Source organism: Aulonocara sp. 'chitande type north' Nkhata Bay, linkage group LG4 (assembly GCF_057382095.1).
Source record: "Aulonocara sp. 'chitande type north' Nkhata Bay isolate Kocher_YH1m ecotype deep benthic linkage group LG4, A_spYH_male_GT1.1, whole genome shotgun sequence".
NCBI lineage: Eukaryota > Metazoa > Chordata > Actinopteri > Cichliformes > Cichlidae > Aulonocara > Aulonocara sp. 'chitande type north' Nkhata Bay.
In genome coordinates, this window is record NC_141347.1 from 38,173,476 (window position 1) to 38,245,210 (window position 71,735).

Sequence of the window (71,735 nt, forward strand, 5' to 3'; positions counted from 1 at the left end):
GCCCCCCGTGTGCGGCAGCCTGTTACAGCAGCTCTGCTCAATCTGAGTTTCTTTCTTTCTTATCTTTTCTTCTCGTAATTTTTTATAACTAACGTATCAGTAATTAGACTCTGCAACCATGTTCTACCGTTTTGTGCTAGTTCTGGTCGTTTTTCTTAGTTTATTTCTACTTTTTTCACGCGTGTCTGGGGACACAGAGCAGGGATCCTTTGTTTACAGTAAGGATCAGCTGTTAGCGCTGCGTCCCGCAGCGGTACTGCCGGCGGACAGACCCGACATTCCCAGCGAGCTGAGGAGGAAAAGACGGGGGTGTCGTGCTGGGAAGGAGCGCCGTCGCCCGAGAAGGAGACGTTATCGACCATCTCTTCCTTCTGTAATCATTGGAAACGTAAGATCTTTGCCCAATAAGATGGATGAGCTCACGTCGCTAACCTGGTCACAGAGGGAGTACCGGCAATGTAGCATCATGATGCTAACGGAGTCGTGGCTAACACCGCTAACTCCGGACACAAGCGTGACACTACCGGGATTTCAGATGCTGCGAGCGGACAGGACGAGAGACAGCGGTAAGAGGAAAGGAGGGGGACTGGCAGTTTTTGTGAACGACAGATGGTGTAACCCTGGGCACATCACTGTGAAAGAACAACTCTGCAGCAGAGACATTGAGCTGTTAGCCGTTAGCATGCGTCCGTACTATCTGCCCCGGGAATTCTCGCATGTTATCGCAATAACAGCGTATGTCCCCCCCTCGGCCAACGCGGATGCAGCCTGTGACACTCTCCACTCAGTGGTCAGCAGACTGCAAACACAATCTCCGAGAGCCCTTCTCATAATATCAGGGGACTTCAATCATGCCTCTTTGGACTCCACACTGCCCACCTTCACCCAGTATGTGACCTGCTCAACCAGAGACAATAAAACACTGGACTTACTGTATGCCAATGCTGAAGAGGCATACAGTTCATCACCTCTCCCTCCACTGGGCAAATCTGACCACAACCTGGTGCACCTTGTCCCTGTGTATGAGCCCTTAGTGCGCAGGGAGCCACCAGCCACCCGCACAGTGCAGAGATGGTCAGAGGAGAGCGAGGAGGCTCTTAAGGATTGTTTTGAGTCGACTGTGTGGGAGGTGATCTGTGACGACCATGGAGAGGACATCGACAGCCTTACTACATGCATTACTGACTATATTAATTTCTGTGTGGATAACACCGTACCTACCAGGACTGTACGGTGTTTCTCCAACAACAAACCTTGGATTACCCCAGAAATTAAAGCTGTCCTCAAGCAGAAGAGGAGGGCCTTCAAATCCAAAGACAAAGAGGAGTTGAAAAGGGTGCAGAGAGAGTTGAGGGGACTGATAAGGAATGGGAAGGACAGCTACAGGCAGAAGATGGAGAACCAGCTTCAGCAAAACAACGTTGGTGAAGTCTGGAGAGGCCTCAGAACCATCTCAGGCCACAAACAGCAGAACTCTCTGCCTGGGAGGGATGTGAGGTGGGCAAATGAACTGAATCATTTCTTCAACAGATTTGATTCAACCATGAGACAGTCTACAACATCGGCTGCAGACTCACCCACCCCCACTGCTGCTGTTCCACCTCTGACACCTCAGACACTTCACACCTCCTCTATTCACCCTGCTCACTCCTCCCCACCCCCAACAACAGCATCCAATACACACTCAACACAAGGCTCCAGCCTGTCTCTCTCAACCACCCAGGTTAGGAGGGAACTGAGGAGGATTAATGGCAAGAAGGCAGCGGGTCCAGATGGCATCAGCTCGAGGGTCGTCAGGTCCTGCGCGGACCAACTGTGTGGGGTGATGGAGCACCTCTTCAACCTGAGCCTGAGGTTGGGAAGAGTCCCACAGCTCTGGAAAACCTCCTGTGTTGTACCAGTGCCAAAGACTTCACGCCCCAAGGACCTCAACAGCTACAGGCTGGTGGCTCTGACATCCCACCTGATGAAGACCCTGGAGCGGTTGGTCCTGGCTCAGCTTCGGCGCCTAACAAGCTCATCACTGGACCCACTTCAGTTTGCCTACCAGCCTGGCATTGGAGCGGATGATGCCGTCATTCACCTCCTACATCGTTCCCTCGCTCACCTGGAGACCGCTGGAAGCACTGTGAGAATCATGTTCTTTGATTTCTCCAGTGCCTTCAACACTATTCTTCCCTCGGTTCTGAAGGACAAGCTGGAGAACTCTGGAGTGGACCATCACCTCACTACCTGGATTTTGGACTACCTCACCGACCGACCACAGTATGTGAGGACTCAGGGCTGTGTGTCGGACAGGGTCGTCTGCAGTACGGGGGCCCCACAGGGAACGGTTCTGGCTCCGTTCCTCTTCACCATCTACACTGCAGACTTCTCCCACAATTCCACCCAGTGCTTCCTGCAGAAGTTCTCTGATGACTCTGCAATAGTCGGCCTCATCACTGATGGGGACGACAAGGAGTACAGAGGTCTGACCCAAGACTTTGTGGACTGGTGCCAGCTGAACTACCTCCAGATCAACGCCAGTAAAACCAAGGAACTGGTGGTAGACTTCCGCAGGCACAAGCATTCTCCACTGCAACCTCTGAACATCCAGGGTATGGACATTGAGGCTGTGGACAGCTACAGGTACCTTGGTGTTCATCTGAACAACAGACTGGACTGGACTCATAACTCAGACGCCCTCTACAGGAAAGGGCAGAGCAGGTTGTACCTGCTGCGGAGACTCAGGTCGTTTGGGGTGGAGGGCCCACTCCTGAAGACCTTCTATGACTCTGTGGTGGCTTCTGCTATCTTTTATGGTGTGGTCTGCTGGGGCGGCAGCATCTCTGCTGGGGACAGGAAGAGACTGAACAGGGTGATCCGAAGGGCCAGCTCTGTTCTAGGATGCCCTCTGGACCCAGTGGAGGTGGTGAGTGACAGGAGAATGGCGGCTAAGCTGTCATCCCTGTTGGACAACATCTCCCACCCCATGCAGCAGACTGTGACAGCACTGAGCAGCTCCTTCAGTGGGAGACTGCGGCACCCACGGTGTGGGATGGAGAGATTTCGCAGGTCTTTCCTCCCCACTGCTGTCAGACTCCACAACAAAGACTTTAACTGAACAAACACACACATCCACACATGTGCAATAACACTAAGTGCAATAATCTTTTCTGGCATCGTTGTATTTTTACTCAGTTGTATATAGCATTCGTATTCTATTTTTATCTTATTGTATATTTTTATTCTATTTTATTCTACTGTATATAGTATATTATTTTATTCTATTCTGTACAGCTGTGTACTGTATTTATTCTTATTGTATTCTAATTTTTGCGTCATAACTTTTGCACTGTCCACTTCCTGCTGTGACAAAACAAATTTCCCACGTGTGGGACTAATAAAGGTTATCTTATCTTATCTTATCTTATCTTATCATTCCCCTCGTTACTTCCCAGTGTATTTAAACCCTGTGTTTCTCTGAGTCAGTGTCGCGTCGTCCCTCTTGCTGTGTGGATCTCCCTGTGTGTCTCTCTGTGAGTTTTCCAAGTTCCCAGTTTAGATTAGTTTGTATGTTTTTTCCCTGCCAGCAAATAAAGCTGAGTTTTGAGTTCACCTCCCTGAGTCTGTGAGTCCTGCACTTTGGGTCCAACTCCTGCCTGCCGCACAGCGATTCATGACAGCTGTACTGTTTTGTGTTGGGTAGGGATAAACCCCCTTCTTTTCTCGGTTGGTACAGTCAACCAGGATTGTTCTGCGGTCTACCACCATCCCAAAGAAAGGGTTTTATCATATTATTACATCTTACGAAAATTTGATTGATTGATTGATTGATTGATTGATATACCTTTATTAGTCCCACAAGGTGAAATTTCATAAGGCTGCCGACCAATTGCACGCAATTGCGGCGCCATCTTAACCTCCGACCATACATACATTACACAAAACATCACATGGGGAAGACAGGTCAGAGAGGTATAACAATGGAAAATGCACCACATGAGGAAAGATAAGGAGAAATTGAGGTGAAATACAAACTGGTATCATTCCAATGAAATAATTGATCAGAGGAGCTGCTGCCATCTTTAGCGTATTTACTTTGCCCCATAGTGTCAAGTGCAGCTTACCCCATTTCTCCAAATTAGTTTTAATCCTAGTAAGTAGTTTTCCTACATTATCATTCAGATTAAGTATTATTCCTAAGTATTTCATCCCTTTTTGTAACACATTGAAATTGAAAGCTGATAATGAATTAGCAATACATGTTTGATATATTGGCATTGCCTCCGACTTATGCCAGTTAATTTTGTAGCCTGATAACTTAGAGAATTCACCAATAACATTTAGCAATTTTGTTATAGAATTGGTAGGGTCCTGAAACACCACCAAACTATTGTCTGCATATAGAAATAATTTATGTTCTCTCCCCCCTCCATTCACACCCACAATACTTGAATCTTCCCTAATTTTAATAGCCAGGGGTTCCAAAAAGATAGTGAACAGGGCTAAGACTACAACCCTGACGGGTAGACCTGGAGATATTAAAAAATGGGGGAAATCAGCCCATTGGTGAGAACAGAGGCTTTCAGCCCTGTGTCTTAACTCATCTACAAAAATGATCACCAATTCCAAATCTTGACAATGCGGTGAATAAAAAACTCCATTCAACCCTGTCAAAAGGGTTTTTCTATTAAAAAAATAATGAATGAAAATGCAACCCCCGTTTTGACTTTAAGATTTTCAATATCTTTTTCAATATGTTTATTTTCAATAAACTGACATTTGTTCAGCTGCTGAAAAGAGTAAAACATCACAGAAACTAATAAATAGCTGACCTGAATATTTATGTTATTACATGTACTGAAAACAAGATGTAACCGAGTGAAAAACACGGTCAGATGTTTGTAAATGTATTCACAGTGGTCAGCAATCACACAGGAAACTGAATTTATTCAACACTGCATGAAAGTGAGAAATCATAGAGAGACTGGTCTGAGGCTGTGCAGGGACGTGTTTTCTCATTAATGACGTTTTTTTTAATCATCTTTTATTTAAAAAAACCCATAAAGTTTCAATAACGTTTCTTCAAAAAACACCAAACTCTTTGATGTAAGTCTCTGTCTGAAGAGGAAGAGTTCATCCGAAGAGTGGACAGCAGCTCAGATTAGAGCTAACAACAGCAAAACCAGCCGAACATCAGCTGCAGGAGGAGACCAAGGAGAAAGACTTGCGCCTCTGTCTTCGATCGCCTTTCCCGCTTGTCAAATGTGACAAAGGAAAGAGAAGTTTGGTGATCCCAATCTAGCTGCTTCTTACTGTGATGTTGACGTAGCTGCCAAATGTCTGAAAGATGGACTACAAACAGATTATCTTACATACTTTACCCAATCTGTTGTCTGCTAGATAAATAAAACCTGTCAGTTCATTAGATAATAACTGCAAATAAACGGGAGAAAACAGCTTGTAAAGGAAATCCTTTTCAAATGAGATTCTCTCCCTGTTGCAGAGATGATCCAGAGTAACTCCTCATTCATTTGGGATTTCTGTGACTGCCATCAGATTCATCCATGATCGTCCTAAAGGCTGAAACACACCTGACAAAGCTCCTGCAAACCGAGCTGAGAGCAACACTTTATTAAAACTCTTCCTTTTTATTTCTTTTACAGGCCCGTCTTCAGATTTCAGTCAGTAGTTTATTAATGAACATTAACACGACCCAAGTGGAATGGTGTTGGTTTATCGGGCTGGGACAGAAAGCTGTTCATGATTATTAACGATTTGTGTGTGTGTTATAAAACTGTCACTGTGTGACCTTCCTGCAGCTTCAATATTTAAACTGTCAGGAAATAAACTCATTCATCTTAATTAGCATCTTGTCTCCATGGAGATAGAGACGCAGTGAATATGTGAGTGGCCTTGAGCAGAGACCAGGTGTGCACTGGATTCATTCTGTAATCAGTCAGAAGATTATAAATAAATGATGGTAAATGGCCTGTATTTATATAGCGCTTTACTAGTCCCTAAGGACCCCAAAGCGCTTTACATATCCAGTCATCCACCCATTCACGCACACATTCACACATTATAATGTCACCCGATGCATTTTATTAACCACTGAACTGGTTGCTTGTGCCTCGTGCTTTTATTTAGAAGGGGCTATAGCATAGTAAGTCCAGCAGGGGGCGACAGAGTAGAAACTTATTCTGTCAACAGTTTACTGCTCACATGATTAAAATAGATTTGAAGTCATTATCGGTAAGTGCAAACAGACTAACCTTAAATTAGTTTAATTAACAGTAAGTTGAAGACCCCGCCCCCAGGCAATGCTTTAAAGGTTCAGACTGGGTTCAAGTTCAGGGTCAAGGTCCTGGGAAGTCCTCACAAACACCAGAACACGTGTGTGTGTGTGTGTGTGTGTGTGTGTGTGTGTGTGATCCTTGGTCAGCTGTTGCTCTTCTTGTCTTTCTCTTTGAACTTTGGCCATTTAGACTCGACAGCAGCTGTCGCCTCTGAGCCAGACAGGAAGAGAAATCTGAAGGTGTGAATACTTAGCGTCCAGGTGGAAGTGCAGTTGCGAATCGGAAAACTTTATTGATATGTACAGACATAAACGTCATGACAACACTTACAGAAGCTTTGTTTTACTGCAGGTCACAACTATCCTCCATCCAACTGACCACTCAGATGGCTGAGACTCATCCACCACATGAAGCAAAAGTTTCTTAACAACAAGAAGACAGTTTGACAAAGTTCACCTGCAAGTGAAGTCTGTAAAAAAACAACATAAATGTATTTTGAGAAGAGACAAAGGTTTTAGGATCACTGAAACTCAGCAGAGTCCATAAAAAGAGAAAAAAGAAATTACTTCTCTTCTTCTTCAGTGAATAAACACTGTTTACATCACAAAAACAGCCTGTTCCTATTGGCTGTCCATTTTCAGTGTAACAGTTTTATTTCTTTTCATTTCCAGGTACATGGACATGTTTTATTAAAAAGGTGTGCAGCAGTCTTTGAGGGGTGTTTGCTTTTATGTCATTAGTGTGTCAGAAATGTTCACCAATCAGGAACAGTGTCAGCATACAGCAAACAAGCTGCCTCAGCCAGTAAAACAACACTTCCCGTTTTATCAACTCTGCAGAAGCTTTGATTTTGCGTAAAGAAAGCACCTGCAGCTGCATTCAACAAACTGGAAGTATTAAGAACTGGGAATACAAACAACTTGTAGGTTGAGTCTTTTGTTGATGAAATGTTAATTAAATAGGTAAACATGTGGTTATATTTGAACTACTTTAACCAGAACTTCTTCACCTGCTAACATGCTGTACTCTCATTGACTGTCAGCTCTTAGGTTCAGGTTAGTAGCACATGCCTGTTATGAATTAATGAGTACTGTCTCAGGCAGTTTCAGATACAATATCAAACACATCCATCATAACATTTGAGTCGATCGAGGTGACTCAGAAACAATCAATAATCAGGGTCACCTGCAAAGTTTGACGTCACACAGGGCATTAACAAAGGTGTTAACCTCTGAACACACCGGAAAAACAGAGTCTCTGCTGAGTTTGTAGAAAGAACGCCAGCTGCAGCTTCCACAGGTGAGAGGAGAAACTGGAGGAACAGGTGTGCTGTCACACGACAGATTCCCTCAGGTTCTCATCTTGAACAAACTCATGAGTGCTGCACGGCGGGGCGGCGCGGAGAACAAACTCGCTCTGAAGCTCTACCCGGGTGGGATGCACCTGACCTGAAGCCGTCTGCTCGTGGCTGCCGCTGTACGGCTGACTCAGTCCTTTAGAAAGAGTTGCTTCTGTCTCTGGTGGCTTGTCCTGTCGTCCGTCCAGCTTCTCTCCGTATTTGTAGGATACCCGTTTGACCTTGCCCCGCTGAAGGAGGTGCTTCCTGTACGCTCTCTGGATCACTGTCGCTGCTACCTCTTCCTGTTTCCTCCGCAGAGTACTGCTGATTGGTTCATATGACTCCTGTATGTCATAATGATCACAGCATCAGAGACAAATAATATTTCTGACAAGCTGTCAAAAATGTTTTTGACAGCTTGTCAGAAACTGAATATGAACAGATAAAAATGCTGCTCTGTTACAAAAACACTGAGCTTGATCTGCTGCATGTTCACCGACACATGAAGAGCCCACGAATCGCCTTCTAAAAATGTCTCTTCATTTCCCATCAGGACAGAAATGTGTTGTGGCCATTTTTGTTGAATTCTTGTGAATCATAATTTTTATCCATTATAACATACTTAAGCTATTTCGCTATTAAAGTCTGTAATTAAAAGTTTAATTTTGGAAAAGTTGTTTGGACCCTCGCATTAACTCAGAGCATGCTTGGTGGAAATGTTTTCCTTGTTGTCAGCTGGTAAGACGGGAGCGTTTTTAAAATGATTTTTTGACCACTCTGTGAACTTGTGGAATTAGATTAACTTTTGTTTATAAGATAACCTTTATTAGTCCCACACTTGGGAAATTTGTTTTGTTTTATAAGTTGTAAGAAATGATTTGGTTCATAATTTTGCAAGAAATAAACAGCATATATTTTTCAAAGAGTCACGTTGGAAGTGCGTTCTGAAACAAACCACCTGCTGCCACCTCAGGCCTTTTCTTGGATTATTCTGTTTGGAAGCTTAAAGGCCGTGACACAGAGGTTAACCATCTTAACCTCATTAGACACCAATCCTAACTCTAACTCTGGTTGCCAGAACATGTAAGTTTTGATTTTATGAGATTGTTTATCTGGGTCTTTGGTCTGACCAAAGAACATACTCATTCTGACTGACACATCAAACATACTTACGTTTTTTGCATTTTTTTTCTTTTCTCCAAAGATTTCTCCACAGATTCATTTGTCACTTGTCATTTACATATATATGAGAGCTTTGTGTGACCGTTAGACATCTCAACATGAAATAAAAATTTAGACAAGCTAAGCATGAAGCTAAGCTATAAACAGGTCTCAGATGTAATAACAGCTTCTACACAAATTCAAAGCAGTACTGAAAGGAAACCAATTACTGGTACTTAAATATGCCCATGTGCAAACTCTCCCAAGAACTGTACATGACACTGGTAAAGACTTTATGATAGAATAAAATAGAACCTTGGATGGGTTGTTGGCTGTGAACTTGTCTTCCATGTTGCCTTTTAGAGCATCCATGGCCCCGGAATCACCTAAAACCTATAAATGTAATATAATATAGTATAATATAATAAAGATCCAATAGAATAAGCTGTAAATGTGAGCAGGTGAGGTTACCTGTGCAGTGAGAGCAAGCAGTATGTCCAGACAGTGCAGCTTTTCTCCGGGTACCAAAGGCAGGTCCATTTGGATCAGGGTGGCAGCGTTGGGTTTGGGAATCCTCAGAGGATCCTGCAGAGCATCGCAGAAGTCTGACAGCTCACTGAGGAACACATTAGAATCCACAGAACTTAACTCTTACAGGTCTTTAGAGAACACCACATCTCAGATTAGAGCCAGACTAAAACACAGGTGGACTCACCTGTAATGTATGAACTGTGAGGCATCGGGGTCAAACTTTTCCCAGGTTTCATAAAACATCTCAAAGTCATCTTCACACAGTGGGTCGCTGCTCTCCTCTGTAGCTACATTGAAGTTCTCCAGGATGATGGCAATGTACATGTTAACCACCACCAAAAAGGACATGATGATGTACGTGGTGAAGAAAACGATGCCTAATGCTGGGCTGCCGCAGTTCCCTCTGACAGTCGTTCCTGGGTTTTCAAAGTCTGGGTTGCAGTCTGGGGGCGTGTTCATGATGGGATTTAGCAGTCCATCCCATCCTGCTGATGTGGTGATCATGAAGAGGCAGATCATGCTGTTTCCAAAGTTCTCAAAGTTAAATATGTCGTCAATCATCGCTTCCTTCTTCACGTAGGCAAAGTTAGACATACCAAAGATGGAGAAAATAAACATGATGAGGAAGAGAAGGAGACCAATGTTGAAGAGAGCAGGAAGGGACATCATCAAGGCAAAGAGCAGCGTCCGGATCCCTTTGGCTCCACGAATAAGACGAAGGATTCGGCCAATACGAGCCAATCGGATCACACGAAAGAGCGTAGGTGATACAAAGTACTTTTCTATGATGTCAGCAAGGAGAAGGCCTAAAGGAAGGAAGGAAGGAAAAAAGAAAGAAGGTGGAAAGGGAAAAGAAAGTATGAGATTCTTCTATTAACGTGTGAATTAAAAAACAAAAATATTAAATATTGTCAGTTTCCTCAAACATGGATTCACCTGCAATGGAAAGTATAACCACCACAAAATCAAAGATATTCCAGCCGACGGCAAAGTAGTGCTGCCGCAGAGCGATGATCTTTAGACCGCACTCTGTGGAGAAGATGATGATGAAAACAAGGTTGACCCAGTAAAGGATGATTTCTTTGTCCTTGCTCTGCTCATCTGTTTCCACCATCATAGTCACCATGTTGAGACAGATCAACACCATGATGAGAACGTCAAAAAAACGTTGGGTCACCAAGTCAAAGACCAGACCCTGAAACTTATTCTGGACACAAAAAATAAAGGAACCATTTAAATCTTGCTCCATCCCAAATGTTTAAATCCTGTTTTCTGCTCACAGGGAGTAATCAAACGGACCTCAGGCCGTGGGATAGGTTTCTGAGGTGTCTTAGAGCCCAGTTTCTTCATGGCGTTGTAATACTTCTTCTGCTCCTCTGTCATGAAAATATCACCTCCTCCCATGTAAAGAAAAAACAACACACAGTCAGCTGGCAAATAGAAATCCAGTAATAAATGATTGATGTCAGTGAGTAAAAACCTATCTTAGCTTTCTGCTGGTTGAAGTTGTCTATAATGACTCCGATGAAAAGGTTGAGGGTGAAGAATGAGCCAAAGATGATAAAGCAGACGAAGTACAGGTACATGTACAGGTTGTCCTCATACATTGGCTGGGATTCCACCTACACTCCCAAGAATGTAACCATGGTAACCAAGATAAAGGTTAGGGTGAGAATGAAAACTGTTGAGTGATGTCATTCTCTGGGGACACTATTTCAGGGGTTAGGGTGTTGCCATCAGTGTTGGGAAGGTTACTTTTTAAATGTATTCCACTATAGAATACATGCCCCAAGATGTATTTTGTAACGTATTCTGCTACTTTACTCAATGAGAGTAACGTATTCTGAATACTTTGGATTACTTAATATATTATCATGCTTTTTACAACTACATGAATGTCCTATTGCTGTGTGATTTATTACTATTACTGAAGGTTACTCGTCACACCAACTAGATGTTTAAATCTTAATATAAATGAGTAACAGTAGGTGGACATTAGGTAAGGCTGCACTTTTTGCAGCGATCTCGTATAGAAAACTATTCCACGCGTATATAAAACAGGTCCGCGGCTCCGAACCGTAGTAAAGGGACCTCTGGCTAATACGTCGGGTTCGTGTCGGGCTCGTAGCTGAAAACTAGCTTTACTTTGTTGTCTAGGTCGACTTTGCTAGCGAGAGACAGAGAGAGGCGTTGAAAGGCTGCTCCAACAGAGCTTATTGTTTCAGAGGAAAACACGAACACGGTGTACAGTCGAGTCTTAATAGCTTACTTACAGCTGGGCTCGTCAGGCTCTCTGTTTGGCTGCAGTGGTTATTATTATATTTACATGCTTCCAGCTCCCGTTTCTGCTCGATGACAGCTCGTACCTTTCCTTTTTCTCCCTCCTCGCGCTCACAGACACATAACGGGTATGGCAGTCCATTCTCCCTGCAGCACAGACTACACTGCCCATCAAGCTACATTCTTTAGGGCTATGACTGTAACACTCTGCTATTGCATTCATATTAAATCATTTTTTGAATAAAACATTTTAAAATAATATTTCTTCACGTTATTATGCGGACCACAAGTAGAGGTGACATGGGCCGCGAGATAGAGACATAGACATTTGAGCCTCATAATGCGTGTTTTGTTTGGGTTTCCACCGGCGTGGAATTACCAAAAATAGAGAGAGCATAGCCAAACATATGAAACAGGAAAAGACCGCCATGTAATCCATTTATTTCAACAAAGTAACTGTATTCTGAATATCATCTTTTAAATGGTAACTGTAACAGAATACAGTTACTCATATTTTGTATTTTAAATACGTAACACCAGTACATGTAGTATTCCATTACTCCCCAACACTGGTTGCCATTAGATATCTGATTTCCTTTCCCGCCTAAAGGGCATTGTTTAGGAATCCAACAAAATGAAATAAGCTAAATTGTTGTGATGGCTTAAATGTTTTTCTTAGGTTTACCCGACTAACCACAATAACTCAGAAGCAACGAAACGTTCTGACATGAAAAATTCTCGTCCCTTTCCGTCAGACTTCATTTTTAAATACACAAATCTGCTCACAAGTAGGAGATCTGTGCATCGGTATCAGCACAGTCTCAGTAACCGTTTCAGTACAACTGACCTCTCTTGAGTCTACTGCTGCATACATGATATCCATCCAGCCTTTAAATGTGGCCTGAAAGACAAAAGTCCTGAACATCAGTTTCAGCTGTTCATCTACTGCAAGAATCAGCAGGTAAAGACCCACAAAACATCATGACAGCAATATCTGATCAGTGAGGTCAGTAGAATTATTCTGTATTGATCTATTGGGTTATTTCTCTGTGAAGTCACAGGTGTTCAGACTAACCACTTGCAGCAGAGACAGGTAGCCCATTCCAACATTGTCGTAGTTGATCTTCAGGTTCTTCCAGTGGACCTCAGTGAAGTTTTCCTGAATCAGAGCCAAACACTGGGTCTTGTTGTCAACCCTCTCAGGGAGAAACAACTCCTCCGATGTCTCATTGAAGCAGTAATAAAACTTTCCTGCAAACAGGTTCACGCCCATGATGCCGAAAATCAGCCAGAAGATCAGACACACAAGGAGGACGTTGAAGATTGATGGGACTGCTCCAACCAGAGCATTAACCACCACCTGCAGTGAGAAAGCAACCAGTCAAACACAAATTTACTAGCACCCTGAGACCCTCTTGACAGGGTTGTAGACATGTGCTAGCCCCACCTTCATCCCCTCAAAGCGGGAGAGGGCTCTCAGGGGCCTCAGAGCTCTTAGGGTCCGCAAGGACTTGATGGCTCCCAGCTCAGAGTATCCTAGGATATTTGCTGTTAGCGACACCAGAGACACCTGAAAGACAAATGACACTGGTGGTGAAGTCAGAGTACTAATGTCCTCCTAAAGTAGACTGTTACGCCACAGGGTGTGAGGACCCCAGAATAAACACTTTGTTCTGATTTAAAACAAGCTGTGCATGAACAGAAGTCTATATGAAATATTCAGATTTATTAGCAGTTTAGACATGAACCTGGAGGAATGGAAACCTGTCCTTATTACTGTGGTGGAGTCTCCCTAATGAAGCTTATGCACAAGTTCAATAAGGAATATCTGTAGTCACATATCTGTCTGTTTTCCCGGCATTGCGGCTAATCTAGGCTTTCATTTACTCTCCCACACTGTGCAGCTGATTTTGACATCACTGCTCTAGTCCAGTCATCTTTTGTCCAACCTTCTTCAGGCCAATCAGCCTTTGCTGTGGGTACTATAAATCTCACTGTGTACCCACTCCATTGCAGACCCCTTGGTACAACCCTCCTCCTCCCCATCGACACCTCTCATGACTCAGCCTCCATTCAAGTCTCCATCTTCATTTCCACCACCAGCGTCAAGATTCCTAGGGGTCCAGCCCTAATCCCTATCACCAGTGGGATTCCGTTCTGCTGTGATGGGCCATTGTAGTCGAACCACCAAATACCTCAAACTGAATTCTGAACATCAATAAATTATGTTCAAATCCTTCTAATGATCTCTCCTTATTAAACTATATGCAAGTGTCTGGGGAGACACCAGGGAGCCATGGACATCCATGTTTGTGTCTGTAGAAACCCTCGTTTTGTTTAAAATATGTGGAGGTAAGGCAGAGGTCTTTAGCTCCACTCCAGTGGAGGGGTGGTGCTGCGGGCTCAAGGGGCAGTGCCAGGAAAGTTCCAGGTGGCGGAAATGAGCTTGATGAACTCTTTTCCTTTTTTTAGAGACATCGGGGACTGGCAGACAAGTGTGAAGTACATGAAGCATTGTGTGTTTAACTTAAGCTGCAAAAACACTAGGAACAGTGACTGAATGCTGTGTGGGTCAAACAGGCAGACTGTTGTTGATTCAGTGAAATTGAAGTAGAATTTTTAACCTCCCGTGTTCACATTCCTGTTTATAGAAATCTGGGATGTTTCATAATGTCTGTCAGTTGTATCATAGAAAAACAAAAGATAAACATCAACAGCATCTTTGGTAATCATCCATTCTGTTCTTACATCTACAATGAGGAAGTCAAGCCAGCACCAGGCGTTGGTGAAGTAGGTCTTGAATCCATAGGCGACCCACTTGAGAACCATCTCCACCACGAACACGTAGGTGAACACCTGATCCGCATACTCCAGGATCGTCTTTATGACCCGACGCTGCTCCATGTAGATATCTTCAAAAGCCTGTTTTCAAATCAGCTTTAGTCACCACATGGAAAGGAGTTCACTGTGTAGTGCATCTGCTTGTAGAGTGATATTTATTAAAATAAACCAACACAGACATTTTCAACAAGATTAAAGTGCTTTCTACTAGAGATGGACCGATCCGATATTACGTATCGGTATCGGTCCGATACGGACCTAAATTACTGGATCGGATATCGGAGAAAAATAAAAAATGTAATCCGATCCATTAAATATCACGGAAGCACCTCACAAAACTTGCAACACGCCGTAACTCACCTCAGAAGGTTAGCACGTCGGAGCAGTATGCATCACGTGATAGAGCGGCTGTGGCATGCGGGACCTGTCGGTGGTCTGGATAGCATTTGGAGCTTCGCTAGCAACTCGGCATTTCATCTCCAACAAAGTTATCCCCGAGAGAAGTAAAGCAAGTGTGTAAGTCCATCTCTGAATGTTTGTAAAGCATTCCCACGTTAAGCTTAACAAGCGACTGCCTCTCGCTCTCCGGCTGCTACTTCAATCATGAAACTGCTTAATGATCAGCTGATCGGCTTTTCTGTCGCGAGTCCGTGTCTCTTGTTTGCTTTTGGCCCACTTTGCACCAGAAAGAGGAAACCAGCGGCTGAACAACAGCAGCACGTTTAAGCTTGATCAGCTGTTGTTAGAATTTATTTATTATTACTTTCTACACCAGGATCTTTTTCTACAGCTGACGGCTGTAACTGTGCAGGGGCGGATCTAGCAAAGTTTAGCCAGGGGGGCCGATAGGGCATGAACAGGGAAAAGGGGGCACAAAGACATACTTTTCTTTCTTATTCTCATTTAAAATGTCTAGCTTTTAATAAATAATTATCTGACACCCAAAGTTTTAATCTGATGTAAAATGTATAGAAGTCCATTATTGTATATAGTAACTATTAAGTCTAATATATATACCCTAGTAAGCTATAGTACTTTTTCCTTTGGGAAGGTACCATCTGTGCAGTCTGCAATTTTGTTGAAGAAAGATGTTGAATCTATTTAATATTTCTTGAAAAATAATTGATTTCTGTGCATTTTTTTTCACACTGCATCAAATTAAGGTTGATTACGTCGATTAAGCATCATGAGGTGGAGCGTGAGGGGTGGTTCCCTATTTTTTATTTATTTATTTTTGTTGTTGCTGGGAGTTGGAACCCTATTAGTTAGGTTGCTTAATATTTATGCTAAGTACTCTTTAAAATACCAGAATAGGGAGGATGGTGTAGGTTTAAGTTTATTAGATTGATCAGTATTGCTGAACTATGAAATTTTTTTTTTTGCATACAGGTATAACAGAATAGCTTTAGTGTAGTTGTTGTTTTAAACTTGAGTATGAACTTATACAAAATGCAGCAAGATATTTAAAAAACAGTTTTGTTGATTAAAAAACACTATATCGGATTCATATCGGTATCGGCAGATATCCAAATTTATGATATCGATATCGGTATCGGACATAAAAAAGTGGTATCGTGCCATCTCTACTTTCTACACTTGATAGACACAAACAGTTTTATACTGCTTTAGTTTATTCCTCTGATAATTTTACCAAACTCATTTGCTAAAATACAAAAAAATGGCTCAACAGTAAAGGACTTGGTTCTTTTTGTCTTAAACGGCGAGTTATTTTTAAAAAAAGGCCTCCATTCTGATCACACCAAAGAGCTCACAGGTCACTTTGGATTGTATCTTGCAGGTATTTTAAGGTAGTTCCAGGTATTCCAGGCAAAGGTATTTTCAAGATTAAGATGGTATTTCTCTTCAGTTTCAGACATCAGCAAACTGATGGTGATGGCACCATCAGAACACTTGTTACAAACACTAAGAGTTTATCATGTCACTCACTCAGGCATTCAAACCTGACCTCTCGGTTAACCTGTCATTTAAATTCTGAGTTTATTTAAAGCCTAATCATCTCAAATGAAAAGGAGAATGGAAGTGCAGAATAATCCGTTTCTGAACAAGAAGTTCCAGTTGCACATTTTACATAGTGAAAAAGTAAAGTTTGAACCTTACCCATTTTTGTACACTGCTCATAAAAGTTAGAGGACCACTGTGAAAACACATTAGTCCTCAGTTGGAAAAAAACCACACTGGATATCTGTACCGATAAGAGCTGGGTAATGTGTTAGAAGTGAAAGGATGCCACAATGTTTGATAGAAATTAAAATTATCAACCTACATCAAGCGTGTCGAACTCCAGGCCTCGAGGGCCGGTGTCCTGCAGGTTTTAGATCTCACCTTGGGTCAACACACCTGAATCACATGATTAGTTCATTACCAGGCCTCTGGAGAACTTCACGACATGCTGAGGAGGTCATTTAGCCATTTAAATCAGCAGTGTTCGATCAAGGACGCATCTACAACCTGCCATCCCAGACCTACCTACAGACAACATCCTGAAAATCTAACTAAAAAAAAGGATGCAGCAGGCTGGTCTATTTTGCTGAAATTTTATTGCAGCAACCAACAAATGGCACTCTGTAGTTTGTGTTGTATGCATGGGTGACAATGTCAGAGCCTCTTTCTGATAAGATGATGCTAATGGACAGTCTGAGGTGCCACCTGGTGGCGTTGGATGGATTGAAACATAACGTCCCGGTTGTGTTCTATCACATTTGGGTTAGGCAAGCGTGTGGGCCAGTCAATTGTTGATCCTCTAGTGTTCCAGGAACAGTAATTTCAATAATACGAAAGCAGCTTGAAACTGAGCTTCATAAAAGTTTAATTGACTTGATGCTGAATGCTGATTAAAAGGTGTTTCTTTGAGTTGCCGTGTGTTCATGTAGGGGTATTTGTTATATCTCACCTGTAAAACCTGAAGCAGACATATTAGTAGCCAACATGTGCTTGCCCACACTGTCTCCACAGGTTAGTAATCACTGTACAAATACGAACCAGTCATTTCTGACCTGCTCAGTCACATGATCAAAACAAACCAATCAGCACTGAGAAAACTGAGCAGCAATCAGAATTATGAGGATTAAAAAAACAAAAATATTACAAGCAGAACAAAACATAAAAAACTCAGAAGAAGAAATGAAGGTTTTACCAGAGCACCGCTGCTCAGCAGGATCATGAATATGATGAATGTCTCAAAGTAGTTGTTCTCTACAATAGTGAAACAAGTTCTCCTGAAATTAAACCAGACTTTCCCACGGCCCTGGGAAGTGTCTATGTCCAGGAGTGGACAGCCACTGTAAAACTCTGAAATATCAATTAACAAACAAATGCAGTGTTTGAATTGGCCAATGAAATCACAGCACACATTTAACTTTGCAGTCGGTCCACAAGGAACGCTTCACCTTATAATCACAAACGCTAATGTGTGTCTATGAACGCATGCATGTGCCTACTGTCGCTGCAGCAGTCCACAGGCGTGTTTGTTTCTTCATCTTCCTCCTTTGGGACTTCAGGACGAAAATCTGCAGTACTGCAGACTGATGACATATTGCCCTGAACAAAAAGAGAGCAGTTAAACTTTGATAAAGACAACACTAATACATAATTACTAAAACTAATCCAACACTAATGACATTAATACAGGAGCAGAGCCTAAATTACCTGTGTTTACCTATACTAGCTACTGCATCATGCTGCTGTGAAAAAAGGTCCATAGAATAGAAAGGAACAATAACAGGGATTACTTGTGAGTACTTCTCTTCTCCATCCAGGTCATCTTCCTCTTCCTCTTCATTTTCACGTATGTCAAAGTAGGACTCAGCCTCGGCTATTGGGACCCGCAGGGATGCAATGGTATGGTAGTTACTGGTCAGGATGCCATGGTTAAAGCTAGAGGCTTTGTCATGGGGCTCTGGTTCATCTGAGGTCACAAAGGTCAAAGGTAATACCTCCTTCATCATTGTGTCGTCTTCCTCACAACTGACTGCTAAAGTAAATGGACATTAAATCCAATTTAAAGCTTTTTTTCTTTACACATAACACTAATAAACAATAAACATCTGAAACATGGCTTGTACCACTGGACTGGTCTTGGTTGACTTGTTTCTTATTTCTCACTAAAGCCCAGATGTGTTCCAGGATCCAGAACTTGGTCCAGGCCACAGCCTGGTTAATCCGGTTTATGGCGATTTGTAAATTGTTTTCTCCTTCATCTTCTGGAGCTGCTAGATTATCACCACTGAAAGAACTCAGCAACAAGGCCAGGAACAGATTCAGGACCTGCAACAAAAGGGAAAAGCTTTAGAAACAGATTCATGGCCTAAAATAAGAAGAAACTAATTTAGGAACACATTCAGAATGAAAAAATAACAGTTTTATCAGTGAATGCAAGACAGGCACTGCTTGCTCAGTAAAACCTATAAATCAATATCAATTAAACCAAAACATGAAAGCTGTCTCTCGCCTCACATCTCAGTGTTCTGTCACAAAGCTTCTCTCATTGCCTGTTTACGTCATCCTTTGATTTACTGGCATCTTGTGGGTGCATTTAGCTATCATCTCTGGAAGCAGATTTAAATCTACTTGGCCTGGGCTTGGCAAGCCTGTGGAGCTCCAAAGTCAGCTCAAATGAAGTTGGACTCTGGCAGTGTCTGATGCAAAAAACTTGAGTGTGGTGAGAGCATGGAACAGCACTTTTGGACAGCCTCAAAGCAATTGTGGCAAGCTAATGTACAACTCATAATTCCTATTTATGTGTTTTTGTGGATTTGGAGAAGGCATTTGACCACATCCCTTGAGTATCCTGTGATGGTGACCAGGAGAAAAATGGCATTGTTCCTCCTGAACCCAAAATTCAACAAATGAACAGACTCACTCTCCAGTATCCCGACATAGATACTGGAGAGTGAGTCCCAGGGGGTTGAGGAGTGTGATCCCCCTGTAGTTGGAGCACACCCTCTTTTTCCCCCTTTTCACAAAGGGAAATGAGAGGCACTGTCCCAGGACTCTACTCAACATTGCAAAGGCGTGTCAACCAAGAGAGCCTCACAACATCCAGAGTCTTAAGGAACTTAGGGCAAATCTTGTCCACCCCAGGGGCATAGCCACGGACCAGTTGTGTGAGTCATCAGACGGTTTATCAGAGTCGCCATGAGGCCGTCAAAAAGTGCTGTTCCATGGTCTCACCAAACTCGTCCCACGCCCAAGTTTTTGCATCAGCCACTGTCAGAGCCCAATTCGTTTAGCCTGCCAGCACTTGTCAGCTGCCTCTGGAGTCCCACAGGCTAACCAAGCCCAATAAGACACCTCCTTTAGCCTGACAGCTCCCTTGATCTTCCGTGTTTCCCTTGCAGCCGTAGCCCCTTGCAGTAACCACAGCAATGGTGTGGAGGTGTGGAACATGATCTAATGGAACTCAATGTCACCAACCTCCATTAGAATGCCTTAAAAACTCCGCCAGAGGTGGGAGTTGAAGAGCTTTTGGATTTGGGCCTCTGTCAGACGTTCCTAGTGCACCCTCATGTTTGGGTACACCAGGTTTGTTTAGCATCTCACCACCAGTGCACCAATGTGCACCAATGTGCATGACAAATTTCCTTGGGCAAGATACTAACCTCAGGTTAATTTCTGATGCATCAATGCATGTGAATGTTAGATAGAAAGAGCATGGAAAAAAAATCTGCTGTGAATGGTTGATGAGGCTTGTGTTAAAACAAAAACGCTGGGTTTATCGTCTTTGCTTGCCTTTCTGTAAATGTCACCATATACCTTTGACTTTCAAAACCTGAAACAATAAGAAACTGATTTGGGAAAAAGCACTTTCTAGTCAGATACTCACCACCAGGTTTCCAATAACCAGGACCATCATGAAGACAATCAGACACATGGTCTGATCCGACACCTCCATACAGTCCCACATGGTCTCGATCCACTCACCGCACAGCACCCTGAAGATGATGAGGAAGGAGTGGAAGAAGTCATGCATATGCCAGCGAGGAAGCTCACAGTCCTCTGCAATGCGACAGACGCAGTCTTTATAGTTCTTCCCAAACAGCTGCATGCCGACGACAGCAAAGATGAAGACAATGATGGCAAGAACCAGAGTCAGGTTCCCAAGAGCCCCCACCGAGTTCCCGATGATCTTTATCAGCATGTTCAGGGTTGGCCAGGACTTGGCCAGCTTAAATACTCGCATCTGTAAAGGTGAAGAGGCATGTGAGATAAGGGTGAGAAGACTAGCACTAATATCTGGTCCATTAGTGCTCCGGTCCATTCGCACCAGAACCTCTCGCCATAAGAACAGTTTCTTCCCCTCTGCTGTTGGACACATGAACAATAACCATATGACTGTTCCCACCACTAACACATGACCCTACGCTGTGTTCACTGCATCATTCCATGTTTGGCACTGATCACCACCTGCACTCATGTATATATCTTTCAACGTAGCACTCTTAATTCTTATTCTCATGTATATATCTCATGCACATATCTTTCCACGTAGCACTTTTAATTCTTATCCCTACTTTTATTTTTTTCCATGTCTATTTAAGTGCTATTTATGACACTATGTTTGCACTGAAGCACCGCAGCAATTTCCTAATGTTGTAAACCTGCTCAACATTTGGCAATAAACCCCATTCTGATTCTGATTCTGATTCTGATTCTAATATCATTTTTCATTCACTTTCTGAGTAAGTGATGATGGTAATGACAATGATGATGATGCACTGACCAGTCGGAATGAGCGTAACACTGATAGGCCCTGAACGTTAGCTAATCCCAGTTCAACCAGACTCATGGTGACAATGATGCTGTCAAAGATGTTCCAGCCCACCTACAGCCATGACAAAAAGTACAAAAATGTTACTATAGGAACAGTTGTGAATCATCAGTAAACAAACGCAAAGTCTGACCTGGAAGTAGTAATACGGGTCCATGGCCAGAAGCTTAAGGACCATTTCAGCTGTAAAGATACCTGTGAAGACCTGGGGGTTTAGAGGTGAGGGGTCAGACATCCAAATATGTTAAGATCTTTACTGTGTTTAACAGAGTGTAACATTCATGTGAGCTGAATGCATCTAATCAGGATCACATTGTATGACTCTATCACTGACCAGATTCCCAACACTCAGCAGCTCCTCAAACTCCTCTGTCATTGGATAATGCTCCATAGCCATGAAGACAGTGTTGAGGACGATGCAGATGGTGATGGTGAGGTCCACAAATGGATCCATAACAATGATGAAGAGCCACTGCTTGAGCCATCGCCAACAGCCACAACAGTTCCATTTCAGGAAGATGTCAGCGAACACATACCAACATGGAGGACACGGCCTCTGGTCATCCTCAAATTCTGAAAGTCACAGCTGATTGGTGAAGCATGAGCTTTATTGAGATTTTCTCTAAAGGTCCAGATGTGCACATATCACATACAAATGTCACAGACCAATTAAATGGGATTTATGCAGTGTTCATTGTAAGACAAAGAGCTTCACAGAGGTTATAAGTACAGTGAAGGCTTTCTGTTTGTGTTATGCTTTTTCCCTGCATACTGTCACAAGCCAGAGATCAGAAGTCAAGTGAGATTGTTTAAAAATTTAGACTGAATTTCTATCTCCAGGTGAAGAAGGTTAATTTTCATCTCCCTTGTTCTTGCTGTAGCTATTACTCATTACCACTGTGGTTTAAATCTCTCCTCTGGAGTCTTTGTTTATTTCACCTTCTGCTGCATAGCAGTAGCTCAAAGTTAAATTCAACCTTTGGTTTAACATGTTTCTGCTGTTTGTGGGAAATACATGAAAGCTGTAATTGATTTGAGCTCATTAATGTGCCTATAAACATTTTAGACCAAATGTATTTGAAAGCAGCTGAACAATTACTATAGACATTTATGAACATTGGAGATGATGCTATTTGGACACTGTAGGTTGGTATTTTCAGCTGCAGCAGCTGTGATTTAAGACAGATGGATGATTGAACCCTCATGTTTATCTGGGTTTATGCTAACTTGGGACTCACTGAGGATGAATTTCGTGCCTCCTTTCACTTTCAAGCCAAAGATCTTTCTTTTTTTTTTTTTTTTTTTTTTTTTTAAATAAATAGGACAGGGGGAATGAATGAGAGAAAGAGGGGGAGAGAAAGAAAGAAAACCAAAGGGGAGAAGAGACGGTGAGAAGGGGGGGGGAAGAGAGAGAAAAAAAAAAAAAAAAAAAGAACTCCTGGGTCACCTGTATGGAGAAAAAAAAAAAACAAACAAAAAAAACAAACAGAGGAGACAGCAAACAACAAAGAGCAACATAATAATAGAGAAAACAAAGCACCATCACAATAAACTAGCTAGCCATAGATATCAATATTTACTAAATAATAAACGATATTGTGCAGCACGCAAGATAGACAGCGCACAGTGTGCTTTGAGGTAGCAGCCAAGAAAGCTTTAGTCCGCGTCTGTGAATACCCATGTGTGCATACCTGTGTGGATCAGCATGCTTGCATTCCAAAGGTTTCTCCATGTAATGATCTGCTAGGGAGTGTGGGGGGGCCACAGCCCCGTCCTCCAGGGTGTGAAGCGGGTATGGAGGAGATCAAAACTCCAGACATCCAGAGGCCCCCAGAACACAAGAGACCATGGAAGACCAACAGAGGGGCAGCCGCGCCACTGTTCCAGTAAGAGCTGAGGAGAGTCCCAGATGAGGGCTCGCCCAGCAGCCGCGGAGCAGAAGTCAGGGGGAGTTGCAGTGACGCGCCCGTGAGCTCCGCCGGCCCCCAGCTGCGCCTGAGTGACCGAGCCCCAGGCCGAGAGGCCGGGGGCACCCCACCTCCAAAGGGGCCCGAGCGAGCCCCAGGCCCCAGGCCCCGACAAGCGGCCGCCAAGGAGTGAGCCGGTGTGTACCCGGACGCCCACCCCCAGACACAAAGAACCACCAACACACCGACACCTGAGGGAGTCCGCCACCGGCAGGGGAAGTGGTGGTGGGTGGAGATAGGCCTCCAAACCTTGGAGGGCCTGAGGTGTCCCCAGAGAGGTGGCGTCTGATACCCAACCTGACATATAGACACAGACATACAGGCACACACAGACACAAACATCCATTCCCACCCTCATGCTCTCATATGCACTCACTCCACACTCAACCAACGTGGAGACAGACATAAAGAGACGCTGTACACACAATCACACTCCCCAAGCGTACTCTACAAACCGGGTCTAGGTACCCTTGTCCCTGGAGGGGGGAATTGCACCCAGACCCAGGTGGTGTTACCCTTTTCCCTGCGGTGGGGAGAGGCAGCCAAAGATCTTTCACGTATAAGGCCAGGTGTTAACCACTACACCACAGAGCCACTGAACACTGTTAGTATAGCACAGAGATTTTACCAGAGACTTCAAAATGCTTTTAAAGAGACTTTACATAGGGACCATTCAAATGAAAACGACCAGCTTCGTTTTTCCCGCAAGGTGCTCAACGTCTACCTCTGAACAGTTTGGCCTGGTTGGTCATAATGACAGGACATCCCACAGGCTCTGTGTTAGAGGTAACATGACACAGGTGTATGTACCTTCCATTGCATTGTGCTCTAGCTTGTGGCTGTTTAAATCTGTAGATGAATTTTTCTTCTGCAGTGTTGGGTCTGCATCCTCTAACAGCTCTGCCGTCCTGGTTGCCTGCTGTAATGAAACAAAGATTCAGCTGTGTTTAAATGATCCTGTGCAAGTTTTCATGCCAGTGATCAGACCTCCTCTTCTCTCCTCTTCAGCGCCTCCAGGATCTGAGCGTACTCCTCCTCCTTCTGTTTGGCTTCAGCGATGGTGGCTTGATTCTGCTCGGCGTACGCCATGGCGACCACAGCCAGGATGAGGTTAATGAGGTAAAATGACCCGAGGAAGATGACGACCACAAAGAAGATCATGTAGGTTTTACCGGCGGCTCGCAAAGTCTGCATAGAAACAAAAGAAGGACAGGTGGGCGGAACTGCTGTATGTGCTTTGGCTCTTGGTTTGTCTCATAATATATAAGATGTATGACTAGGGCTGCTCAATTAATCGAATTTTAATCACGATTACGATCTGGGCTTTCAACGATCATTAAAAATGACTGAGCCGATTATTAGCCCCTCCCTAATTTATCCACGACACCTTAAAGGCCGGTCCGTGAAAATATTGTCGGGCATAAACCGGTCCGTGGCGCAAAAAAGGTTGGAGACCGCTGATTAAGAGGACCCGAGGGAAGCTCGGAAAGCTAAGCAGAAGTTATTTGGAGAGTGACTGCCGTTGGTTGAAAAGAGAGTTTAAAAAAAAAAACTTCAGTGGTGTTGCACACTATTTTATATTATTTTTTTAAAGTCATTGTTAACCCTTTAAAGCCGGTCAGAGCAGCACGCTCCGTTTTGCGTAACTATTTTTAAATCCCTGTAGAACCTGAACCGTGTAAGCTAGCGCAATAATTTGTTTTGCATATGAAACCGGAGGAGTTGTACTTACATCTGATGCCATCAGCTTGTCCTCGGTCACGGTTTCGTTCCACATATAGCTTTGCAAAAATTGCATAAAAAGCGCTTGCAGGAACAAAAACATAATATTCCAGAAACACGCTTTGCCGTTCCTATCAGCTGTTCGTAACACTTCCCACAGTGAAATGATGCACATGCTGTTTTCTTTGCAAATTTGCATCATAGGATTGTTTTTTGTTTTTCCTGCAATATATAAAAATTGCTGTATCTCCAAAATAAAACTATGAAGACACTCAAAATAAATTTCCTGTGGTGGGAAACTATTTTTTGCAACTTTATTGTATTTAAAGTTTTGAGGGATAAACCTCTTAAATTTCTCCAAGTAGAAATATATGTAAACAAAACAAAAGCGATTTTCAATTTTTTTTGTAGTTTATTGCACTTTTTTGCAATTTATGTAATTACTATGGACTTAATGCATACATATTATTAAAATATGGACTATAACAGTTGTATTGATGTATAGCAACTTGAAATGCTCCCACAAATGGCACTACAGCATGTAAAAAAAATAATATAAGCTCTGGTGGACTTGGTTCTATAGTAGGTCTTAAAGGGTTAAATAAATATCGTCAAATAATCGTGATCTCAATTTCAGTGAAAATAATCGTGATTATCATTTTTGCCATAATCGAGCAGCCCTATGTATGACACTGTTGCCCTGTTTATGTTCTCATTTAATTCTGCACTCATTTATTTTGTGTTTATTTGGTAAAATGGTAAATGGCCCTTCTCTGTGCTGACGTCACACAGGTGTATTTGTTCTCTTTATGATGTTTATATCTACAGTTATGCTGTTTCAAGCTGTCAAATATTTCAAACGTCACACAAATATTTTTCATCCTAAATTCTGAGAAAGTTAGAAACCGAATGAAACGTAACATGGCAGTGCATCATGGGAAGTCAGGAAACAGACTGTATCTCAAAAATGGATGTAATGTCCAAATGCCATCCCTCAGTTCTCCATATGTTTCTTCCAAGGAGCCAGATTGTCTTGTAATTTAAAAAATTCTCTTGACCAATAGTTTTTCACGTTTTTTCAAGCTTTTTCAAAGTTCTTCTTTTTACATTGGATGTTTTTTCATCCATTTTCAATCCAGTCCTTGTCCCTGACCATTTTCAAATGAAATTTTTTTCTTGTGTGTATTGAGCCTCTGAACTCTGACCTATAAATCATTAACTCATACAAAGCTCTTTACTCAAGGGACAAACCAATGTTGTGGGAAACAGAGTGAAAAGCCTGAAGTATGCCAAATTACACAAGAACTGAAGTGAAAATCAGTCACGACAGGTCTGATGGAGCTACGTAATATTTTAAATCATCATCAGTAGAGTAGTCATCGGCCAGAAGTTTCCATCCACTCATCATGAGCATGAATCTCATAGTATTTTAGGGCTTTTGATGGTATCGGTGAACTGCAGTGAAGGATTGTATGTCACACATCATGAATCACTTTAAAAAACAAGAATTGGATGCAGAGGTTTGTGTACATACAGGCTGACACACACACACACACACACACACACACACACACACACACAGACATTTAAATTTGATTGTATTCGATGGTTTGGGCCCCAGGAAGACATGAAACCACTGTTGTGGAGGCTAATGGGGTTCCTTACAAATGAATAAACCTACAATAAACACACACACACACACAGACACATTATATTGATAAAGAGAGCTGATTTCCCCCATACTGGCTTCTCTTCATTAGCTCCCTGTTTACCCTCTCAAGGCAGGCGTTGCCGATTTGCAACAGTTAAAAACTAACAACCTGATTACCCCACATACATATTTTATGAGTTTGTTTTACTCAGAAGTACCACTGCAGGACTTGGTTGTGCATTAGCAACAAAAAGTTTAATTTGAGCCTGAGAGGGTTACATTTATTATGAATTTAAAATCATGCTCCTCACATACAAGGTCTTAAACAATCAGGTCCCATCTTATCTTAAATGCCATAACAGCATCCTAATAGAGCATTTTGCTGCAGAGTGCTCTCTAATATTGTAGGGTGTCGATTTTCAAGTGACTTGAGATAATTGGTGTGAACTGCTTCTATCCAAACATCAGTTTTCATTAGGAAAGAGTTTAGTGAACTCAAAAGCCAGTTAAGTAGTCGGTTTACTTTCTCGCAGAGACCAAATGGCTCCTGATTGATTGGAAAGTATGCAGCTTTTTCTACATGGAGGATGTGTCCATTTTTACAGTTTGTGGAAACAGCCTATAGTGGACCAGCGAGTTACTGACCAGCTGGAACAGATTTTCCCAGAAGTCCTGAGTCATGAGTCTGAAAAGAGCCAGGAACGCCCAACCGAAAGTGTCGTAGCTGGTGTAGCCGTAGTTTGGGTTTCTCCCTGCCTTCATACAGACGTAACCATCCGGACAGACCCTGGACACATTGTTGTCATCATCTGTGCTCATGTTAACATTACTATTATTGCCATTTACTATTATTTGTATCATTATGTTGACATACCCAGCATCAGAGCTGTTTCCACACAGCAGAGCATCAGCATGACCAGGATAGTAGTAATGGTTCTCTGTGACAGACAGACTGGGGTTACAGCTATGTTCTTCAGAGAAGCTTAATCCTAACCCTTAAAGTATTCCTACCTGGGTTGTTGATGTACTCGTAGAAGTCAAAGTTACTGCTTCCCGTGTTGTTGCTGTAAGTGTCATTGCCATAGAAACTGGTGTTAAGATTACTGTCTGACGTGTGGTTGCTAAGAAATGGTGGTGGCATCAGGACACATTTTTGCCTCAGGTTTCCCATGAAGAGCTGAAGACCAATCAGAGCGAAGACACTGAGGCAGAAAACTGTCAGAATCATGACATCAGCAAGCTTCTTCACTGATTGGATGAGAGCTCCAACAATTGTTTTCAGACCTGCGGATTGGATGGGTGTTAAAGTCTAATCACAAACATCAAAGTCATCACTACAGGGAGACGAAAATCGCTGGTTTTTTGGTGGTTAAACACGTTTTTTGTTTTTTAGGTGCACTTAACATCCAAAATCCAGTCATGTACACACACACTGACCAGGGATGACGGTAATCGTTTTAAGAGCTCGAAGAACTCGGAATGTCCTCAATGCCGACACATTTCCCAAATCCACAAATTCCGTCAAATATCTGGAATAGACACATCATCAACACCTTCATCTCTTATCATTGTCACTATTTTCATAATTTTTTTCACCTTTGTAATCATTCTAATCATCGTCACTTGCATCATCTTCCTTTAATTACTAAATGTTGTTTGAAATTTAACTATGAAGATGGAATATAAATAGCTTCCATCTAAAATAAAATATTTTGCTTTTACAGTTAAAGCTGCTTCTGAGGCTTCTTTTTTTCATTTTGCCAAATAAAATGAAATAAAATTACATCTGAACCGTATGCTGTCTGATTAATACATCAAATGTATGATTGATTATTACGCCATGCTGATGACCATGAAGTCCAGCCAATTCCACGGGTCTCTGAGGAAGGTGAAGTCTCCGATGCAGAATCCTCGAGACAAAACTTTGATAGATGCTTCAAATGTGTAGATGCCTGTGAACACATATCTGTTCAACAAGGAAACAGAGAAAATAAAAAACATAAAACTCATATCAGCAGGGTATTATAGCAGCACAGCAAAATCCCCAACTGGACTTAACACTGGATTTCTGACCATTACATATGTCTGTGTAGGTATCGGTCATCCAGGTCATGGTGGAGTTTGGAAAGAAAGTGACAGTTTTGTGAGGACATTTCACCTCTCATCACCTGACCATCTCACTCAGCTGATCAGGTTGGCTTGTATAGCAGGTACTAGTGATATTGTGTACATGATGGATGCATCACGTCACCCACTTGTTTTCTTACTCTCATGTCTCCATCACTCTGGAACAAGGTAAACCTGTACTCATCAGACCAAGTGACCTTCAGCACCCAGTCCTTGTGCTTTGTAGCAAACTAAGAGTTGCCTTCACATATACGCATGCTCTTACTTTCACGATTAAACAGGATTTCCTCTGCTGAAGTTTTACAATATGATCAGGATTTTTTTCTTATCACATTTCATGGAGGGAAATGAGAGTTTACATATATTCTTCCAGCAGAAATCAGGTTGCAGAGTGAAACGAGGAAAGTAAAGGAGAGCTGTAACACTTAATTATGATTTAAATCAAAGAAACTTTGATTCAGTTAGTTTAATGTTTGATTATTGTTTTTATGTGTCATGTGACTTCAACATGGTACTGTAACCACGTGCCTGGGGCGAACTAAACAACCAAATGACCAAAGCTGCTGAGACTAAGAATCGCTGCTGGAATACAAGAAGTCAAAAGAGGGAACGTGGGTAGTCCAAGGGTTTTTTCCAAAACCCTAACCCAGAGGTTCAGACAGGAGGAGAGAGAGCACGGGGAAAACACAGACATAACGGGCTGGGGAAACATGGAACAACCACAAAGGGAGACGAGGGCTCATAAATACACAGAGGGCACACAGGGGGAAGAGAGAGCACGGGGAGAACTTAGACATAACGGGCAGGGGAAACATGGAATAAAACATAAGGAGAGGCGAGGGCTCACAGATACACAGAGGGGCACACAGGGGGTAAAAGCCACGAAGGGAAAACACTTAGGGAACAACACAACAGGGCAACTCAGGAAACATGGCCTAAATAGGGAACAAAATACAAACATACAAGAAAACTAAGAATACTGGGCCAACATGGCCCAGGACCATGACACAGAGCACGTTTTCCAGCTGTTGCAGGATCTTTCTCTCAGCTTTCTGAGAATCTCTGTGCTCACTGATAAACATGTCACGTGGTGTCATAGAGACATCTGCAGAGACCCACCCACGATTATACTCCAGGGTCTCAGACAGCCACAAAACATGAAAAAACCCCCACACAATAACCTGAAACGTGATGTCACTTTAGAGAGAGAGAGAGAGAGAGAGAGAGAGAGAGAGAGAGAGAGTGAGAGAGAGAGAGAGTGAGTGTGTGTGCGCGCGTGCATGAACTCACTCGACTGTCTTGCTCCATGCTGGTGGGTCACTCATCGTCATAAACGCACAGTTGGTCAGAATCGTTACCATAATGAACAGACTGAATAAAGTTTTATTTGTAAGAAAAAAAATGTCATCCTGTTGTCATAAAGGCATACTGTGACATTATGCAGGTAGGGTGCAAACTATCGTAAAGGATATGAATGAATGAGGACCTTGATGGCTAAGATCCTGAGTGGGTTGAATGGACTCAGCAGGTGACAGGCGGGTTCAGCATTAAACCTGTAGATCACGTTTCCTTTACTGAGCACAATGAAGGTCTGCAGAGAGACAGACAGGTGAGACACAGGTGACAGGCAGACAGGTGGTATGGTGTTTCTCACCATCAGTATCAAATGATAACATGTAGACTGGTTGGGTAAAGTCCCACACAACCTCAAATATCCTCGAGAGGATAAAGAACTGGTCCATTGTTTCAACCATGACAAAAACTGCTCCTCCTGAATCCAGTGTTCTAGTAGCAAATGAACTCTTGTCTCTGGTACCCTGACATAAACAATTCCAGGAAAACTCAAGACGCTGTATAGGTGGAGCATCCACCCTCCAGTTCTCTTTCATAATGATGGGGACCACCTTCCCAGTCTGCCAATCCAGAGGAACCATCCCAGAGCTCCACATTGTGCTGCAGGTGTGTCAACTAGGAATGCCTTACTACTCAAGCTTTTCACAATGAGTACCACCTCATAAAATATATGGCTCTTGGAGTACTATCCTTATCAATTACATTAAAGTACAGTAGTATTGGCCTAATAAACACCAGATACAGTTTACACAGACAATTTTCTTATGAATGTTATTTTAACTGTCATAAACAGGATGTGACGAGTGATAATAATAACAACTGTACTGCATTAAACCATTCACAGAGGGTGGAATATCCGATCATTAAGTGATGACCTGATGAATCCTGCTTCTGGGTCCAAACCACTCTGCATTTATTAAGGCTGTTGTGTTTTTAGCGTGTTCTCTTTGTATCTTGTTTTATTTAATCTAAAACAGTCAGTGATCACTGTCGGCCTCTCTCGGATTTTACCATTACTATTCATTTTTTAAGCTCAGTTTTTAAAACCTTACAATGTAACTACAGCCCAGCCCATGCAGCAGTATGTTAATGACTAACCTTCTATTGCAGTTGTTCTCCTGACTGAAAATTGGTCCATTAACAGCATCCTGCCATGTGATTACATTTGTTCCTAACCATCGGGAACCCTCTTTGTGTGGAAAAAAAATTGCATTCGTCCTCCAACTTCAGTCACTGCTGTTTGGTTTTCTGTCTTCATTTACGTTGACAGTGAGAGCACTGCTGGCTGCGAAGGTTTACCACTCACTTGCAGAAGAAGCAGATCACATTCTCCTGGCTACCAGGAGCTTCAGCATCCAGGCGATAGTTCCCGACTTACTGACGACATCTCCCGCGCCCCCACCAATTCTCCCGGGGGCCTCTGACTCATCGATGGTGGCTGGGAACGTGGCACCTTGGCACCGCAGAAAAGGGCTGTGTTTTTACCATTAGCGTGACTGCCCTACAACATCCAGGGCTTTTAGAAACTCATGGTGAACCTAATCCACCCTAGGAGCCAGGCCTCCAAGAAACTGCTTAACTGTGTCAGTGACTCACCTCTAGTAATAGGCTAACTAAGCCCAATTCCTTCCCTTGTTCTCAGACTCTGCTAGCTCTACAGAAGCTATGCCAATAGGATTCAGGATGCCCTCAAAGTATTCCTTTCTATGACCAAGTCAGCTGAAGTAAGCAACAACCCACCCTGCTATAAACAGTTTAATTCGAGCACCTCTTTCCCCTTGTGATATTTTGCTTCATCTATAGCCTGAGTTCCCCTTCGCCTGTCGGTACCTGTCAGCTGCCTGTGGAGTCCCACAGGCTAACCAAGCCCAATGGCCCAGTGGCTCTATTCCCCTCTGGTGTCCACAATGTTGATTAGGGATCACGAGAGGTATCAACTGCTTTGCAGCTGCATCTCCTTGCAGCAGCCTAATCAATGAAGGTGTAGAACATTTCCAGCACACCCCCATGATATATTTGGGTGTGCCAGGTGTGTCTGGCATCTGCCCCTGCTACCTGATCCAACTCACCACCAATTGGTGATCAGTTGGCAGTTCAGCTCCTCTCTTCACCTGAGGGCTCAGAACATATGGCCGTAGATATGATAATACAATTACAGAAATGTGTTGTACACTTATGGACATCCTTATGTTCAAACATATATTTCTTTAAACAAAAGCACCTTCTTCGACTGGTAGAAAGGATCCAACTCTTCCAGTGGGGTGTTGAGAAACTCAGGAGGTGGGTCTCCATATATAAGGGGAAGAGGTTTTCCGGCCTCCAGGTCACTGGCTGGTTTAGGAAGATCTTCCTCTGCAATCTGTGGCACAGCCAGAGTATGGATTATATGTTTTCAGAGTCCTGATTACTTATCCTTAGCTGATCAGTCAGTATATTATATACCTCAATGTTGTTCTCCTTTCTTATCTGACATTCCTTTTCTTCAGCTTCATGGCGCCGTTGGATTTCCTCCAGTGATGCTGGTGTGAATCGTTTAAAAATCTCTGAACCAATAGGGGGCAAAAGAGGTGCCATGTTGGCATCATGCAGAATCTCCTGAACTTCCCTAGTTCACCTGTCACCTGTAGGGAAAGAAAATGCAGGGGATTTAAGCCCTTCATTAGAAAGGAGCACCATGATGTCACGGTGAAACTAACTAAAAGCGAACTAAGTCAAACAAGAACCACAAGAAAAATGTGACTGTAAATAAAGTGTGAATAATTACGAGAATCAATTAGAAAGTTCACTGGTAATCTGAAATGACGTGACTATTAAAAATACGTTCTACCTTCCTGCCTGGAGCGTTTAAATGTTGTTCACAGCTCAACACTTTCTCTCATATTTTAGAGTCTTTACCTTGGGCCGGAGCTTCCTGCCGTCATGTGGTAGTTATAAGTAAAGCTAAATCAAAACTACAACATTAAATCAGAATGCAGTATCTCACTATACTTCACTTGAGCTTTCATGTTTTCAGTGTTGCTGGTGTTGACCCCACCCTTGCGTTACTATGGCACCAGCAGCTGTTGGGAGTCATCAATTTAACCCTTGGGTGTAAAATTACAGTGAGTACGATGACCTGGCTCATTCCAACACACACACACACACACACACACACACACACACACACACACACACACACATCCTTTCAGTGTTTCTACATGATTTTCTTTCATACCCTCTTCACCTCTCATTGAACCCCTACATTGTTTTGTATTTTAGCTGGATATAAACTCATCCACCGTGACTCCGACATGTAGCATGTTATAAAAACTTCTTTCAGTGAATATAATCATCACTATTGATCACACTGATGATTGACTACATTTTACAGTAGACTCAGCAGAGAAACTGCATGTCTCCCAGCTCGTCTGTCAGCTCAGTGACTCTGCTGGTTCCCACAAATATTAGGCTACAGGAAGCTTAATAGAGACGCTCACACACACTTTGAATCAGTCCAAAGAATTCATTATTACCTCAAACACTAAGTAACACCTGTGTTAAAATGTTGTTTCATCACATGTAAGAATAACAGATTTAAAATAAATGTAATAACTTTCACTAACATCAATCAGAACAAACACATTTAAAGCTTCGTTAACATTCAGCTCAAAACATTAACTCTCATTAAAAGTGCCACTGCTGTGGAAACACAAAACACACACACACACATGCACATTCATGAACATACAAACACATTAAAGCACAATAGGTCAAATGTAACCACAGAAAATCTGATGATGGCACAAAACCAGGCTTACAGTGAGAGCTGCTGTAGCTGCGTCCTCTGATTTAACCTGAAAGTGTGTGTGTGTGCATTTATATGTCTTTGTTTGTCAATGTGTGCATGTGTTTGTGTGTTTGTGTGAATGTTTGTGTGTCCATCAGTGACATGTCATTCAGCCTCTTGTTCTGGTGATAGCCGGCGCCACACACAGACTGACAGACAGTAATGTTTTGATTCACCACAAGATGGCATCAGAGACCACTTTACATCACTTTACATTCACAGTGACCATTTTAAGTAAAAAACCCATTATGACTAATAGTAATAAACATAATTCATGATAGATTAAATCTGACGTCTGTCCAGACTTTGTTATTCTTTAGCTCCTGTCCCGTTGTTAGATTTAGCTGTGTGTATTCCCAGGTGTCTCTCCTTGGCCCTCATCAGCTCTTGTATTTATTCCCTCAGTTTGCCTTAGTCCATTGTCACATCATCTTGTTTCCTGCTTATCGTACCTCCTATTTTGTAATTTTCCAGAGTTCAAGTCGGTTTCCTAGCTGCCAGTGTGTCTGTTTTTTTGGCATGTTGGTTTTCCATCAATAAAAGATTATGTCATTTGAATGCCTGCCTAACTAAGAGGTCTTCATTAAACCTGACATCCAGAGAAGTTCTTAAGTCCCCACATGGTTTGATCGTGTTCTGGTCCTAATGGTGGCAGTGAAACCTCACTGTTAATGCATAAGGCCGGAATTCACAGCAGTATGAGGACCTGATTCGTGACGTCTAACACGGATCAAAAAAGTCTGTTTATATGCAGATGACATTCTGATTTTGTGTTCACATCGACAACAAGCAGTTTTCCAGCACAAATCTTCAGCCTGTGAATCCAGAATATTTCATAAACTTCCCTGGAAAACATTCAGCTGCAGAAAAGGAAAAAGGAGATTTTATCAAGCTGACTGAGCTTCTTAAAGGCTTTCCTTTGTCCACAATCGAATCCCGTTTATCTGAAAAACTTTTTTTTTACACCTTTAAGGAAGGAAAGGAAAGTCTGAGTGACTCCGAGAACAAAATACATAAATCAGCTCACACTAACACTATCAGAGGGCACACACCCACAGATGCATTAAAAGCAGAAGGACTTTTCTCTATCGGTGTGACACAACATCATCACACCCTGCTGGAACAACAACACAGATAACTCTGCGTGTGTGTGTGTGTGTGTGTGTGTAACCATAGCCTGCAGAATGCTGTTGGATGTGCTCAGTAACGTTTGGTATTTCCTGTCTCCCTCTTGGCTCTGTTGGTCTTTGAGCAGGAAGTGAATGACAGACTACAGCTGCAGACGCCTCCTACAGGCAGGGGGTGCTGTTCCACATTTCATTTTAAAGAAACATTTATTCAGTTATTTGGGAACTTAAACATCATACCAACTTGAACATCATAACAACCTGTTCCCCAAAGAACAGTCTAAGGTGTGTGTGTGTCTTTAAGTCTTTGTAAATCGGTGAGCAATATTTAAACTATATCGACTTTAAACAGCACAGCGTGTGACCACAGAGCACCAATATGAAACAGCTGACTGTCATGTGACTAATGTAGGGCCTGTCATTCAGTCTGAATTTACCACAATTTGCAGCAATAATAACAAATACACACACACACAGAGGGTTTCCATACTGAGCTCGTCTTCAGATCACCTTCTGTTGGTGCTCACCTCACTCTTTCTACTGATCCAAAACATGGAGGACAGAAAGTGACCACATGACAGAAACAAAGACTGCAGTCGTGTCCTGAGACTTGGAGCTACCTGAACAATCTTCATGTGAGAGACAGATGGGAGCTCCGATATGTGAGCGAGCTGCCTTCTGTTGGAATGGAATCATTTCAGTGTCTCACTCACTGTTTTTCTATTGCACAGAGTTAGAAGACTGTGTGATGCATGAGTACAGAGCTAGCCTATGTCTGACATTGCACACTAACGTTGACTTTCCCGTTAGAGTTTCTGACTCTTACCTCCGTGACGTGGTTTGCTTTGTGCAGAACCGTCGCTCACTGTTTACCACAGCTGTTTGAAGTTTTTATATTATTAGTAATGTTTTGTCTTTCTGTGTGTCATGATTGGATGGCTGGAACCTCCTGAAGATCTGAACAGCAAAGCTCTGCAGTCATCTACTTAAATCAATTCAGAAGTGCTGATGGCTGTTTTTGAACTGTTTAACGTCACCCCAGCTGGTTTGTGGTTTGTTGCAGACAAATTTGTCTTGTCTGAATATTGTCAGTGTCAAATTTTGCTGTGTGAGTTTCTCTGATTGAGACATTCCCAAGTTCACTGACAGCAAGTTCAGATTCTACAATTTCTCTCTGAAATCTCTGCGGACAAGAACCAAGCTGCAGAGTCGAGCAGCTGACAGACACCAGCACACACACACACAAACATGCAGATACACACACACACACACGCAAACATGGAGATACACACACACACACACACACACACACACACACACACACACACACGTGCTTCTGTCTGTACGGATTCTGCGAGGATCACATTGCAAATCAGATGCCAAGAAACTTGTAACTATAAATCCTCCAACCTTCTGCCATCACGCATGTGTGCATGTGTGGGTGTTTCATTCAGTTATGCTTCTCTTCAACTCTGAAAACTACATTAAATAAAAACAGGTTATGCCGGCTTGTACACATACACGAGAGACACGAGAGTTCTTCCTTACTGATGTTTACTGTGCTTCTCTTAACATACACAGGTACACCGTAGAACTGGTGAATACAAATGTACAAGAAAACTATATTTCAGCATTAAAACATATTGCAATATAAAATTCACAAAATATAAACAAACATACCACTTTGGCCTGCAAGTAGACAAACCGGTGTAATTGGAACTTAGGACTTATTTCTTCTTTAACATTCACACGGCTAGACCGTCACCATGAGCAGCTTCTCTGACCTTACTTCCCAAAACAGGAAGTAACCTCTGCTCTTACCTTATACTTACAAAATTAACCGGTTATTTTCCATGTATCAAATTAACTGTACACCAATCCGGTATGCAAAAAAAAAAGGAAAATGTTTATGCTCAACATAAAAATAAAACATACAAAATAAAATGCGTTAATTACATTATCATTACAAGAGCTGGTCAAAATGTGGTCAAATACTAACATTTCACCAACTGTTACACAGGTTATAAATTAACACAACAAAGAGGCAGGTAAAAATGAATGGCAAAATACTCAAATAAGGAAAACAAAACAGGATGCCTCTGTATTTTCTCCCGGAGCTCAGGCTCTGGAAGACAAAGCAGGAAGATTTTAAGAGTTGGGATTAACAGAGGTTCTTATCAGTTTTGTTCCACTTATGGAGGATTGTATGCATCCTCATTTCCTGCCTCTAAATACAACCTGCTGTGTCCTGCACTAAACTATTCAGTGTGAACATATCAGTGTCAGGGTTCCTGGGTCGGTGACCCAGTGTTTTCAGTTTTGTTCATGTTCAGTTTATTTTTCCACTTCCATGTGCTCACTTCCTGCTTTTCCTGTGTCAGCTCGTCTTGTGTCATTAGCCAGATTATGTTCAGCTGTGTACTCACCGGTCTCTCATTATCATGCTCATCAGTCTGTGTATTTAAGCCCTCTGTTTCTACTCGTTCACGGTCATGTCATTGATGTTGTTCCTGTCGCGTGTTCAGTTCAGTCATCCAGCCAGTTAGTCTACCAGTCCGTTAAGTTCAGCCAGCCGTCCTATCATCTTTTGTCTCCATGTTCAATAAACCTCATTCTGCACCAAGAGTCCTGCGTGTGGGTCATCTCTTCCTCGCCTCCGCACACAACCTCTGACAATCAGGCTCTGTGAGATTAGGAAACTGAAGAAAATCTCAAAGATATGTTAGAAGAAATGTGCAAAAATAAGTTTATTACAGGAAAATTACCTCATGATATTTACCGAGCAAAGCCACTGACAGATGAGAAACTATGAAATCGTTGTTTTCCTTAATTTTATCCATGTATCTATTTAACTGTAAAGTGTTGTGTCATTCATTAGTTAACCTGGCATGCAATTTTTAATAATGCCGGTACACAAGGTGTCCCCGCAATTTAACACAATTTAAAACAACGTGTTATTTAATAGATGTCTGAAAAAATTTGTTTATTTCAGTTTTATTATTTCTTGATATTTTTTGCTTCTAAGACCAGCGTCTCCTGATCCTAGGCGACAGATAAGAGAGACCTTGATCAGGATTCACACTAAACAAAATAAGTTTAACTCTAGAAGACGTTTCTGAAACTAAGATTGTATCACTTAATGTTACTATTGGTGGCTTTAACTGATACATTTGATATGATGTTAGCCAATTTTCCCACTCTATCACACTGATGGTTTAAAGACTTTGCCCATTAAAAGGCTGCCATCTCCTGGTTAGTGTAACGTTAGCCCCATTTTCGTTGTGGTTTAGTCTGTGTCATTCACTCAGAAACACTCAGTTGTCTTTTATGTATTCAGCTTGTGAAGAAGACGCCATGATTAGTGGGCCTGAATGTATTCAGTGATTATCTGTTGAAAATGACAACAAATAACTTTTTAGTTGTCATCTTAAGGTCGTGCTTGTGGCACCATGTGGGGCAGTTTGCAGGTTAAGCTGCAGGATTTTGGAATCCTGTTTTCGGTGAATTCTGTTAACCCTTAAAGTAGAGCTTCCCAAAGTGTGGGGCCAACCCCCTACAGGGGGCGCAGAGCCATTGCAGGAGGGGCACTGTATGAAAAGGAAAATAAATAAATAAACGCTTGGACACTGCTAGCATAATGGACAGGTTTGTGACGGGGCTCCCCAGGGCTCTAGACTAACTTTTTGCCATGGGGGCACCGGTGCGCCTAACTTTAAAAAAATAGGTGCACCGGCACAAAAGTTAGGCGCACTCCAATTTTTCAACCGCATCACTTAACACCGCAGTTTTACATGTGCAGTTTTTTGGGGGGGAAATTGCAGTCCATACAGACAACATTCACTTCTGAATGATTAACAGTCTTGTGCTTAAAGTGCTTTGTCAATATTGTAGAAAATGTCAAACTTAATCATCATCTCGGCCTCCTCTGACGACCTTTTTGCTGCTGTCCGCTGCTGAAAGGCAGTGGTAGAGGGACACTTGGGCAGTGTATTTATTGCAGCATATAATGTGTTTTCTGGATACACTGTGCTTTTTCAGCATTCACAGATTGATGGCACTGTGTCAGAGCACTGGCTATGAATTTCAGACAGATCAGGCCTTAACATAACAAAAAAGTTATCAATACAGGGAGTGCAGAATTATTAGGCAAATGAGTATTTTGTCCACATCATCCTCTTCATGCATGTTGTCTCACTCCAAGCTGTATAGGCTCGAAAGCCTACTACCAATTAAGCATATTAGGTGATGTGCATCTCTGTAATGAGAAGGGGTGTGGTCTAATGACATCAACACCCTATATCAGGAGTGTATAATTATTAGGCAACTTCCTTTCCTTTGGCAAAATGGGTCAAAAGAAGGACTTGACAGGCTCAGAAAAGTCAAAAATAGTGAGATATCTTGCAGAGGGATGCAGCAGTCTCAAAATTGCAAAGCTTCTGAAGCGTGATCATCGAACAATCAAGCGTTTCTGTCATGGTCCTGTGGCCATGACTCAGTGACTTTGTGTTTATGTTCTTTATTGTTATTACTTTCATTATTATTTGTGGCTGTTTTGGGATGGTTTGTGTTTGGGATTTTAGATACTGGGTTCTGGGTTTGTGCTCCCTCTATTGGTCCCTGGTGTTAGTGTTCCCCTGTCTCGTCAGGTTAATCAGGTCCAGCTGTTTCCCCCACCTGTGTGTGATTTCCCAGTGTCTCTCTGTGTACTTATAGTGTGTGTTTTCCTCTGCTCCTCGTCGCGTCGTCTGTGTTCACACCCTGTGAAATTCCCTGCGTGCTCTCCCTGCTGTTTCTCACTTCGATGTTCAGGTTTGTCACTCCTTGGCTTAGTTTCTCCCAGTTTAGTTCATCCTTAGTTCTGTTTGCCATCTCCACTTTATGTTTGGTATTGTTAATAAATCACCCTCACGTCTGAATAAGTGCTGCATTTGAGTCCTCCTTTCCACCCTTCACACGGCCGCTGACCCGAGCCGTGACAGTTTCATTCAAAATAGTCAACAGGGTCGCAAGAAGCGTGTGGAAAAACCAAGGCGCAAAATAACTGCCCATGAACTGAGAAAAGTCAAGCGTGCAGCTGCCAAGATGCCACTTGCCACCAGAGCTGCAACATCACTGGAGTACCCAAAAGCACAAGGTGTGCAATACTCCGAGACATGGCCAAGGTAAGAAAGGCTGAAAGACGACCACCACTGAACAAGACACACAAGCTGAAACGTCAAGACTGGGCCAAGAAATATCTCAAGACTGGTTTTTCTAAGGTTTTATGGACTGATGAAATGAGAGTGAGTCTTGATGGGCCAGATGGATGGGCCCGTGGCTGGATTGGTAAAGGGCAGAGAGCTCCAGTCCGACTCAGACGCCAGCAAGGTGGAGGTGGAGTACTGGTTTGGGCTGGTATCATCAAAGATGAGCTTGTGGGGCCTTTTCGGGTTGAGGATGGAGTCAAGCTCAACTCCCAGTCCTACTGCCAGTTTCTGGAAGACACCTTCTTCAAGCAGTGGTACAGGAAGAAGTCTGCATCCTTCAAGAAAAACATGATTTTTATGCAGGACAATGCTCCATCACACGCGTCCAAGTACTCCACAGCGTGGCTGGCAAGAAAGGGTATAAAAGAAGAAAAACTAATGACATGGCCTCCTTGTTCACCTGATCTGAACCCCATTGTGGTCCATCATCAAATGTGAGATTTACAAGAAGGGAAAACAGTACACCTCTCTGAACAGTGTCTGGGAGGCTGTGGTTGCTGTTGCACGCAATGTTGATGGTGAACAGATCAAAACACTGACAGAATCCATGGATGGCAGGCTTTTGAATGTCCTTGCAAAGAAAGGTAGCTATATTGGTCGCTGATTTGTTTTTGTTTTGTTTTTGAATGTCAGAAATGTATATTTGTGAATGTGGAGATGTTATATTGGTGTCACTGGTAAAAATAAATAATTGAAATGGGTATATATTTGTTTTTTGTTAAGTTGCCTAATAATTATGCACAGTAATAGTCACCTGCACACACAGATATCCCCCTAAAATAGCTAAAACTAAAAACAAACTAAAAACGACTTCCAAAAACATTCAGCTTTGATATTAATGAGTTTTTTGGGTTCATTGAGAACATGTTTGTTGTTCAATAATAAAATTATTCCTCAAAAATACAACTTGCCTAATAATTCTGCACTCCCTGTAGTTCTTTTCATCTTTTCTTGTTACCCACAGCTACATCTACTTCTGTCAGGCCTAGGCTGCTCACTAGGGCTGGGTATCATCACTGATTTCTATAATCCATTCGATTCCGGTTCTCAACATCCTGATTCGATTCAATTTAGCCTCAGACAGTCAGAAATATTATAATTCTGATCATTCATCAGTACTGATACATGTGAGACTTCATCAGAATTGTGAACATCACTGCAGATGCCTTTGTGTCAAAGTAACTGAGAATAAAACACAAAAAAATTTAAAAAGTTAGAATTTCTTCAGTACTGAACAGCAGAAATTAGGCTTTCTTGTCCGAGGTCATTTAAGTGAAAAAAGGAAAAAGAAAAAGACAGCGGCCGACAGCGCTGTAAACAACGGTACACTGATGGGTAATAAGCGAATGAATAATGCAAAAAACAGAGATTTGAGACGGGAAACTGTTTTTGAAGTACAGGGAGAGAGAGAGAGAGAGAGAGAGAGAGAGAGAGAGAGCTGTGCATGAAGTGTGATTTTTATCGTGGTGGAAGCAAAACAGCAAAACTCAGAGGGAATTCATGACGACATTTATCAAATATGAAGCGTAGTTTGCTGCTTCTTTTGCTGCTGGCTCGGTGAATTTTGGTTGGAGAGACAAAACCTGCAGCTCAGAATCAGCGCAAAAAGACGTAAATACAGAGCAGACCCGACGCATCAGAATCGCTAAGCTCCGACAGCGTGTCTGTCTGCGGGCCGTCGGGTGAGAAAGCTGAGAAAGACAAAGCTGATTCTTATGTGTCGGGTCCGCTCTGTATTTACGCCTTTGTGTGGAATCCGTGTACCTGCTCTCATTTGCTGTTTGGTGGTTGTTGAAATAGTTTTTTGAGCTTTAATCTGAGAATCTGGCGTTTCTGGCAAAACACAGTTATATTTAAAATTCAATTCAGGATTTAATGAATCGGTATCGCTTTATTCAAGCTACTTACCTCCCTCTTCCACCTGCACTTTCAACTGGACCATGGCCAATCAGAGAGGTCCCGCCCCTGACTATCTCTGATTGGTTTGGTCCATGATAGGGGCATAATGTGTGTCTGTTGTTGACCACACGGAGAGTTGCAGAGATTTATTTTTTTTTTTTTTTGTTACCCGAACAGTTGGTTGCACCGGTGCGACCAAATTTTTTTTTAGTCGCACCACTGAAAAGTTTGGTCGCATTTGTGACCAAATTGGTTGCATTCTAGAGTCCTGGGGCTCCCACACAAACACAATACAGGAGATGAAACATCGCTGAATATGTTTCCAAACCAACTTCATTCTAAGCCAAAGACTAGAAAATATGGTGAAGCATGTCTGCCCTTTGGCTTCACCTGCACAAATGCCAAGGTAGGTCTCCCTGCAGAATTGGTTTTCCTTGCGTCGGGAACACGCGCTGGGCTCTTCAAATCACGGACAAACAGAGTCCCACAGCTGTTTATGTTTTTGAACCCATTTTGCACAAAGAGGCACATTGATAGCAGTGTTGAATATTATTACACAGGAAAAAAAACAACTACAACTAAAATAATCACACCGTGACACCTCTGCCTTTCTAAATGTATATGTAAGCGTGTAAAACCTGCAGATTGTCAGATTAACAGTATTTTGTCTCTATCTGCCATTCTGCAATTCATCTCATGGTAAATGGCCTGTATTTTATATAGCGCTTTACTAGTCCCTAAGGACCCCAAAGAGCTTTACATATCCAGTCATCCACCCATTCACACACACATTCACACACTGGTGATGGCAAGCTACATTGTAGCCACAGCCACCCTGGGGCGCACTGACAGAGGCGAGGCTGCCGGACACTGGCGCCACCGGGCCCTCTGACCACCACCAGTAGGCAACGGGTGAAGTGTCTTGCGCAAGGATACAACGGGGCTCGAACCGGCAACCGTCCGATTACAAGGCGAACTCCCAACTCTTGAGCCACGATCGCCCCTGTAAACATGTAAACAATAACGTGGTGCACAGCGTGACGTGAAAAAAAGGCACATACCTTTGACGTTGCGTGACGAACTCTGTATTCCTCGTCCACACGTAAACGCAAAAAAGGAGTTTAAAAAAAACCTGTTTTCGGTGATTCGAAACGCAGTTTACGTGTGGTTTACCCGTGTAGAATCAGAATCAGAATGGGGTTTATTGCCAAATGTTGAGCAGGTTTACAACATTAGGAAATTGCTGCGGTGCTTCAGTGCAAACATAGTGTCATAAATAGCACTTAAATAGACATGGAAAAAAATAAAAGTAGGGATAAGAATTAAAAGTGCTACGTGGGAAGATATGTGCATGAGATATACATGAGATATATACATGAGAATAAGAATTAAGAGTGCTACGTTGAAAGATATATACATGAGTGCAGGTGGTGATCAGTGCCAAACATGGAATGATGCAGTGACACAGCGTAGGGTCATGTGTTAGTGGTGGGAACAGTCATATGGTTATTGTTCATGTGTCCAACAGCAGAGGGGAAGAAACTGTTCTTATGGCGAGAGGTTCTGGTGCGAATGGACCGGAGCCTCCTGCCTGAGGGGAGCAGGTCAAACAGACTGTGTCCAGGGTGAGAAGGGTCAGCTGAGATCCGAGCTGCACGCCGCAATGTCCTGGAGGTGTACAGGTCCTGCAAAGATGGGAGTCTGCAGCCAATCACCTTCTCAGCAGAGCGCACAACACGCTGCAGTCTCTGTTTGTCCCTGATAGTGGCTCCAGCGTACCACACGGTGATGGAGGAGGTGAGGATGGACTCGATGATTGCAGTGTAGAACTGCATCATCGTCCGTGTTGGCAGGTTGAATTTCTTCAGCTGCCTCAGGAAGTACATCCTCTGCTGGGCTTTCTTGATGACGGAGGTGATGGTGGGCTCCCACTTCAGGTCCTGGGTGATGGTGGTACCCAGGAAGCGGAATGAGTCCACAGAGGTGATGGGGGTGTCAGTCAGGATGATGGGGGGGAGTGGGGCTGTGTGCTTCCTGAAGTCCACAATAATCTCCACTGTCTTCTGGGCATTCAGCACCAGGTTGTTGTGGCTGCACCAGGACACCAGACGTTCAACCTCCCTCCTGTAGGCAGACTCGTCCCCGTCCGAGATGAGTCCAATAACGGTGGTGTCATCTGCAAACTTGATTAGCTTGACAGACTGGTGGGTGGAGGTGCAGCAGTTGGTGTACAGGGAGAAGAGCAGAGGAGAAAGAACACAGCCCTGAGGGGAGCCGGTGCTGATGGTCCGGGAGTCCGAGACATTCTTTCCCAGCCTCACATGCTGCTTCCTGTCCGTCAGGAAGTCAGTGATCCACCGGCAGATGGGATCAGGCACATTCATCTGGGAAAGCTTGCCTCGGAGATGGTCTGGAAGGATGGTGTTGAAGGCAGAGCTGAAGTCCACAAACAGGATCCTGGCGTAGGTTCCTGGGGAGTCCAGATGCTGCAGGATGAAGTGTAGGGCCATGTTGATGGCGTCGTCTACAGACCTGTTGGCTCTATATGCAAACTGCAGGGGGTCCAGGAGGGGGGCCGTGAGGGTCCTGAGATGGGAGAGAACTAGGCGCTCAAAAGACTTCATGACCACAGATGTCAGAGCCACGGGTCTGTAGTAATTTAGTCCAGTGATCCTAGGTTTCTTGGGGACAGGGATTATGGTGGAGGACTTGAAGCAGGAAGGCACATGACATGCCTGCAGTGAGGAGTTGAAAATGCCAGAAAACACTGGGGCCAGCTCGTTTGCACAGTGTCTGAGGGTGGCAGGAGACACACCGTCTGGGCCAGGAGCTTTTCGAGCATTCAGACTCTTAAACTGCTTCCTCACATCTGCTTCATGAATATGAAGAGTTGTGGTGGGAGGAGGTGGTGTGAAATCCTCTTTTGTGTGGGGTGAGGAGGGGGGTGTTGTAGGTGAACGGTTTGAAGGTGGTGATGGCTCTATGGAGGGGGGAGAGGTGGGGGAATTAGTGTCCAAAGTGTCTCTATTGTTGGGGCCGTTGGAGGTGTGAAGGCTGCCTGATGGCTCGTCAAAACGGCAGTAGAAGTCGTTTAGGTGTAGGTGTGGACGTAGCGTAAAAGAATTAGTAGTGTATTTTATTACTACCTGTAATTTATTGCAGTTTACTTGTATTTGCTTAATTGTTTACTAAATGTTTCAGGTGTTAAATAAACCGCAATGGAGTAACAAAATATGGGTGTGTGTGGTTGGAGGATGTGTTTGTGGTGGGGGGAGGGGGGGGGAGCAACATTTTTCTTGTAAAACTAAGGGGGGCCCAGCAAAAAACGTTTGGGAACCACTGCCTTAAAGTATGATACGATGGAATTATCAGTTATTTAAATAGCTAACATTAACTTGTTGGACGATTCATGCTTACCAGAGGTGACTAATGCTACTTTATTTGAGGTTGGATAAAGGTAAATTTACAGTTTACTAAAGTTAGTACTACTGTGAAACACACAGGTGAACTTGGCACCAGTTTCACTTGTAGAGTTTTTTTTCTGTAAATGAAACACTCTTTCTGGAACTAGTTCTCCTTATGCTAACATTTAGCATCAGCATTAGATAAAGTTTATTTGTCTACATTTTTCTGCTCATTGGCACTGCCTGGTGGTGAAACCTGTGTAACACACCGTGACATATTTATCAGGTTAAACATGTACAAGATATGAAAGACTGACAAGAAGACAAATTGTACTCTCTATGGAAATAACAGCATTAACCAAAGTTAAGTTCATGTAGCTAATCCTGACTGTAACTGAACTTGCCTGACATCTACTCAGGCAAGTTCAAGTGATGTGGTTACTGTCGTATCTGTGAGCAACTGAACTCTCCATGTGTGAAGAGGCCAAGCATGTAAAGGTGCAGAGGCTGACATAGGTTAAATTTGTACCCATCAGGCATGGAAGCTTTATCTTCCCAATCTCTGGCTGTAGTCCTTATTTCATATAAATGTCATTAATATGTAGGGTTAATCTTTAGATCAGATTTTCAATTGACCCTGGTGATGTTACTCCTCACACAGTTACTGAGGAGATCCTTTCACCCTTTACTTGATCAACAAAAAAGGTAGCAAAAAGCTGAAGTGAGTCATGCAACATTGTTTGTTACGAAACTACTGTTAATAGTTACTTACGAATCCTTGAGGCCAAGTCCATAACATGTAACTGTTTCAATTAGATTGATTGTCATTTTAACTGACTTTTTTATTTTTGTTTGAATTTTATAGAATTTTATTTTATTTTTTATTTGTATTCTTTCACTTATTGTTGCATGTGTGTTGTTGCTGCCTGTGTTTGAGTCATTTCTGTAACTGTGAGACATCTGCTGCTGCCTATCTTGGCCAGGTCTCCCTTGAAAATGAGGTTTTTAATCTCAATGGGATCTTCCTGGTTAAATAAAGGTTAATAAATAAATAAATAATAACTGACAACCCACTGGAGGAGAAAAAGACATTCTAGTACTTCTAAATGAATACAACAAAGAACCAAAAACTAACAGCACCTTGTCAAAGTCATTCAACGCAAGATCAAGACATGAAACATGATGAACAAAGCTGAAAGTGCTACTGTCACATCTGCTGAGGCAGACGGAGATGAGAGATTGTGGTCCCAAATGCAGATGGAGACAGAGACGGAGAAGGCTTTAACAGAACACTGCACAACTACAATACAAAAACCTGAACCGCGAAACCTGGAACCTGGGAAACATAAGGGAGGTAAGCAGATGAGCCAACAACAGGAAAGACAAAGGACTAACCACACAGAGGAGAGCCAGATGGAATGAATCTGTACATGTAAATGTCTTTGACATATTGATTATGAAGAGCTTTGGAAAACACATCTGACAGGGTTATGTGTTGGGAATGAGAATGCTCTGGACTCTGACAGCCTCTGCTTTAGGATGTCATGGGTTTTCCTGGGGACCTGAACACTTGAATAAATTGTTGCATTCTTATTTACAAAGCCTGGGGCATTTATTGCTAAAGAATGTCACAGTAGCAGACCATCCATCCATCCATTCACTTCCACTTATCCTTTTCAGGGTAACGGGGGGCGCTGGAGCCTATCCCAGCTGTCATAGGGCGAGAGGCGGGGCACACCCTGGACAGGTCGCCAGTCTGTTGCACACAGAGACAGACAACCATTCGCGCTCGCATTCACTCCCGCATTCACACCTATACCTGCAGACCTAACCTACCCAACCCGGGCAGCAGCATAACTTATGTATGGAGTACAGGCCTGTGAGGCTAGAAGCTGCTAGCACACGTGATTAAACTATTGCACCTGTCGGTTCTCAAGAAAAGCTCGTTTTAGCAACCGGATATGTGATCATCAATTTAAACGAAATGTTTCCTGGTCAGAAGCTGCCACTTCATCTTATAGCAAACATAGCATCCTGATCTGACTCTAATAGTGCTAATGTGACCAGCTCAATGCCATTTCCTGTGGCAGACTCTTAACCTTTTGGTGTGACCCTCCTCTGTTAGTGCTCAGCTTTGCTGCAGCCACACAGGGCTATATTGGAAAGCAGCAGTTGTTGGTCCCAGCAGTTGTTAATATCTGATCCCTGATCAGCTTCTTCACTACAGTCAGCTGGCCTATAAATAATGTCTGCTGGCTTACCTTAAACTCTAAACCCAGTCAGTGCTTCGTCTTATAAAACCCAACCCTCTTTACAACTATTAAAGTCTGAGTCGCATTTAGGGTGGATAATGTAGCATAGTAATGCTAACCTCCATAATCACAAGGTGCTGCTGCAGTGTGCTGCATACACGAGATCAACGTCATCATCTGCCAGAAAGATGTTAAAGAAGGAGCACTCTGGTTTCTCCGACTTACACATTGGGCAGTAAATAAGAAGGCCAAAAAAAAAAAAAAAAAAAATCTGACTCCACTGTCTCTGCGTCAGCCACTTCAGATACTCCTGCTTGTTTAAACTGTGAGCTATTATCATCTTACGCTATCATTCCCTGAAGCATGTTTCTTGACACGTCATAAAACCATAGGCAACAAGACAAATTTATTTTGCCTTTTTATATTTCTAGCAGCAAAAGCATGAAGTGAAACAATCAGAGTTCATCCTCATAATTCGAGCTTACAGACACTCAGTTAGCAAACATGCCAAACCTGCAAGCACAGGCCACTCAACTGAACATTCCTGTGAGGCTTTCACACAAGTTTCAAGTAGAGAGACTGGTCACTATAGGGGAAATTCAAAAGTCCAAACCTGCCTGGAAAGATTAAATGATTCTGTGTTTTTGGTTTTTAAAGCGCCTTGAGGCGACTTATGTTGTGATTTGGTGCTATATAAATAAAATAAAATTGAATTGAATCTTTGCATAAAAGAAGAGCAGTTTGGTTAAAGTGAGTCTACTTTTGATTTACTTTGATATTTTTTTCATTTAAGCTAAAAAGTGTCTGATGATGTGCAGATATGATGACAGAGGGTATCAGGTTAACAGCAAGGCAACAGGTGTAACACACACACACACACACACACACACACACAGTGTACTGAGAAGCAGGACAATAACGAGGATCGGTTGTTTCAAAGTGAAAACTAAAGCATGAAATCCTGCTCTTACATTTAAATCAGAATCCAAAGCACTTTGAATCTTTGGTGAAAATTGTAATTTTAGACATTTTTTGTAAATTTTAAAGTTTTCAGACTAACAGATGAAAACGTGTCTTTAATTATCACAAAAAACTGCTCCATAAACAAATGAAAAGGTCAACAACAAACCAATGTCTTGAGTCTATAAAATCTTAGGTTTCACTTCATGTCCAAAAACATAAAGTTCAGACTCACCTGCTTCTGCTGTTTCTTCCACAATAAATCCAGTAAACATCAGTCACAGCACCATGCTGCCTGTCCGTATGTCTCTCTCCGTCTCAGGTCTTCTGGCCTCGCTTTACTTTACGTCTCTGGCTGAAACTTGAGAGGTCAGGTAGTGTGTCAGCACACTCTCACACACTCTCTCTCTCACTCTGTCACACACACACACACACACACACACACACACACACACGTTCAGCAGTTCCCATCAGAACTTTATGAAATCCTTTCTGACAACATAAAATTATCAACCCCTCATTTAAAATAATAAAAGAGACATTTAGTAAGATCAACAGATTAATTGGTCAAAAATATATTTGTTTTTAAAGATGCATGATATATGACATGCATTCCTATGTGAGACATGACAACTGAGGAGCTTGAATCTAAAATGTCTCTTGAAAGCAGAATCTCACCAAGGCTAAGCTAGATTCAACGTAAGTTTTTGTCACAACAGTCATAAAAAGCTTTTATGCAGCCATGAGAGGAATTGAAAGTCCTGCAGCATACTTTCCCTCCACAGGCAGGCTGGAGGATTTTCCCATCAGACCTTGGCTTGAGCAGAATATCTCAGGAGATCAGATCATCTGTACTGCACAAACATGTCTGCCCCCTCCCTGAGCCTGGTTCTGTCTCAGGTTCTTCCTGTTTTTCCTTCCCACTGTAATCTTACGGGGTCATGAGATTTGGGGGATTTTCTCTGTATTATCGTAAGGTCTTTACCAGACAGTATAAGGCACCTTTAGGCAACACTTGTTGTATTATGGTGGTATATAAATAAAACTGAATTGAACTGAATGTTTTCCACTTAATAACACACTCCAACTTTAGTTTCCACTTGCAAGACTAAGCATTTGTCCCATCCAGTTAGAATATCAGGTACTTTAGTGGGAAACCAGTCATCCATATAGGATATATTCTTAAAACCAAACCTGTTAACTGACGGGAAAAGTGTTCTCTCGGAACAGTTGTAAGATCAGGAGGTTTTATGTTTGCGTGTCATTCTGTCTGTTAACACTATAACTCCAAACTTTTGAAACAAAGCATTTAGAGGTGTAGATTGGGGTCATGTTGATAATCAATTCAAATTTGGCAAATAAATTGACGGTTGCATTGGCGCCTTCAGCCATACCACTGTCCAGCCATTCTCCATGGCATCCAAGTTTTTATTTTCTTATTTTTAGTTTTTCAAAATAAATTGTTTTATGTCAAATTAAAAATTTTTTTTTAAATTTCCAGTCATCTTTTTAACATATCATCTAACATGAAATGTATTTTTTTTTGTCATGTGAAGGCTGTGTGCAGGCAGAAGTGGTGGTAAGGAGGGCCCAATGTGCAGACTCTTGGAGGCAGAAAGTAAACTGAAACTCAGATTTATTGCTAGAAGGCAAACAGAGAACTGGCAAAACTGAGAATACAAAAACTAAACTGAAAACAACAATTTGGGGCAGGCCACACAGCATGAACGATGGAGATCATGACACAGACCAAAGAAAACACAGGGCTTAAATACACAGAGGGAGCAATCAGGGAATGAGAGTCAGGAGGGAAACACAGCTGGGACAAATCGGGGCTAACGATACAGGGGAAGCACATTGAACTTGAGACACGGACTTTCAAAGTGAAACAAGAACCACAGACTGAACTTACAGACACAGACAAGCAGGCAGCAACAGAGGGAACAGAGAGGTGGGACCAGGGCAGACACAGACACTGACTGGACACAGAATAGAAGGAGTATGGAAACCAAAATTTAAGAACTACAAAAAAGTTCACCAAGAAGAACTGGGGAAAATAGAAATGCAAAACAGAAATGAAAACCTTCACAGTAATAAACTAAGATGAGCACACAAATAAAGGTACACAACTGAAAACGCTGGGTCAACAGCCCAGGTACCCTAACATCTTTATCCACTTCATGATTTATTTGTGGAAAACTATGATTTTTAGATTAACCATATATGATATAGCCATTTAAAACGATGTTGCAGAGGAATGGCTTATTTCAAGAGTTTCAGTCAGGTTTCAGAGCTCATCACAGCACAGAAACAGCTTTAGTGAAGGTTACAAATGATCTTCTTATGGCCTCTGACAGTGGACTCATCTCTGTGCTTGTCCTGCTAGACCTCAGTGCAGCGTTCGATACTGTCGACCATAATGTCCTATTAGAGCGATTAGAGCATGCTGTAGGTATTACAGGTACTGTGCTGCAGTGGTTTGTATCATATCTATCCAATAGACTCCAGTTTGTTCATGTAAATGGAGAGTCCTCTTCACACACTGAGGTTAATTATGGAGTTCCACAGGGTTCAGTGCTAGGGCCAATTCTGTTTACATTATACATGCTTCCCCTAGGCAGCATCATTAGAAGGCATAGCATACATTTTCACTGCTATGCTGATGACACCCAGCTCTATCTATCCATGAAGCCAGATAACACACACCAATGAGTTAAAGGTGAGAGAAAAGAATCAGGCCACCAGCAAGCTGGTAGCCTGAGGTGCACGGGCCATCGATGGGGCCGGGTGGTGGTGTCCCTGCCCTGGTTCAAAAAATTGCCCTTATCTAGGGTTTTAGTGCACTTTTAGCATCAACTGGGCTGTTCGCGACGTTTCGGCATGTTTTTGCCTTCTTCAGGCCGACCCAGTGTGTCTTGTCTTTGTCTTTCTGTTTTCTGTTTGCCTCCCTTGGCCTTTTATACCTTTGTTAGCTCCTCCCACTTGTGTTTTTAGTTGAAAAATTGTTTCTTAGGTTTTGTAAAACATTCTTTTGCTTCTTACAGCTTTTCACTTCTTTTTCTCTGTTTGTTCTCTTTCATATCATTACGTTGTTCTCTTTGTTTTTTCTTAATTTTTCTCTATTTGTTTTTCTGCTTTCTTGTACGTGACTTCTTGTCTTTTTCTATTTGTCTTTCTTTATTCATCTCTTTGTTTCTCTTTATCTTTTTATGGCACCCCCTGTCTTTTTTGACATCCCGTCCTTCGTTCACTGTATTTGTGTTTATGGCACCCCCTTCCTTTAGGGTTAGGGGAAATCAAAGTTGGGAGCACGGTCCCCGCAGGTGCTGCGTTCACGGACCTCGGGAAGACAGACCGTTCAAATGTCATATTGAAAAAAACTTTTACCTATGAATACAGGTGTGAAACATGGCTGCAATAAGTCTTTAAAACACAGAGGGTAGATTGCATTCAGCCATAATAGTGTTGTACAGATCAACATTGTGGAGAGATTTTCTCACACAACAAAGTCCAGATCATGAGGCGTTTGCATACAAGCAGTCCATCCAGTACAGTGAAATGTCACAAGTAATATATACAGTGTACAAGGGTTAGGGGAAATCAAAGTTGGGAGCACGGTCCCCGAAGGGGGCCGCGCTCCAATGCACAGACCATACCTGATCCCATCTCAGGCGTCCAGGACCCCCCCAGTGGAGTTCCAAATGGAATGTAATAGATGCAGTTAAAGAGGTGGGGGGAGGAGGGGTGTGGAGGTTAGGTTTAGGGTCCACTCAAGGGGTGGGGGATGACCAACTCTCGTGTCCAATCAGAGTGGCAGGTGGTTAGGTTTAGGGCAGGAGGTCAAATTATTATAGGGGTCACTGAGGTTAGGGTTAGGGTTTGTGAAAGGGTTAGGGTTAGGGGTTAGGGTTAGGGGTTAGGGTTAGGGTTAGGGTTAGGGGTGTGGAATTGAGTCCGGTCCCGAAAGGGTCCAGACGGTGCTCGGTCCATCCCTCCACCCCTGCCACTTGTCCCCCGCTGGACACGTCTACGGGAAGGCAGCCGCCCTCTCCCGTGACGCACCACCGTCCAGCCTTCTGAGTCCATCCGGGACCCCATGGATTTTTTTGTATCTCTTGATGTCGCCTTTGTTATCTTTATTTAATAATTGTTTTAATGTGCTATTTATTCCAGTTAGATATGTAAATTATGTGTATATGAATTTACAATCACAAACAAGGCGAGAAAAAAAGAAAAAGTAAAAAAAGTAAATGAAATTTGTTTTTAAACAAAAATAGATGAAATCAATAAAATTATTTAATTTTTAATAAGTGAAAACCAATGAATTAACGTGCCCACTGCCGCGACGTTTCGACCCAAGATAGGTCTTCCTCAGGCTGGGGCACAATGAATAAGCTGGGAATGCACAGAGAGAGAGAGATGTTGCCTCTTCAACGGTCAGCTCCCAAATGAGCTCCTCTCTACTGTGCAGCCTTTTATAGGCTTGGTTTCCAACGTGAGTTTTTTTCGAAATTTAGGTTAGGCAATGTATTTTGAAATGGCTGGGATGGTTTTAGACTAAAATGAATGTGTGTTTTTTTTAACCTTTGTAATAAAATTGCATGAAATGTATTTTTATTTTGTATATTATGTGAATTTTCAAAAAACTGTATTTTTAAGTGATGTATGTGAGATTTTAAATTTGCATTTATATGTTTTAAATCCAATCGTGTTTTTATGAATTTTTAAGTGACGTATATTAGATTTTAAATTTGCATTTTTATGTGTTAAATCCAATCGTGTTTTTATGAATTTTGGTGAGTTATATAGAGAAATGAGTTTATGATTTGAAAATTGTATTTGTGTTTTTAGCCAAATTGTGTTTTTATGCTTCTTAGAGTTGTGTATTTAATTAACATGTATTTTTAGGGGTTTTAATAAATTTTGATTTAATAACATGGGTTAGGGTTAGGGTAAATAATTGGGTTGGGGCCACAATCATAGTGGTTAGGGTTAGGGCAAAATATGGGGGTTGGGTTAAAATTAAATCGTAGTGGTTAGGGTTAGGGCAAAATATGGGGGTTGGGTTAAAATTAAATCGTAGTGGTTAGGGTTAGGGCAAAATATGGGGGTTGGGTTAAAATTAAATCGTAATGGTTAAGGTTAGGGTAGGATATTGGGATGGAGTTAAATCAAACCAACCCGAATAGGCTGGAGTTAGGGTACGGGCTGGGACAGGGACTCGAACCAAATTTTTGAGCCCAAATTTTAATTTGGCTCATATTTTGGGTTAACCATTGGTTTTAGAAAGAAGTGCCTAATTACATTTCATATTCAGTCCCCCCGGTTCTCTTGTGTCCAATAATCGTATCCATTTCCTCTCCATTTTCTTCCTCTCTCCTTCCGTCCAACTTGAATTACTTTGCAGTCCTGCTACCCTTAGCGAATGATACCCATGTGAAATGAAATGTTTTACCAAAAGTGTGTGTGTTTCCTTTTTGTGTTTGATGTTATACCTGTGTTGCATCATCCTGGTGGATATTGAGTTTCCGGTTTCTCCAATGTATTGTGTGTCACATCTGGAGCAGAAAATCATGTACACACAATTCACAGTCCGTGGTGTAAAAGTCTGTGGGATCTTAAATATAGTTTTATTGTACCTATTTTGCACAAAGTCCAATCTAATGAACGTACCGGCCAAGACTGTGGTTTTCTGCAATGGCTGTAAGGGAGCAAGACTTGCCCTCACCAGGTGGTCCTTGAGGTTGCTATTTCTCCTGAATGCCGAGATGACTTGATAACTGCTCAGGAGACCCTGGTTTTCCATGATCATCCTGTAGTTATTTTTGAATTTGCAATTCAGTAACCTGCTCCTAGGTGAAAAGGTGGTGATCAGCGGAATCCATTCTTTATTGATACTTGGTCTTTGTATGTGGAAGGTCTTCAGACAATGTCTTAGGAACGACCTTGAGTATCCCCTCTTCCTAAGAGCCCGAAAAAGGGTTCTGACTGCTTCGAAAAAGTCTGCCCTTTGAGTGCAGATCCGATGAAACCTAATGAGTTGTGATTTGACGAGACCTTTGTAGGTGTGCCGGGGGTGATAGCTGGATCTAAACAGCAATGAGTGTGTGTCTGTTGTTTTGAAATATACCTTAATGTCCAGTGTTTGTTGGTTGTGAAAAGGCTGTCCCTTGTACACAGTAGTGTCTAAGAAATCAATTGACTGATGATCAAATTCGTATTTAAGCCTAATTGAGGGGTCATGAGTGTCCAGTGTATTAATAAATTTCTTAAATTCATCCTCTGAGTGGTTCCAAATGCCAAAAATATCGTCTAAATACCTGAGATATGTGAATGGTTTCTTCTCACACTTGTTGATGGCTGCTTCCTCCCAATCCGCCATGAAAATATTCGCATATGCGGGGGCGAATTTTTTGCCCATCGCAACACCTTTGACCTGGAGGAAGTACTGATTGTTAAATTCAAAGTCATTTCGTCCCAGATTTATTTCCAATAGAGTCACAAGTTCTGTATCAGGTCTTTGATGGTCCGGGTATTTGCCAAAGATCTTCTTCACTGCTCTTAAACCAGCTTCTGTTTCAATGTTGGTGTATAAACTGTCTATATCAATGGAAAAGAAGAATGAATTTGGAGGAATTTTTAACCCTTTAACTATTGAAATGAAATGATAAGTGTCTTTTATGTAGGATGGATGTTTTGTTGAGAGTGGATTCAGAAAGTGATCGATATACTCGGCCGTGGCGTAGGTCTCACTGCCACAATCAGAGACAATTGGTCTCCCAGCCGGTATCCTGAATGGTATTGTCCACTTGTCGGGATCCTTGTGTATCTTGGGTAAGATGTAAAATCGTCTTATCCTGGGTTCCACTTCCCCCCGCAAATATTGTTTCTGCCTGGTGTTGATGAGTTTCTTACTGTACAATCGATCTATCACGTGTTGCACCATAGGCACAGTGTGCAGGTAAATTGGGCTGTCTAATTTCCTATAATAATGTGTATCCTCCAACTGACGCATGGCTTCGAAAATATATTGCTCTCTACTTAAAATGACAACCGCACTCCCCTTGTCTGCGGGCTTAATTACTATGTGTTTGTTTTGTTTTAATTCTATGAGCGCCTGATTTTCATCTTCCGTCAGATTTCCCTTGTCTATGTGTATATTTTCATGTTTATGAATTTCCTTATTATCCTGTTTGATCAAAAAATGAATTTCCGGTGGTAGTTTGTGTGGTGGTGGTGTCCAATTTGATGGTGGTGTAAATCGTGGTTTCTCCCGTTTCCCCTTATTTCCAAAATATGTGGCCAATTTTATCTTTCTGTGATAATTTTGTATATCCAATAACAATTGTGTTCTTTGTTTCCTATTGTCTCCCACCATAGGGATGAACGTTAACCCACGGTTCAGCAGATCCAGTTGCGCTTTGGATAAGCTGAAGTTCTCTGCCACCACCATTACATTCTGTAACAGACGGGGCCTGTCCACCCCGGTCCCCTCCTCCACGAGGCTTAAGGGGATTTTAAGTTTAAATGGGAAACCCAGTGTTCCAGCATTGCTCTCCCTGTTTGTCTAGTCCAATGCAGGTGGTCACCTTCAGTCTGAAAGGACGAACTGGGAAGAGCCGGGATGAAGGGCTGGTTCCTCATGATGTGATCGTTCAGAATGTGCAAAGTAGTGCGTTCTGCCCACAAAAGCAAAGGAGAATAATTGATCACCGGGACCCAAATTTCGGAATATGGGAAATACTTTTTTGCAGCTCTGATCGCACCTTGCAACTGCTTGACTGCAGTCTCTTTGGCCCTCTGCCCTTTGCAGTTAAGGCCAAACGACAAGACTACCTTTTCCACAACCACTTCACTCGTGGATTTTGCCATCAAGGCCTGGGCATGCCTGAAGTTAGCCCCCGGGTAACTGTCCATCTGCAGGTCAGGGATACTGTGTCCCGGAATCCTAGCCAGATTGGAGTCCCCTATGATGAGCCACTTCTTCCTTACACTAAGGCCCCAATCTATCATCTTCCGTTCGGTTCTGACATGTTTTGTCACTCTCAAGATTTGCGGTTTCGGCGTGGAATTGAACAAGTCTCCAGACGTGTTTTGCGGAGAAATTGCTCCTACCGCACTCATCTGGCCCATTTGTTGTTCCATCCCTTGGGATTGCTCCCTGGAACGAGTGTGTGCACTAACCGGTGTCAACATTTCACCTTCCCCAATGTGCACCTGGATTGCTACATCCAGCGGCCAGCTCTCCTCGGCTGGCGCTGGCTCTCCACGGCCCCCCTCACCTGGGGAGTCTTGCTGGACCTCCTCAATCTGTAGGAGATCATCCTCTTGTGGAATCACACAAGCATTTTGAAACCCTCCACGTCTCGGTCTTTGCTCTAAGGGTTGCTCGTGTTGTGAAACAGGAGAAGGAGGTACTGCATGTACCATCACCTCCGTCATGGTACCAATCGTCCGGTGAGGTGAGGGTCGTTGTGCACCGCACAAGGTCTGTGGGCGTGCAGTTTGCACCATTGATGTCTGCTGTTGGGCATCCTGCCTTTCCACCCTGGTGGACTCAACCAACAGGACATCTCCAGGACCCTGTGCTCCATGCTGTGCAGGCACGTCCCCTTCTCTCTCCCTCCTGGAAGAAATCAGGGCCTCCGCATAGGGTTAGGGTTAGGGTTAGGGGGTTAGGGTTAGGAGTTGAAGAAAACAGGCCAACAATGAGCCTGGCGTGCACTGTCCATCGTGGGGGCCGAGGGTTCTTGCCGGGAGGTGGAGACCCTGCCCGGTGGTTCCAAAAATTACCCATCTTGGGTTAAATAGCTAGTGGGCTGTCGCGACGTTTCGGCTTCGTTGTGCCTTCTTCAGACTAGCCCAGATCATTTGCTTTCATCCTTTTTATAGGTTTTTTTCAGGTAAGTATTTTTCCTTTATTTAGGTTTTTTTCAGGTAAGTATTTTTCCTTTTTCCCTTTCTCTATTTAGGTTTTTTCTCTTTCTCTCTTTTTTTAGGTTTTTTCATTTTTTCAAAGTTGAATTAGACCCCCCCCTGGTTAGGGTTAGGGTCTTGAACCAGGCAGGGGCATCTCCCACCCCCACGAGGCACGGGCTGAGTTAGGAGTTGAAGAAAACAGGCCAACAATGAGCCTGGCGTGCACTGTCCATCGTGGGGGCCGAGGGTTCTTGCCGGGAGGTGGAGACCCTGCCCGGTGGTTCCAAAAATTACCCATCTTGGGTTAAATAGCTAGTGGGCTGTCGCGACGTTTCGGCTTCGTTGTGCCTTCTTCAGACTAGCCCAGATCATTTGCTTTCATCCTTTTTATAGGTTTTTTTCAGGTAAGTATTTTTCCTTTATTTAGGTTTTTTTCAGGTAAGTATTTTTCCTTTTTCCCTTTCTCTATTTAGGTTTTTTCTCTTTCTCTCTTTTTTTAGGTTTTTTCATTTTTTCAAAGTTGAATTAGACCCCCCCCTGGTTAGGGTTAGGGTCTTGAACCAGGCAGGGGCATCTCCCACCCCCACGAGGCACGGGCTGAGTTAGGAGTTGAAGAAAACAGGCCAACAATGAGCCTGGCGTGCACTGTCCATCGTGGGGGCCGAGGGTTCTTGCCGGGAGGTGGAGACCCTGCCCGGTGGTTCCAAAAATTACCCATCTTGGGTTAAATAGCTAGTGGGCTGTCGCGACGTTTCGGCTTCGTTGTGCCTTCTTCAGACTAGCCCAGATCATTTGCTTTCATCCTTTTTATAGGTTTTTTTCAGGTAAGTATTTTTCCTTTATTTAGGTTTTTTTCAGGTAAGTATTTTTCCTTTTTCCCTTTCTCTATTTAGGTTTTTTCTCTTTCTCTCTTTTTTTAGGTTTTTTCATTTTTTCAAAGTTGAATTAGACCCCCCCCTGGTTAGGGTTAGGGTCTTGAACCAGGCAGGGGCATCTCCCACCCCCACGAGGCACGGGCTGAGTTAGGAGTTGAAGAAAACAGGCCAACAATGAGCCTGGCGTGCACTGTCCATCGTGGGGGCCGAGGGTTCTTGCCGGGAGGTGGAGACCCTGCCCGGTGGTTCCAAAAATTACCCATCTTGGGTTAAATAGCTAGTGGGCTGTCGCGACGTTTCGGCTTCGTTGTGCCTTCTTCAGACTAGCCCAGATCATTTGCTTTCATCCTTTTTATAGGTTTTTTTCAGGTAAGTATTTTTCCTTTATTTAGGTTTTTTTCAGGTAAGTATTTTTCCTTTTTCCCTTTCTCTATTTAGGTTTTTTCTCTTTCTCTCTTTTTTTAGGTTTTTTCATTTTTTCAAAGTTGAATTAGACCCCCCCCTGGTTAGGGTTAGGGTCTTGAACCAGGCAGGGGCATCTCCCACCCCCACGAGGCACGGGCTGAGTTAGGAGTTGAAGAAAACAGGCCAACAATGAGCCTGGCGTGCACTGTCCATCGTGGGGGCCGAGGGTTCTTGCCGGGAGGTGGAGACCCTGCCCGGTGGTTCCAAAAATTACCCATCTTGGGTTAAATAGCTAGTGGGCTGTCGCGACGTTTCGGCTTCGTTGTGCCTTCTTCAGACTAGCCCAGATCATTTGCTTTCATCCTTTTTATAGGTTTTTTTCAGGTAAGTATTTTTCCTTTATTTAGGTTTTTTTCAGGTAAGTATTTTTCCTTTTTCCCTTTCTCTATTTAGGTTTTTTCTCTTTCTCTCTTTTTTTAGGTTTTTTCATTTTTTCAAAGTTGAATTAGACCCCCCCCTGGTTAGGGTTAGGGTCTTGAACCAGGCAGGGGCATCTCCCACCCCCACGAGGCACGGGCTGAGTTAGGAGTTGAAGAAAACAGGCCAACAATGAGCCTGGCGTGCACTGTCCATCGTGGGGGCCGAGGGTTCTTGCCGGGAGGTGGAGACCCTGCCCGGTGGTTCCAAAAATTACCCATCTTGGGTTAAATAGCTAGTGGGCTGTCGCGACGTTTCGGCTTCGTTGTGCCTTCTTCAGACTAGCCCAGATCATTTGCTTTCATCCTTTTTATAGGTTTTTTTCAGGTAAGTATTTTTCCTTTATTTAGGTTTTTTTCAGGTAAGTATTTTTCCTTTTTCCCTTTCTCTATTTAGGTTTTTTCTCTTTCTCTCTTTTTTTAGGTTTTTTCATTTTTTCAAAGTTGAATTAGACCCCCCCCTGGTTAGGGTTAGGGTCTTGAACCAGGCAGGGGCATCTCCCACCCCCACGAGGCACGGGCTGAGTTAGGAGTTGAAGAAAACAGGCCAACAATGAGCCTGGCGTGCACTGTCCATCGTGGGGGCCGAGGGTTCTTGCCGGGAGGTGGAGACCCTGCCCGGTGGTTCCAAAAATTACCCATCTTGGGTTAAATAGCTAGTGGGCTGTCGCGACGTTTCGGCTTCGTTGTGCCTTCTTCAGACTAGCCCAGATCATTTGCTTTCATCCTTTTTATAGGTTTTTTTCAGGTAAGTATTTTTCCTTTATTTAGGTTTTTTTCAGGTAAGTATTTTTCCTTTTTCCCTTTCTCTATTTAGGTTTTTTCTCTTTCTCTCTTTTTTTAGGTTTTTTCATTTTTTCAAAGTTGAATTAGACCCCCCCCTGGTTAGGGTTAGGGTCTTGAACCAGGCAGGGGCATCTCCCACCCCCACGAGGCACGGGCTGAGTTAGGAGTTGAAGAAAACAGGCCAACAATGAGCCTGGCGTGCACTGTCCATCGTGGGGGCCGAGGGTTCTTGCCGGGAGGTGGAGACCCTGCCCGGTGGTTCCAAAAATTACCCATCTTGGGTTAAATAGCTAGTGGGCTGTCGCGACGTTTCGGCTTCGTTGTGCCTTCTTCAGACTAGCCCAGATCATTTGCTTTCATCCTTTTTATAGGTTTTTTTCAGGTAAGTATTTTTCCTTTATTTAGGTTTTTTTCAGGTAAGTATTTTTCCTTTTTCCCTTTCTCTATTTAGGTTTTTTCTCTTTCTCTCTTTTTTTAGGTTTTTTCATTTTTTCAAAGTTGAATTAGACCCCCCCCTGGTTAGGGTTAGGGTCTTGAACCAGGCAGGGGCATCTCCCACCCCCACGAGGCACGGGCTGAGTTAGGAGTTGAAGAAAACAGGCCAACAATGAGCCTGGCGTGCACTGTCCATCGTGGGGGCCGAGGGTTCTTGCCGGGAGGTGGAGACCCTGCCCGGTGGTTCCAAAAATTACCCATCTTGGGTTAAATAGCTAGTGGGCTGTCGCGACGTTTCGGCTTCGTTGTGCCTTCTTCAGACTAGCCCAGATCATTTGCTTTCATCCTTTTTATAGGTTTTTTTCAGGTAAGTATTTTTCCTTTATTTAGGTTTTTTTCAGGTAAGTATTTTTCCTTTTTCCCTTTCTCTATTTAGGTTTTTTCTCTTTCTCTCTTTTTTTAGGTTTTTTCATTTTTTCAAAGTTGAATTAGACCCCCCCCTGGTTAGGGTTAGGGTCTTGAACCAGGCAGGGGCATCTCCCACCCCCACGAGGCACGGGCTGAGTTAGGAGTTGAAGAAAACAGGCCAACAATGAGCCTGGCGTGCACTGTCCATCGTGGGGGCCGAGGGTTCTTGCCGGGAGGTGGAGACCCTGCCCGGTGGTTCCAAAAATTACCCATCTTGGGTTAAATAGCTAGTGGGCTGTCGCGACGTTTCGGCTTCGTTGTGCCTTCTTCAGACTAGCCCAGATCATTTGCTTTCATCCTTTTTATAGGTTTTTTTCAGGTAAGTATTTTTCCTTTATTTAGGTTTTTTTCAGGTAAGTATTTTTCCTTTTTCCCTTTCTCTATTTAGGTTTTTTCTCTTTCTCTCTTTTTTTAGGTTTTTTCATTTTTTCAAAGTTGAATTAGACCCCCCCCTGGTTAGGGTTAGGGTCTTGAACCAGGCAGGGGCATCTCCCACCCCCACGAGGCACGGGCTGAGTTAGGAGTTGAAGAAAACAGGCCAACAATGAGCCTGGCGTGCACTGTCCATCGTGGGGGCCGAGGGTTCTTGCCGGGAGGTGGAGACCCTGCCCGGTGGTTCCAAAAATTACCCATCTTGGGTTAAATAGCTAGTGGGCTGTCGCGACGTTTCGGCTTCGTTGTGCCTTCTTCAGACTAGCCCAGATCATTTGCTTTCATCCTTTTTATAGGTTTTTTTCAGGTAAGTATTTTTCCTTTATTTAGGTTTTTTTCAGGTAAGTATTTTTCCTTTTTCCCTTTCTCTATTTAGGTTTTTTCTCTTTCTCTCTTTTTTTAGGTTTTTTCATTTTTTCAAAGTTGAATTAGACCCCCCCCTGGTTAGGGTTAGGGTCTTGAACCAGGCAGGGGCATCTCCCACCCCCACGAGGCACGGGCTGAGTTAGGAGTTGAAGAAAACAGGCCAACAATGAGCCTGGCGTGCACTGTCCATCGTGGGGGCCGAGGGTTCTTGCCGGGAGGTGGAGACCCTGCCCGGTGGTTCCAAAAATTACCCATCTTGGGTTAAATAGCTAGTGGGCTGTCGCGACGTTTCGGCTTCGTTGTGCCTTCTTCAGACTAGCCCAGATCATTTGCTTTCATCCTTTTTATAGGTTTTTTTCAGGTAAGTATTTTTCCTTTATTTAGGTTTTTTTCAGGTAAGTATTTTTCCTTTTTCCCTTTCTCTATTTAGGTTTTTTCTCTTTCTCTCTTTTTTTAGGTTTTTTCATTTTTTCAAAGTTGAATTAGACCCCCCCCTGGTTAGGGTTAGGGTCTTGAACCAGGCAGGGGCATCTCCCACCCCCACGAGGCACGGGCTGAGTTAGGAGTTGAAGAAAACAGGCCAACAATGAGCCTGGCGTGCACTGTCCATCGTGGGGGCCGAGGGTTCTTGCCGGGAGGTGGAGACCCTGCCCGGTGGTTCCAAAAATTACCCATCTTGGGTTAAATAGCTAGTGGGCTGTCGCGACGTTTCGGCTTCGTTGTGCCTTCTTCAGACTAGCCCAGATCATTTGCTTTCATCCTTTTTATAGGTTTTTTTCAGGTAAGTATTTTTCCTTTATTTAGGTTTTTTTCAGGTAAGTATTTTTCCTTTTTCCCTTTCTCTATTTAGGTTTTTTCTCTTTCTCTCTTTTTTTAGGTTTTTTCATTTTTTCAAAGTTGAATTAGACCCCCCCCTGGTTAGGGTTAGGGTCTTGAACCAGGCAGGGGCATCTCCCACCCCCACGAGGCACGGGCTGAGTTAGGAGTTGAAGAAAACAGGCCAACAATGAGCCTGGCGTGCACTGTCCATCGTGGGGGCCGAGGGTTCTTGCCGGGAGGTGGAGACCCTGCCCGGTGGTTCCAAAAATTACCCATCTTGGGTTAAATAGCTAGTGGGCTGTCGCGACGTTTCGGCTTCGTTGTGCCTTCTTCAGACTAGCCCAGATCATTTGCTTTCATCCTTTTTATAGGTTTTTTTCAGGTAAGTATTTTTCCTTTATTTAGGTTTTTTTCAGGTAAGTATTTTTCCTTTTTCCCTTTCTCTATTTAGGTTTTTTCTCTTTCTCTCTTTTTTTAGGTTTTTTCATTTTTTCAAAGTTGAATTAGACCCCCCCCTGGTTAGGGTTAGGGTCTTGAACCAGGCAGGGGCATCTCCCACCCCCACGAGGCACGGGCTGAGTTAGGAGTTGAAGAAAACAGGCCAACAATGAGCCTGGCGTGCACTGTCCATCGTGGGGGCCGAGGGTTCTTGCCGGGAGGTGGAGACCCTGCCCGGTGGTTCCAAAAATTACCCATCTTGGGTTAAATAGCTAGTGGGCTGTCGCGACGTTTCGGCTTCGTTGTGCCTTCTTCAGACTAGCCCAGATCATTTGCTTTCATCCTTTTTATAGGTTTTTTTCAGGTAAGTATTTTTCCTTTATTTAGGTTTTTTTCAGGTAAGTATTTTTCCTTTTTCCCTTTCTCTATTTAGGTTTTTTCTCTTTCTCTCTTTTTTTAGGTTTTTTCATTTTTTCAAAGTTGAATTAGACCCCCCCCTGGTTAGGGTTAGGGTCTTGAACCAGGCAGGGGCATCTCCCACCCCCACGAGGCACGGGCTGAGTTAGGAGTTGAAGAAAACAGGCCAACAATGAGCCTGGCGTGCACTGTCCATCGTGGGGGCCGAGGGTTCTTGCCGGGAGGTGGAGACCCTGCCCGGTGGTTCCAAAAATTACCCATCTTGGGTTAAATAGCTAGTGGGCTGTCGCGACGTTTCGGCTTCGTTGTGCCTTCTTCAGACTAGCCCAGATCATTTGCTTTCATCCTTTTTATAGGTTTTTTTCAGGTAAGTATTTTTCCTTTATTTAGGTTTTTTTCAGGTAAGTATTTTTCCTTTTTCCCTTTCTCTATTTAGGTTTTTTCTCTTTCTCTCTTTTTTTAGGTTTTTTCATTTTTTCAAAGTTGAATTAGACCCCCCCCTGGTTAGGGTTAGGGTCTTGAACCAGGCAGGGGCATCTCCCACCCCCACGAGGCACGGGCTGAGTTAGGAGTTGAAGAAAACAGGCCAACAATGAGCCTGGCGTGCACTGTCCATCGTGGGGGCCGAGGGTTCTTGCCGGGAGGTGGAGACCCTGCCCGGTGGTTCCAAAAATTACCCATCTTGGGTTAAATAGCTAGTGGGCTGTCGCGACGTTTCGGCTTCGTTGTGCCTTCTTCAGACTAGCCCAGATCATTTGCTTTCATCCTTTTTATAGGTTTTTTTCAGGTAAGTATTTTTCCTTTATTTAGGTTTTTTTCAGGTAAGTATTTTTCCTTTTTCCCTTTCTCTATTTAGGTTTTTTCTCTTTCTCTCTTTTTTTAGGTTTTTTCATTTTTTCAAAGTTGAATTAGACCCCCCCCTGGTTAGGGTTAGGGTCTTGAACCAGGCAGGGGCATCTCCCACCCCCACGAGGCACGGGCTGAGTTAGGAGTTGAAGAAAACAGGCCAACAATGAGCCTGGCGTGCACTGTCCATCGTGGGGGCCGAGGGTTCTTGCCGGGAGGTGGAGACCCTGCCCGGTGGTTCCAAAAATTACCCATCTTGGGTTAAATAGCTAGTGGGCTGTCGCGACGTTTCGGCTTCGTTGTGCCTTCTTCAGACTAGCCCAGATCATTTGCTTTCATCCTTTTTATAGGTTTTTTTCAGGTAAGTATTTTTCCTTTATTTAGGTTTTTTTCAGGTAAGTATTTTTCCTTTTTCCCTTTCTCTATTTAGGTTTTTTCTCTTTCTCTCTTTTTTTAGGTTTTTTCATTTTTTCAAAGTTGAATTAGACCCCCCCCTGGTTAGGGTTAGGGTCTTGAACCAGGCAGGGGCATCTCCCACCCCCACGAGGCACGGGCTGAGTTAGGAGTTGAAGAAAACAGGCCAACAATGAGCCTGGCGTGCACTGTCCATCGTGGGGGCCGAGGGTTCTTGCCGGGAGGTGGAGACCCTGCCCGGTGGTTCCAAAAATTACCCATCTTGGGTTAAATAGCTAGTGGGCTGTCGCGACGTTTCGGCTTCGTTGTGCCTTCTTCAGACTAGCCCAGATCATTTGCTTTCATCCTTTTTATAGGTTTTTTTCAGGTAAGTATTTTTCCTTTATTTAGGTTTTTTTCAGGTAAGTATTTTTCCTTTTTCCCTTTCTCTATTTAGGTTTTTTCTCTTTCTCTCTTTTTTTAGGTTTTTTCATTTTTTCAAAGTTGAATTAGACCCCCCCCTGGTTAGGGTTAGGGTCTTGAACCAGGCAGGGGCATCTCCCACCCCCACGAGGCACGGGCTGAGTTAGGAGTTGAAGAAAACAGGCCAACAATGAGCCTGGCGTGCACTGTCCATCGTGGGGGCCGAGGGTTCTTGCCGGGAGGTGGAGACCCTGCCCGGTGGTTCCAAAAATTACCCATCTTGGGTTAAATAGCTAGTGGGCTGTCGCGACGTTTCGGCTTCGTTGTGCCTTCTTCAGACTAGCCCAGATCATTTGCTTTCATCCTTTTTATAGGTTTTTTTCAGGTAAGTATTTTTCCTTTATTTAGGTTTTTTTCAGGTAAGTATTTTTCCTTTTTCCCTTTCTCTATTTAGGTTTTTTCTCTTTCTCTCTTTTTTTAGGTTTTTTCATTTTTTCAAAGTTGAATTAGACCCCCCCCTGGTTAGGGTTAGGGTCTTGAACCAGGCAGGGGCATCTCCCACCCCCACGAGGCACGGGCTGAGTTAGGAGTTGAAGAAAACAGGCCAACAATGAGCCTGGCGTGCACTGTCCATCGTGGGGGCCGAGGGTTCTTGCCGGGAGGTGGAGACCCTGCCCGGTGGTTCCAAAAATTACCCATCTTGGGTTAAATAGCTAGTGGGCTGTCGCGACGTTTCGGCTTCGTTGTGCCTTCTTCAGACTAGCCCAGATCATTTGCTTTCATCCTTTTTATAGGTTTTTTTCAGGTAAGTATTTTTCCTTTATTTAGGTTTTTTTCAGGTAAGTATTTTTCCTTTTTCCCTTTCTCTATTTAGGTTTTTTCTCTTTCTCTCTTTTTTTAGGTTTTTTCATTTTTTCAAAGTTGAATTAGACCCCCCCCTGGTTAGGGTTAGGGTCTTGAACCAGGCAGGGGCATCTCCCACCCCCACGAGGCACGGGCTGAGTTAGGAGTTGAAGAAAACAGGCCAACAATGAGCCTGGCGTGCACTGTCCATCGTGGGGGCCGAGGGTTCTTGCCGGGAGGTGGAGACCCTGCCCGGTGGTTCCAAAAATTACCCATCTTGGGTTAAATAGCTAGTGGGCTGTCGCGACGTTTCGGCTTCGTTGTGCCTTCTTCAGACTAGCCCAGATCATTTGCTTTCATCCTTTTTATAGGTTTTTTTCAGGTAAGTATTTTTCCTTTATTTAGGTTTTTTTCAGGTAAGTATTTTTCCTTTTTCCCTTTCTCTATTTAGGTTTTTTCTCTTTCTCTCTTTTTTTAGGTTTTTTCATTTTTTCAAAGTTGAATTAGACCCCCCCCTGGTTAGGGTTAGGGTCTTGAACCAGGCAGGGGCATCTCCCACCCCCACGAGGCACGGGCTGAGTTAGGAGTTGAAGAAAACAGGCCAACAATGAGCCTGGCGTGCACTGTCCATCGTGGGGGCCGAGGGTTCTTGCCGGGAGGTGGAGACCCTGCCCGGTGGTTCCAAAAATTACCCATCTTGGGTTAAATAGCTAGTGGGCTGTCGCGACGTTTCGGCTTCGTTGTGCCTTCTTCAGACTAGCCCAGATCATTTGCTTTCATCCTTTTTATAGGTTTTTTTCAGGTAAGTATTTTTCCTTTATTTAGGTTTTTTTCAGGTAAGTATTTTTCCTTTTTCCCTTTCTCTATTTAGGTTTTTTCTCTTTCTCTCTTTTTTTAGGTTTTTTCATTTTTTCAAAGTTGAATTAGACCCCCCCCTGGTTAGGGTTAGGGTCTTGAACCAGGCAGGGGCATCTCCCACCCCCACGAGGCACGGGCTGAGTTAGGAGTTGAAGAAAACAGGCCAACAATGAGCCTGGCGTGCACTGTCCATCGTGGGGGCCGAGGGTTCTTGCCGGGAGGTGGAGACCCTGCCCGGTGGTTCCAAAAATTACCCATCTTGGGTTAAATAGCTAGTGGGCTGTCGCGACGTTTCGGCTTCGTTGTGCCTTCTTCAGACTAGCCCAGATCATTTGCTTTCATCCTTTTTATAGGTTTTTTTCAGGTAAGTATTTTTCCTTTATTTAGGTTTTTTTCAGGTAAGTATTTTTCCTTTTTCCCTTTCTCTATTTAGGTTTTTTCTCTTTCTCTCTTTTTTTAGGTTTTTTCATTTTTTCAAAGTTGAATTAGACCCCCCCCTGGTTAGGGTTAGGGTCTTGAACCAGGCAGGGGCATCTCCCACCCCCACGAGGCACGGGCTGAGTTAGGAGTTGAAGAAAACAGGCCAACAATGAGCCTGGCGTGCACTGTCCATCGTGGGGGCCGAGGGTTCTTGCCGGGAGGTGGAGACCCTGCCCGGTGGTTCCAAAAATTACCCATCTTGGGTTAAATAGCTAGTGGGCTGTCGCGACGTTTCGGCTTCGTTGTGCCTTCTTCAGACTAGCCCAGATCATTTGCTTTCATCCTTTTTATAGGTTTTTTTCAGGTAAGTATTTTTCCTTTATTTAGGTTTTTTTCAGGTAAGTATTTTTCCTTTTTCCCTTTCTCTATTTAGGTTTTTTCTCTTTCTCTCTTTTTTTAGGTTTTTTCATTTTTTCAAAGTTGAATTAGACCCCCCCCTGGTTAGGGTTAGGGTCTTGAACCAGGCAGGGGCATCTCCCACCCCCACGAGGCACGGGCTGAGTTAGGAGTTGAAGAAAACAGGCCAACAATGAGCCTGGCGTGCACTGTCCATCGTGGGGGCCGAGGGTTCTTGCCGGGAGGTGGAGACCCTGCCCGGTGGTTCCAAAAATTACCCATCTTGGGTTAAATAGCTAGTGGGCTGTCGCGACGTTTCGGCTTCGTTGTGCCTTCTTCAGACTAGCCCAGATCATTTGCTTTCATCCTTTTTATAGGTTTTTTTCAGGTAAGTATTTTTCCTTTATTTAGGTTTTTTTCAGGTAAGTATTTTTCCTTTTTCCCTTTCTCTATTTAGGTTTTTTCTCTTTCTCTCTTTTTTTAGGTTTTTTCATTTTTTCAAAGTTGAATTAGACCCCCCCCTGGTTAGGGTTAGGGTCTTGAACCAGGCAGGGGCATCTCCCACCCCCACGAGGCACGGGCTGAGTTAGGAGTTGAAGAAAACAGGCCAACAATGAGCCTGGCGTGCACTGTCCATCGTGGGGGCCGAGGGTTCTTGCCGGGAGGTGGAGACCCTGCCCGGTGGTTCCAAAAATTACCCATCTTGGGTTAAATAGCTAGTGGGCTGTCGCGACGTTTCGGCTTCGTTGTGCCTTCTTCAGACTAGCCCAGATCATTTGCTTTCATCCTTTTTATAGGTTTTTTTCAGGTAAGTATTTTTCCTTTATTTAGGTTTTTTTCAGGTAAGTATTTTTCCTTTTTCCCTTTCTCTATTTAGGTTTTTTCTCTTTCTCTCTTTTTTTAGGTTTTTTCATTTTTTCAAAGTTGAATTAGACCCCCCCCTGGTTAGGGTTAGGGTCTTGAACCAGGCAGGGGCATCTCCCACCCCCACGAGGCACGGGCTGAGTTAGGAGTTGAAGAAAACAGGCCAACAATGAGCCTGGCGTGCACTGTCCATCGTGGGGGCCGAGGGTTCTTGCCGGGAGGTGGAGACCCTGCCCGGTGGTTCCAAAAATTACCCATCTTGGGTTAAATAGCTAGTGGGCTGTCGCGACGTTTCGGCTTCGTTGTGCCTTCTTCAGACTAGCCCAGATCATTTGCTTTCATCCTTTTTATAGGTTTTTTTCAGGTAAGTATTTTTCCTTTATTTAGGTTTTTTTCAGGTAAGTATTTTTCCTTTTTCCCTTTCTCTATTTAGGTTTTTTCTCTTTCTCTCTTTTTTTAGGTTTTTTCATTTTTTCAAAGTTGAATTAGACCCCCCCCTGGTTAGGGTTAGGGTCTTGAACCAGGCAGGGGCATCTCCCACCCCCACGAGGCACGGGCTGAGTTAGGAGTTGAAGAAAACAGGCCAACAATGAGCCTGGCGTGCACTGTCCATCGTGGGGGCCGAGGGTTCTTGCCGGGAGGTGGAGACCCTGCCCGGTGGTTCCAAAAATTACCCATCTTGGGTTAAATAGCTAGTGGGCTGTCGCGACGTTTCGGCTTCGTTGTGCCTTCTTCAGACTAGCCCAGATCATTTGCTTTCATCCTTTTTATAGGTTTTTTTCAGGTAAGTATTTTTCCTTTATTTAGGTTTTTTTCAGGTAAGTATTTTTCCTTTTTCCCTTTCTCTATTTAGGTTTTTTCTCTTTCTCTCTTTTTTTAGGTTTTTTCATTTTTTCAAAGTTGAATTAGACCCCCCCCTGGTTAGGGTTAGGGTCTTGAACCAGGCAGGGGCATCTCCCACCCCCACGAGGCACGGGCTGAGTTAGGAGTTGAAGAAAACAGGCCAACAATGAGCCTGGCGTGCACTGTCCATCGTGGGGGCCGAGGGTTCTTGCCGGGAGGTGGAGACCCTGCCCGGTGGTTCCAAAAATTACCCATCTTGGGTTAAATAGCTAGTGGGCTGTCGCGACGTTTCGGCTTCGTTGTGCCTTCTTCAGACTAGCCCAGATCATTTGCTTTCATCCTTTTTATAGGTTTTTTTCAGGTAAGTATTTTTCCTTTATTTAGGTTTTTTTCAGGTAAGTATTTTTCCTTTTTCCCTTTCTCTATTTAGGTTTTTTCTCTTTCTCTCTTTTTTTAGGTTTTTTCATTTTTTCAAAGTTGAATTAGACCCCCCCCTGGTTAGGGTTAGGGTCTTGAACCAGGCAGGGGCATCTCCCACCCCCACGAGGCACGGGCTGAGTTAGGAGTTGAAGAAAACAGGCCAACAATGAGCCTGGCGTGCACTGTCCATCGTGGGGGCCGAGGGTTCTTGCCGGGAGGTGGAGACCCTGCCCGGTGGTTCCAAAAATTACCCATCTTGGGTTAAATAGCTAGTGGGCTGTCGCGACGTTTCGGCTTCGTTGTGCCTTCTTCAGACTAGCCCAGATCATTTGCTTTCATCCTTTTTATAGGTTTTTTTCAGGTAAGTATTTTTCCTTTATTTAGGTTTTTTTCAGGTAAGTATTTTTCCTTTTTCCCTTTCTCTATTTAGGTTTTTTCTCTTTCTCTCTTTTTTTAGGTTTTTTCATTTTTTCAAAGTTGAATTAGACCCCCCCCTGGTTAGGGTTAGGGTCTTGAACCAGGCAGGGGCATCTCCCACCCCCACGAGGCACGGGCTGAGTTAGGAGTTGAAGAAAACAGGCCAACAATGAGCCTGGCGTGCACTGTCCATCGTGGGGGCCGAGGGTTCTTGCCGGGAGGTGGAGACCCTGCCCGGTGGTTCCAAAAATTACCCATCTTGGGTTAAATAGCTAGTGGGCTGTCGCGACGTTTCGGCTTCGTTGTGCCTTCTTCAGACTAGCCCAGATCATTTGCTTTCATCCTTTTTATAGGTTTTTTTCAGGTAAGTATTTTTCCTTTATTTAGGTTTTTTTCAGGTAAGTATTTTTCCTTTTTCCCTTTCTCTATTTAGGTTTTTTACTCTTTCTCTCTTTTTTTAGGTTTTTTCATTTTTTCAAAGTTGAATTAGACCCCCCCCTGGTTAGGGTTAGGGTCTTGAACCAGGCAGGGGCATCTCCCACCCCCACGAGGCACGGGCTGAGTTAGGAGTTGAAGAAAACAGGCCAACAATGAGCCTGGCGTGCACTGTCCATCGTGGGGGCCGAGGGTTCTTGCCGGGAGGTGGAGACCCTGCCCGGTGGTTCCAAAAATTACCCATCTTGGGTTAAATAGCTAGTGGGCTGTCGCGACGTTTCGGCTTCGTTGTGCCTTCTTCAGACTAGCCCAGATCATTTGCTTTCATCCTTTTTATAGGTTTTTTTCAGGTAAGTATTTTTCCTTTATTTAGGTTTTTTTCAGGTAAGTATTTTTCCTTTTTCCCTTTCTCTATTTAGGTTTTTTCTCTTTCTCTCTTTTTTTAGGTTTTTTCATTTTTTCAAAGTTGAATTAGACCCCCCCCTGGTTAGGGTTAGGGTCTTGAACCAGGCAGGGGCATCTCCCACCCCCACGAGGCACGGGCTGAGTTAGGAGTTGAAGAAAACAGGCCAACAATGAGCCTGGCGTGCACTGTCCATCGTGGGGGCCGAGGGTTCTTGCCGGGAGGTGGAGACCCTGCCCGGTGGTTCCAAAAATTACCCATCTTGGGTTAAATAGCTAGTGGGCTGTCGCGACGTTTCGGCTTCGTTGTGCCTTCTTCAGACTAGCCCAGATCATTTGCTTTCATCCTTTTTATAGGTTTTTTTCAGGTAAGTATTTTTCCTTTATTTAGGTTTTTTTCAGGTAAGTATTTTTCCTTTTTCCCTTTCTCTATTTAGGTTTTTTCTCTTTCTCTCTTTTTTTAGGTTTTTTCATTTTTTCAAAGTTGAATTAGACCCCCCCCTGGTTAGGGTTAGGGTCTTGAACCAGGCAGGGGCATCTCCCACCCCCACGAGGCACGGGCTGAGTTAGGAGTTGAAGAAAACA

The 71,735-nt window shown here is 43.3% G+C and overlaps 1 protein-coding gene across 3 annotated transcripts; it reads right to left on the reverse strand.

Annotated features, from left to right (window-relative positions):
* Positions 1–6,532: 6,532 nt before the first annotated feature.
* On the reverse strand, positions 6,533–49,062 carry scn4ab (sodium channel, voltage-gated, type IV, alpha, b). Of its 3 annotated transcripts, none has more exons than XM_086290432.1 (31): positions 48,990–49,062; positions 32,483–32,661; positions 32,262–32,399; positions 30,160–30,278; positions 29,978–30,067; positions 28,398–28,526; positions 27,998–28,089; positions 27,572–27,844; positions 27,435–27,498; positions 27,206–27,347; positions 24,175–24,375; positions 23,998–24,106; positions 21,555–21,793; positions 21,354–21,425; positions 21,173–21,274; positions 20,276–20,632; positions 18,516–18,717; positions 18,183–18,424; positions 17,892–17,991; positions 17,588–17,742; positions 14,341–14,514; positions 13,040–13,162; positions 12,668–12,952; positions 12,440–12,493; positions 10,795–10,934; positions 10,612–10,714; positions 10,249–10,519; positions 9,497–10,118; positions 9,253–9,397; positions 9,097–9,174; positions 6,533–7,964 (listed from the first exon to the last, which is right to left on the reverse strand). In XM_086290432.1, exons 2-31 carry the CDS (start codon positions 32,612–32,614, stop codon positions 7,614–7,616), a joined length of 5,304 nt encoding a protein of 1,767 aa, XP_086146558.1. In that variant the 5' UTR covers positions 32,615–32,661; positions 48,990–49,062; the 3' UTR covers positions 6,533–7,613. The 3 variants fall into 3 exon arrangements, with proteins under 3 accessions (XP_086146558.1, XP_086146559.1, XP_086146557.1); XM_086290433.1 differs by lacking the exon at positions 48,990–49,062 and adding an exon at positions 33,838–33,873; XM_086290431.1 differs by lacking the exons at positions 32,262–32,399; positions 32,483–32,661; positions 48,990–49,062 and having other exon boundaries at positions 30,160–32,240.
* Between the last annotated feature and the right edge of the window lie 22,673 nt (positions 49,063–71,735).

Coding starts and splice junctions, on each gene's coding strand:
- scn4ab (XM_086290431.1), bottom strand. CDS start 30,554: ATGCTCCACCTATACAGCGTCTTGAGTTTTCCTGGAATTGTTTATGTC. Junction 18,425..18,515: donor CAACCAAGACCAGTCCAGTG/GTACAAGCCATG, acceptor CATTTACTTTAG/CAGTCAGTTGTGAGGAAGAC. Junction 17,992..18,182: donor GAGAAGAGAAGTACTCACAA/GTAATCCCTGTT, acceptor CTTTTTGTTCAG/GGCAATATGTCATCAGTCTG.